Consider the following 72,089-nt stretch of genomic DNA (forward strand, 5'->3'; position numbering starts at 1 on the left):
AGACAGACTTTTAGACTTATTCTTTCAAGGCTTACTGATAAGAACATCCGTTATGAACTTAATTTGGTTCATCCTAATAGGAATGCAGTTGCACGTCGTTTGACAACACTTGGAAGACAGGATTCTCATGACTTTCGAACATTTGATAGGCCTGTTGCAGATATACAAAATTTCCTAAACATGGATTTAGGTATTGGGCCAGAGCAAGCAAGATTTCAGGACTTTGAAGTTAATGATCCCGAACCAGCAATTGATGGTCAGGTTGTGCAAGTTTAAAATTCTTTCAATGTATGTGAATGTGATATATGTCTATCATGTAAGGAAGACATATTTGTATATAGAATAAACTACATTTTTAATTATTGTTCAATGTATATATATATTTTTAAACATCCACAGTAAACATAACATGACAGTAATCCAACATAAACAATCAATCATATTTGCAATTATTACATAAAAACGTTTATTACTATCCTCCAAGTAGAGGAAGTACAATACATCATCACAACATATCGACTACAACATAATTTATATATTTCGAGTATAATCATCTAATAATATATGAAGCTTTCCACTTTCTTCTATCAACATAGCAGCATGAGCATTCAAATTATTGAGATGTTCTTTCCATCCATCACCAAAATTTTCAAATGCACTTACCATTTCTTCTGTGTTCTGTTTGAATTTGTTCTCATGACCATGTAGAGATGTGGACGTATCACCTAGGAATCTGCGTGAATCTACTGTATAAGAATGTGGAATTTCAGTACTACTTTGTGATGACTCTCCACGTTTTTTCCTTGATCCATTCTTCAGAGGACTTTATATTTCGCTGTGAAATATTGAAACCGAGTCCATTAAATTTGTAATATAAAGCAATATAAATCATAAAAATAGATAAACATTTGAATATTACTTGAATTGCTCCTCAAGGCCAATAGAACGAGCAAACAATTCAGATTGCCTATTTTCCATTATAGCATACATCTTTGAGTAAAAAATCTTTGTTTCTTCCATGTCATTATTGAATTCTGCGCACGCTATAGCCAATTTTTGCAACTCTTGCTCCATTACATTCTTTATGCCTGACCATCTCTTCCTCTTCTCACTTCTTGAAGTCATTTTGTAATCTGTAATATACATCTAAATTTTAAAAACACCCAAAGGTATATATACATGTGAGTATGGCTGGTAGTTTTTGGCAGTTATTTTCTGATAAATTTAACAGTTACCATGATCTGTAATAACCGAATGGTAGTTAACAATTTGAATTTTTTTTCCTGTTTTCAATTGTCATGTTACTCTGATTTTGTGATGTGTCCTTAAGGAATATGTTGATTAGGTCCTCATTATGAGAAGATACTTTTAAAAAGGTTTACTAAAAAATATTTTACATGTGTTGGTACATACTGTGCATATTCACATACTCATTCTTTTCCTCATGTTTGGAGATCGTCACTTCTACTGCAAAAGGATATCAATCAGGATCATTACATTGTTTTGGATTACTCATGCATCAGCCTATGAATGCGGCTAAGTGTATGCATCAGAGTTTCTCAGCAGTAGGAATGTAATTAGCATGTGAATATGCATCCTATTTTATGTATCCTACTATTTTTGACAATTATCTATTATGGTTGGATCTATTATATCTTGGAAATTATATTTAAATACTATCCGCTTTAATCTTTACATACATTCGGTGATTTTCTTAAACTGGAGTGTGTTCACACATACGTGCAGCCTATTAAGTCAGAAACGTAAAAACAAAGCGATTGATTACATCCACTTAAAACATGAACAATTTTCATACATTATGCTGTAAATATTTAAATGCAAAGTTATACAAGTCATGCATTCAAATTACCACAATAATCCAACACAAGATTTAAAAATTGTTCATACAAATCTGGAAAATAGGTCTATGGATATCAGAATCCAACAAAACGCCATTTTAACAGTAAATAAATTCCAAATCCAAATATCAGACATTCAACATTGTTGACAGTCTTCAATTACGGGGATTAACTTCAATATCAAAGGTAGGAATTTCTTCGTCTTGGCGCAATATGAATCGTAATTCATCATCACACTTGAGCTCCCTCTCCCTAATAAATTTACTCCACCCACCAGAAAATCTGGCTTTGCGATCATTCAAGACAATTTTTATGTCCCAGGTTGATTGTCCAGTTCTGAATTTGACATATTCGCCACTCTTCCAATCTCGATTATGGAACTTTATGTTTGTAGGTAGGTGTTGTATAAGGAGTATATAATTAACAAAGGACTGTTAGCGTGTACGCAGTCATTATCAAGCAATTTTTTTAAAATTTATGCACATTTTTTGTTTAAAATAACAATAGAAATGAATTATTAACTACTGCTTACCACTCCGTGGCATCTGTTGTTAAGGTTGCTCCCAAAAATCTCTTAGAGAACTGATATATTTCTTCTTCCAGCATTTGCGCTTTGGTCTGGTTACCGATCATATCAACATCTTCTCCTACATTAACAGTCCCAGGAACTTTTGCAACATCTTCACTGATTGCAACATCTTCCTCTAGTAGCATTTCGACTTCATTAACTTCAGTGTTATTCACTGGTGATATTTAAAACACAATGTGAGTCTAATGTATAAACCTACTACATCCGCCAACAAAAAGGATACAAGATGTCAGTTAAATTTTGTTTACCACTGTGATGATATTTATTTGGACACCAATCCTCGAAAGTAACTGTGCAAGCATCTTTTGATGCTTTTAGTTTTTGCGCTGCGACCTTGCATCTCCATTCCATCCATCTGAAAAATGCGTCCGTAAAACCCACATTTGGCATCAAAACTAAAATGCAGACTATCACATTCCATCAATCCAAAGTATGTTATCAATTTTTTTTAAATCATATATGATTCTCAACTTCTTATTATATTTTATTTTCCATCTCAGCCCATTTATTACAATGCTTTTAATTCCACAAAGAGCACGTTCCGTCTCTTGGCCTAAGAGCATAAGCAAAACCTATTTGAGCAATCAAACAAATCTATAATCATTAATTTTGATGATCATAATTCAAAATTTTCTTAAATAAATTACACTAAACTTACGACATGTCCGTGCTTTATTGCTCCAATGTCCAGAATTTTAAAAAATGATCTTCTTCCTATTTTCTCTCCTGAATTACAATTCCAAGTAACTGTGTCAGTTTACCAAATTTTTTTATCAAAACGACTCTGATCATATGCATCACTCATTAATAGGCAATTAAATTAGAAAATACCTGCTTCCTTCTCAGATTGTATAAGTTGTTGTTTAAACACACAAATGTTGACAATATTGGAAGATGCTTCCCTCAAATTGAAGCCAATAACATCTCCAGCAAAAAGCTCTGTATCCGAGACACACGCTTCCCAACTACTTACAAAGTGACACGTATCACCATTCCATTGCAGCTGAATATCCCATTCTCTGACCCCAAAAGTTAACTGAATAGTCTTCATACCTTTCCATTTTTTACATAGCTCATCCAATACAGCCTGCATTTTAAAGGAAAGTTTAGACTTAATTATTTATAATACGGAGCACAAACAAAGCGAGATTACATATAGCCTTATATGTTTGGAAATTTGAGATTGTATACTCACCGATTTTCGCATAAATATTTCAGTCCCAATTCCTCTGACCTCAATCAAGTATTCCTCAGGATTGCTTCTTACAGCATTATGAGTGAATAGTCCTAAATATTTTTCAGTTTCTAACTCGTCTGTACTATGAATAATTTCATGAAGTTTTGGATCATCCGAGTGCTCATTCATGAAATAATCAAGGGGGTCAATTGTTGGAGTAAAGCTTGTACTAGCCAAATTGTTGTAACAGTGAACGGTGAAGTTTCCATATCCATATACTCAAATATCAGAATAGAGTACATTTTTAATCCATGCAACCTAAGAAATTCAACCATACCACATATTTTTTCCTACGCATATCTTACACCGCATTCCACAATATAGTCTTACACCTTAAGTGCAAAAAATGGTCAAGTTTGCAGCCAAATTTCTGAATGAAAGTATTTGGAAGTCTCTAACAAGATATAGCAAAATCTGTTAGATGGTTAAAATTACTCATGGATGGAATTTATCTAATTCAACTAATAATAGAAACACTTACAAATGTCCCTTCTTCATCGGTCTCCACATTTGCAGAAATAAAGGTCGCCAATGGCTTCCGACCTTGACCTGAAAGTAATGTACGACCAAACCTTCATTATAACTAAATATGATTACTGTTGCTAAAAATATTATAATTGATTTCTACTTACCCATGTCCCATTCAATGCCATATGAAAGGAATTTTCCCTTTATTTTCTGCAAATCAGGGTAATATATCTTTAGTAGTAATTGATAATTGTGCGTAACTAACATAACACATTAACCTAATACTACTCAATATCTAACTTCAAAAAAATATTAGCCTAATAATATTTGTGAGAAACATTAAATCATATTTTGTCCAATCAGAGAGGTTGAAACCCTATGTAATCTGGTTTCATCAATAATCCTTACGATTAATTCACAAGTTACTCAGGATATATTATAGATCTTAAAATTAAGTCTGGGAAAGATCATGAAGTTGTCATCTAAACTTAGATCAGGTACATACTTGAATAATCCTAAAACAAGTTAAAATCATACATTCTACATAACTCAACTATCACGAATTCACCATATAAATATTTGTTAGCTTCTTCGACATGAATGTTACAGAGCACTTAGAGAATTTAAAGTCCTTTTCAATAACATGCAGAGCTGTGTCAATTGCAAACTTGCCATTATATAAACCCTAACTAAAACATAATTTTGTAATTGACACGGGGATATTTAACTTACCTCCATCTACATCTGATCCATCTTTCTACTTTACGGTGAATGAGAGTTTGAAAACCACAGTCTACACAAATACAAGATGATTCTACCTAATTAGTACTTTGTTCTCCCTTTAATAACCTTTAAAAACCAATTTAATAATATACTATAAATTATTATCATAGATTTATTGATAATATTTTATAGTCCCGCTATTATTGGGTAAATTTTAAAAATAAAATTTATTTATTAAATGTATAACCTCCGCATCATATATAAATACTAATTCCTAATTAATACTTTTATTTATTTAAAATATACATGTTTCATCTAATCGTTGACAAATACAAAGTTTCAGGTCTATAATTTATTAAGAAAAAGAGGTTTTTAAAACAAAATTAGAGAAATAATACAATATAATATTTTACATCTAATCAAGTCTAACCGTAAACTAATTAACAAAGTTTCATAAGACAAAGTTAACGAAATTAAACCATAAAATTTCGCGTAAAATGCAACACAGTTAACAAAGTACACTTTAAATCTAAAAAGAGGTACATTAATTTTTTTCTTCATTTGCTCAGTTACATTAAAGAAATTTATATAATTTAAAATATTTTTACATATTTACAACAAATATTTTCCCCAAGATAAATGTTATTGACTAAATTCAACCTTTTTCAAGAGTGAATAATTATTGCCAAAAGTTTTAACGTATGCACGAAAAATAATTTTACATGATATTTTATAAGTAAAATTTGGTTTTGGGAATACGTTTTATATTATATTTATAAATATATTTTTGGATTACTTGTGGATAATATTTTAAATTAAATTAATTGTAAAACATGTATCTAAATAGAAAATAAATGCCAATATTTAAATTTATTACTAGACATATAATAAGTACATACAAAATAATATATTTATACTTTTTTCTCCAGACAAGAAAATTATATTATACATGTACGAAAGATGAAAGATTCACAACCTTTTGTCCACAACAAGACTTTACGCATTCCTTTTCTCTAAATCTCAAAGGTACCAAGTTAACTACATTTTTACCAAAACTTTCTCAAATGGTGGATCAAACTGTTTTCACTGTTTCACTAGAGTTGATCACTCTTCTTTTTTCTCACCTTATTTTTCAGATAGAAAGCTTCAGTTTGTTTGTGAAGTTTTTGTTAGTATGGGAGCGTAAACAACCAGAGAAACATATCAAGTATGTCCTTGAAGCTCTTGATTGGGATAAGCTATATGACTTTCATCAGCATCAAATGTAAGTTACACGTGACCAGTTCTATGGCTTCGTTTCTTATTGTGTTAGACACAATGTTCATCAGGAAAACTTCTTTAACTCATCTCTCACACTGTTGCAGAGGCATAATGTTGATTCTAATCTTCAGGTTTTATCAAATCTATCTTCTACATATTTCCCATCCAAATTTGCTTACGTTTTCTTTAAGGCATTATATAGACCAGCTGAAATAGATAGTACCGCTACTGAAATGTATATGATGGTAACCAATATTGATATGAGAGGAAGAGTGAAAGAGATTATTACTCTGCTCTCAGACATGTACAATAACATTGCTGGAAATGATATACTCCTCCCAACAAACAAAATATGTCCAAATGCACGGAGTAATAGACCATTAGACCTGCTAGATGGACCTCCGCTTCAGGTAGACTTGTGGAATTCACTTTGCACTAGAGCAGTCCAAGAAAACTATTAGGAAGAAGGTGAACTATGGCTAGAGGGTTTGAAGATGGCACATCTTTGAAACTCAAAATATCACAAATGCACTCTTCAACTGATGTTTTTAAAGATTTTACTTTATGCAATGAATTATTAAATTTACGCAATGTAATTGTGTTACCTTCAATTGAACCTATGTATCTAGAATTTTTATCTAACTATCTTTATCCCATATTTTTATAACCTTATTTTGATTACAAGATTCTTGACGTATATGTTGTGCATACCATGTTTTTGGTTTACGGACACATTTCTAGCTTATAGTGGAAGTTTAAAGTGAATACATCTTTCACAAATGTGTCAATGTTTGACAATGGAATCAATGTCTGTATTTTTTAAATGTTATCACTTGCATCAGCCTCAAATGCAAGTTGTGATTTACCTATTCTATTATTTCGAGTCATACTGTGTTAGTCACAATATTCATCAGGACAATTTTTATAAGTAATAGATGTGACTGTTTATCAAGTATAATATGCAATTTCATCTTCATGTTTTCTGAAATGTATCTAATAAGAAGATCTTAAAAATCACAGGATATTAATGGTCTTCATTTTCACCATACTGAGCATGTTTAGGCTGTTTAGAGACTAGCTGTTTCATTCTCATTCTTGATCAACATTTGTTTAAACTGACCAGCTAAAATAAATAACACCTCTAATGAAATGTATAGTACTGTCACCAATACTGATATAAGAGGAAGAGTGGAAGAGATGATTTCTCGGCTTTCAGATATTTATGCTAACATTTGTGGATATCATCTGCTAATACAAGAACCTGCTATATGGACCAATGTTTAATATAGTCATCTGAAACTCCCTTTGTACTATAGCAGATCATGGACATTAGCATGAAGCTCATGAAATATGACAGGTTTGGATAATGGTACATCTCAGGAACTCAGATTGTCACAATTGCAGTGTTTGACTTATGCTATTGAAGATTTAACGTCATTGCTATAAATTCTTATATTAGAAAAATGAAGTTTTATTATCTTAGGTATAACTTATGATCTCAGGTATCTATCTATCTATATGCTATGTTTTATAAACTTTTTATAAGAAGATTGTTGACATGTATACTGTGCATAACATGTTTTGGTTATACAACAAAATTGTAAGCTAATAGTGGTATATTAAATTTTCTAAATCTATTTCAAATGTAATCTTTCTCAAATGTAATTATTTTCTAATGTAATCTAGCTCAAATGTAATCCTTTTCAGGCTGGTTATGCTATTGATGTGCTATTGATGTGCTATTGATGCTATTTATGTGAACATGTTATCAAGTACAAGGAGACGCCGAGTAATATTCAACACGTAATGTTGTCTTACTGTCAATAGAAAAATTACGTAATGTCCTATTAGCTCAAATTTATTAAATATATTTTCCCATCATATGTGAAAAGGATATTCGCATAAAAAAAATTCGTTAAAAGAGTAATGTTGTGTTAATGTTCAACTGAAAAATTACGTAAACATTTCTCTTTATATTATTTAATAAATTTTTAAAAAAAATTAATTTATTTAGCGCGCGTAACGCGGACAAAAATCCCTAGTAATATAAATATATATTTTATCTACTACACAACAATCTTCTTTTTTTTTACAGGCACACCAATCTTCTTTAAACGTACCCTTTTTGAAAAAATTAATAAAAAACTCTATCACTTCAAAATAAAAAAATACACATACAAAAACTTACACCTTCATCACTCAACGTAACAAGGGGCTAATTTGTACATTCGAGTAATATAAAAAGGAAAAGAAATGAGAAAAATAAAGTAAAATGATCCGAAAAATACTGGGATCGGCGTAAATATCAACGGTGAACTGAAAAAAAACCGACCGGCGACTCGGCCTCGATATTTCCTATATAAACCCATCCACCCCCTCTCTATCCTCACCATCATATTTCCATCTCTCTCCCCATCTCTCTCCTCTCCTCTCTCTCTCCCTATCTCTCTCTCAAAACCTTGCTCTATTACACACTCTTATAATTTTATTAAATCTATTGTAATTTAATTATTATTATAAAATAATAAATAATCTAGAGACTCACATCATATATCTAGATTCAATTCAAGTTAAAAGGTAAACCTAACTCATCGTCTTCAACCTATACATACACACTTTTTGTACGTCTATATACTAATGACGGCTAATTGTTTTGCGATTTACAGATTGGATTAGACTTTGGCACTGATTTCAATTCAACACCTGGTAATCGTCGCGAATACATCTGATCTTTTGAAACTATAATTGATTTAATACGTACGAGTGTTGATTATGTCTGTAATTGATTGAACACAGTGCTGTGAATAATCTAGGGTTTGAATTTGGGAAATTGATTAGGTTAAATAAGTGGAAGTGAAGCTAATTGAACGATTGGATTGGGGGGAGTTTGAATATTGAATAATTAGGGTTCGGATCTTTTTAGGGTGGCTGTTGAATTTGAGTTTTTGATGTAATTACGATGTAATTAGGTTAACTATTATCGTGTTTATGTTATGTGTGTTTTGCTTGCTTATGGTTGGTGCTAGTTTGAATGAATGGTTTCAGTTTATATGTATTTCGATATCTGGTTTTCTTATGCTTGTTTACGATTCTTTTGATCTGTAACATTGAGGGCCTCTTGGAAATTAGTACAGATTTTTACTTAGTTTAGGTTAGGATGCTAGGTGATATAGTCTTCTTGTGTATGTTACATGCCTTCGATGAGTGTCAGTGTTGTAGAGATTTTCTCGATTGTGTAGCATGTGCTAATATTTTGCTTTAGTTGGTTCCTGCAATCGGGGCATTGTGTTTCTTGTATGTTTTATGTTTCAGAGTATACTTGTTTTGTGCTTTGGTCAGTGTTGTTGAGTGTTGTAGGATTCTCTCCATTGTGTTAATTTTTTGCTAGTTGGTTCGTGCAGTTAAGGAATTGTTTTTGTTGTATGTTTTATGTTTCAGAGTATAATTGTTTTGTTTTAGGGTCTTTAATGGATGTTGTATCATTAACTGAATTATGTAAGTTACAGTGGACACCCTTACTTGAACATATGTTAATGACATTGGTTTAGATACCATCCTCATCAGTCTGTGTGTCATGTATGTTCTTTTTGCTAGATATAAATTGTATGTGAGAGGTGAAACTGTTCTTATATTTGGTGCAGTGTGTGTATGCATTTATATATGAGATGGGATCTAGAGGAAAACCAATATTTGATCTTAATGAACCCCCTGCTGAAGATGAGGAGGAGAATAATAGTTTCTTCTGCTTCCAGCCTCAACCTGCAGTTCCTTCTTCCAGTGCACATACCTCTGATGTATTCACGGCATCCAGCAGCTCCCAGATAATAGTGAATAACCACGCTTTCTCCCATGCATCTTCTGTTTCAGGATTTCAGCCGTTTATTCGTCCAAAAGGTGCTCAAGCAGCCGAAACTGGTGGTGATCAGAAGAGTCTAAGAGATATGAACTTAGGTAGTGCTTCGTCCAAGTCAAGTAATGGTGATGACAAGACAGTGTCACATCTAGTGTCAGAGTCAGTGGATGATCAAGTTGAAGTTAAAGAAAGCCTTGCTGACAGAAATGGAATAGTTAAAGAAAGGTCAATTCCTGGTGGTAACAAAGATGTTGAGATGAAGCCAGCCGCTGAGATGGTAAATCATGGGGATTCTGGTCCTGTAGTTGAAAAGGTCTCTTACAGTGCTGCTGACACTATTCAGGATAAATACAGCAACACCGCGTTATTTGCATTAGATACAGATTCAAATGATGGGAAACAAAGTCAAAATGTAAAAACCAACTGTAAGCCTGATAATTCAACGAATAGTCAGGAAGAATCTGCTTCGGTACCAAAACAAAGAGAGGTTAAAGGTGCTGAAGCAATTCATGCACTTAAGTTAGCAAATAACTCCGGGAAGAGGCCTAAGGTTGACCAGCACAAGGAAGCTATGCTTGGCAAGAAGCGAAGCAGGCAGACCATGTTTCTGAATCTTGAAGATGTCAAGCAGGCTGGTGCTATCAAAAGCTCGACTCCTCGAAGGCAGAACTTCGCACAGTCTACTACGACACGTACTGTGAAAGAGATACGTCCTCCATCTTTTGTGCCTCCTGCTCCTACTGGCGATAAAGTGAACAAGGACACCAAGCAGGTTAATTTATTAAACAATGAAGGAAGCAATTTAGTTGATTCTAATGATCCCAAGTCTGAATGTGATGGTGACATGACTTCTGGAGCAGCTTTAAATCGCCCGAGGAGGCTTAACAGTACAGCAGACCTTGCTGCTGCTGAGGCTCAGATGTCCACCATTCCACGACCGGGTCCCTTTAAGACTCCAGCAGATTTGAGGCAGAACAAGAATTTGCAGGGGACCAGTAAGAAACCATCTGTAAGCAATCAAAGCTTTGTGGATGCAAAAGCAGTAGCAAAGAAATTACCTTCAAAGAAGCAAAATTCTGGCGTCATGCAGTATCTAGATACATCAGTTGAAAGGCTTCTGCGTGAGGTGACCAATGAAAAATTTTGGCGTCATCCAGGTATTAAATTCTACCCCCCTCCTTTAGTGTATACATCTTTGTGTGATGCTATATTTGCTTAATCATTTTTTTTTTTGCTTATTGTGTCATGAGTTAATGGATTAGTCTTCTGCATATTATAGAAACAGTGTAGTACGAAATTGCACATTGTAGCATTGATCATTTGTTTTTCTATGTTGCACATGGTAGTATTGATGTCCTTATCCCAGACATGTGTTGATATTGTTATAGAAAGAGTAAATTAACTGTACTGTTAAGATATTTAAGAGAAGAAGTGACACGCATTTTAAAGTGTACTCTTTATACATTTAAGACATGGCAGACATGTTCCAACACTTGTATGCCAATTCCTTCCAGCCGCTCCAGGACAAGCATGAATATACGACTCCACTTTTAAATTTAGGTCTCTTTGGGCCTTTTGACTCAGATTGTGATTGAATACATTCTCTTCTTTTTTTTGCGAGTCATGCATATTGGTTGTTGACTTGTTGTAGATTATACAGAGAAATAGAAAATTGATGTTGTACTGCCATAGCCTTTTTTAGTATCAAAATGTATCTTTCATGTGTAATGATCCTACTACTGTAGCATCTTATTTTGGGGATTCAAGTTACTTTTATGATGTTATATTTGTTTCCATTATGCCTATATATTTGGTTTAGGGAGTGTAGGTGAGACAGGACTGTGCTGTATTAGTTATTGAACGAGTGTAATGTTTGTATTAATCAGGCCCATGCATAGCCAGAGGGGGACCCCTGTAGCTTCATGTGTTTGGGCGTTCAATTTTCAGGAAGCTATGGGTGGAACACTATTATGTCTGTTACTGTTAAAGAATAGATCCCGACATCCAGTCGTTCTCCTTCGTTTGGGGATGTCATGCTTTGAATTATAATTATATTTTATCCCTCTTATCTGAAATTATGAATGTATTAGTATACGTTAAGCAATTTAAGAATAGTTTTCACTGTTTGTTCAGTTGTAGTCTGAATTTAATAAAAGTATATAATGGGCTCAAGTTTCTGAGTGCCATACCTATCTGTTGTTTAATGCGTTCTCTGCTTTCAGTTAATATCTTTGTCATAGTATTCATTTTTTTTGTACTTTGTTAATGTAACTTTAAAATATTCACATCAGAGGAGGCAGAGCTGCAATGTGTTCCTGGCCAGTTTGAGTCTGTTGAAGAGTATGTCAGAGTGTTTGAGCCCTTGCTTTTTGAGGAGTGCCGTGCACAACTTTATAGCACGTGGGAGGAATTAACTGAAACTGTTTCAAGAGATTTGCATGTAATGGTTCGCGTTAAAAGTGTTGAACGACGGGAAAGAGGTAAACTTTTGTATATGTATGCTCTTTTAAATTTACTGTTAGTGTAAAATGTAAATTATATGCTGTTTCTAAAAAATTACCTGTGCTAGTTGAATTTTTATATTGATCAAGACTTCAAGTATGGATGATGCATTGATGCAAATGAATCGTGTGATACATGGATCCTCTATACCTATCCAATAATAAACACAGATCAATTTCGTTAATTTAAAGATGGTAACATGTACTATGCAATTCGTAACTTGAGATTTGAAGTTAACATTTAGCTTTTATATTTTAATTATCATAGATTTCTGAGATCTGGATTTATTCTGAAACCGAGTACAAAAAATATCTGGAGTGTCTAAATAATGTGGAATGACATTGAGAAACAAAGGTTAAAAGATCTACACTTTTATTTACTTGTGGCCTGTTATGCTTTTATATAATATATGCAATCCATTATTTTCTTTGCATGTTTATCTCCCAAAATTAATGAGAATGTAGTTCAGTGGTACTAGGTAATGATGTGATCATTTGCAACATGCTGATATGTAAGTGTGACTTCAATGCATTGATATAATGTACTACATTATTTTTAATCTGTGTTATAAATGGATGAAAAGTTAGTTAAGTGGTAGTGGATAATAATGTTATTGATGTGTTTATGTCTCGTTACCCTTGTGGGATGAAGCTTCTTTTCTGGAGCCTGTCTTTCTCTATAAAAGAATTGATTCTTTGGATGTAGAACTGGGGATAATATCATTATGAGCGAAGTTCTTATAATTTTGTTCAATTTATTCGTGAATATCATAAGACATTTCTGTTATTTTGGTTTGAAGCTTCATTTCCTTATGTCATCTTATCTTCCCATTAATTATCTGTATTTTTGAATACATGTATTAGGGTGGTATGATGTAATAATATTACCAACAAATGAGTGCAAGTGGACATTCAAAGAAGGTGACGTTGCAGTTCTTTCATCTCCAAGGCCTGGAGCAGGTATATAATGTGTATACACAAACATGCACGTCATTTTTAGTGCTATAGTTTTCTTGTCCATATAATTGCTTTTCTTTTTACAGTTCAGGTTCTAATATTTTTTACCTGTGTTATGCAAAACAGTCAGATCGAGGAGGATTAGCTCTTCAGCTATAGATGAAGATAATGAACCTGAGCCCAGTGGGCGTGTGGCTGGTACAGTGAGGCGGCATATGGCTATTGATACTCGTGATCCTCCTGGGGCTATTCTTCATTTTTTTGTTGGGGACTCTTACGATCCTAACAGGTTAGTGAAACTTCTTACAAGTGTTCAGTTATTCTGCAGCATTTGTTGTTTATTAACGTTGACCCTTACGGTTCTACTTATTCTGCATAAATCTGCAGCAAGCCTGATGAGGATCATATATTAAATAAATTGCACCCTAAAGGCATCTGGTATTTAACCGTTCTCGGCACAACAGCAACAACCCAGAGGGAATACATTGCGTTGCATGCATTTCGCCGTCTAAATTTGCAGGTGATATATCTATATAGCCTATTACTACTTACCTGTTAATCCAACAACTTGAACTGAATGTTTGATAATTTCCAGGCGTCTCACAGCTTCTACATCTGTTTTTTGCAACTTCAAACTTTTTCCTTTTTATATATTTAAAACAAGATATGAAACAACTCTGTCTGACAAATTAATAACTAAAACTAATGCATGTTTATGTTTTAGATGCAAACCGCTATTCTTCAGCCTAGTCCAGAACAGTTCCCGAAATATGAAGAGCAACAGCCTGTAATGCCAGAGTGCTTCACGCCTAATTTTTCTGAATATCTACGGAAGACTTTTAATGAGCCGCAGCTAGCAGCAATTCAGTGGGCTGCCATGCATACAGCTGCTGGTACAACTAATGTGATGGCGAAGAGACAGGATCCATGGCCCTTTACTTTAGTACAAGGGCCTCCTGGAACTGGTAAGACACACACTGTGTGGGGAATGCTAAACGTGATTCATCTGATTCAGTATCAACATTATTATACTGCATTGCTCAAGAAACTAGCACCTGAAAGCTATAAGCAAGCGAATGAGAGTAATTCAGAAAATGCTGCAACTGGTTCTATAGATGAAGTGCTTCAGAGCATGGATCAGAATCTGTTTCGTACTCTTCCAAAGCTTTGCCCGAAACCTAGGATGCTTGTTTGTGCCCCCTCAAATGCTGCAACTGATGAGCTGCTGTCACGTGTTCTTGATCGTGGTTTTATTGATGGCGAGATGAAAATCTATAGGCCAGATGTTGCTCGAGTTGGAGTTGATTCCCAAACACGTGCGGCACAAGCGGTGTCTGTCGAGCGTCGAACTGAACAGCTCTTGGTAAAAAGCAGGGATGAAATTTTTGGATGGATGCACCAATTAAGAGCTAGGGAGGCTCTGTTGTCTCAGCAGATCGGTCACTTGCAAATGAGTCTTAACGCTGCAGCTGTAGCTGGGAGAGCTCAGGGATCTGTTGGAGTTGATCCTGATATTCTTGTGGCTCGCGACCAGAATCGAGACAGTTTGCTACAGAACCTTGCTGCTGTGGTTGAAAATAGGGATAAAGTTTTGGTTGAGATGTCACGCCTTCTTATATTGGAAGGCAAGTTTCGTGCTGGCAGCAACTTCAATTTGGAAGAGGCTCGTGCCAGTCTAGAGGCAAGCTTTGCTAATGAGGCTGAAGTTGTTTTTACTACTGTATCAAGTAGTGGGCGGAAATTGTTCTCGCGTCTTACTCATGGTTTTGACATGGTGGTGATTGACGAAGCAGCCCAAGCTAGTGAAGTTGCAGTTTTACCTCCTCTTGCTCTTGGTGCAGCAAGGTGTGTTCTTGTTGGTGATCCGCAGCAGCTTCCTGCTACAGTTATCAGCAAGGCAGCTGGAACTTTACTGTACAGTAGAAGTCTTTTTGAGAGGTTTCAACAAGCAGGTTGCCCGACCATGTTGTTGTCCGTGCAGTATAGGATGCATCCTCAAATCAGAGATTTTCCTTCTAGATACTTTTATCAAGGACGGCTTACTGATAGTGAGAGTGTGGTTAATAGGCCCGATGAGTTATACTACAAGGATACTTTGCTTAGGCCTTACGTCTTCTATGATATTACACATGGTAGGGAATCCCATCGAGGTGGATCTGTCTCTTATCAGAATATACATGAAGCACAGTTTTGTTTACGCTTGTATGAACATCTCCAGAAAACGTTGAAATCACTAGCTATTGGAAAATTGTCTATAGGAATTATCACCCCTTACAAGCTTCAGTTGAGATGTATTCAACGGGAGTTTGAAGACGTCCTAAATTCAGAAGATGGAAAGGATCTTTATATTAACACTGTAGATGCTTTTCAAGGTCAAGAACGCGATGTTATCATAATGTCCTGTGTACGCGCGTCAAATCATGGGGTCGGCTTTGTTGCTGATATCCGGCGTATGAATGTTGCCCTTACTCGATCAAAAAGAGCTCTTTGGGTATGGCTTTGTACTCCTTGTCATATTTTATTTATCCATGATCTATGACTAGAAATATACCTGGTTGTAGTTCTTTTTTATGTACTATGTATGCTGATATTTGTTTTTTTTTCTTGACAGATAATGGGAAATGCCAATGCTTTGATTAAATCTGAAGATTGGGCTGCGTTGATTACTGATGCCAAAGCAAGAAACAGTTATATGGATATGGATGCTCTCCCTAAAGACTTTCTGGTACCCAAGGCCCCTGCTTACGCTCCATTGCCTGCTAAAAGCACAAGGGGGTTTAGATCTGGGCCGAGACAGAGGCCATATGATATGCACATGGAATCTCGGTCAGGAACACCATCAGAAGATGATGAGAAATCGAACTCAACATTAATTCCTAGAAATGGAAATTACCGTCCCTACAAGCCACATTCAGAGAACTCCTTGGATGACTTTGATCAGTCCAGCGAGAAGTCAAGAGATGCCTGGCAGCATGGCATTCAGAAGAAGCAAAGTTCTGCAGGAATCATGGGTAAGAGAGACTTGTAGATGTCGGCCCATTATGCAGACTTCATGTTAGCAGCATACTGAGTTCTTGGCCTTCATCAGATCCTATTATTGAGTTCGGTCATGGTGCTTTAGAAGTCGCAACTTGCACCTTGTGCTAATTTCTTGGGTCTCGGCAGCTCTTTGTGCTAATTTCTTCAGCACAATGCACTATAATGGAACAGAAGTGAAGCGATTCAATGAAGTTGTAGTTGGATCCTGCTTATGACTTGTTAAGTAGGTCTGGAGGATGTTCAAGATGATTTCAGCTTCACAGAGGTAAGCAATTATTTTACTCATCTGTTGACATGTGGCTATTGTGGTTATTTTTTTATCTGTGAAGATCTCCACTAGTTCACTGCAACTTTCCTGTAAACAATTCAGGAACTGGAAATGAACCACAGGCAAGAAATGGCTGCTATAACCCTTCAGTTGCCCCATTTAACTAAATAGCAGGTGCATGCCAGGTTCTTGGTTTTGAATGGCATTGTTACCCTGCTACCGGGTAATGTTCTCATCGACTTGTTCTATCGAAAAATGCACCTTTTTCACCTGACTTGACTTTTACCGGACGGACTATATTTGGAGTGCTGATGGATAAATTTAATGTCGTTATTGATTTTCTGATTGGCAAAGATTCTCGATCGGCTAAATCATAATTTAGGAGATGTTTATACCAGTAGTTTAGCTTTGAAAATACCTTTGGGATTTTACTAGAAGAGATTCTTGAAAGCTAATGTTGCAATTGGTAGAGGTCTTGTATACTTGCCCGGACTTCATTAAAAGTTGTTTGGGGAGTATACTGTCTTTGTATTAGGCTTAGGCATAAGACTATAGATCACAGGCATTTGAGAGTGTATTTCTCTCCTATACATGTTTCAGTGAAAGTATTAGTAATTTTCAGTTGTGATTATATTTATTTTCTGGTTCGTTGTTTGTGAATTTGTGTGCTATCATTTCTATTTGCCTGTAAATAGCCGACTTATGAATTATGATATATTTCTGGATATATAATTTTTTATGATCACTTTTTTTCTATTCTGCTGTGGGCAATTCAGATATGTGGGTAAAGTTGTTTAATATCTTCCCTTGCTATTCTTCAAAGGAAAATGCTAGAGCTACAAAATGAGTTACTAAAATAGTTACAAATGCCATATGTCACATGTTCGTTGGCTAAATATAAATGGACCCCTAGCAGTTACATTAATAGGACCAATTGAATTTTTTCATTGTGTCACATCACTTATGCCATGTTATTTTGTGACAATTTTTTGTAACTTTCTTTTGTGCCTCTAGTATTACTCTTCAAAAAAATTATTGCAAGATTTTGTTAATGCTTATTGCTTCCCGTAAGCTTCTATAAAACCTTTTACTGTATCTTTGACATGAAACCAGTACACAATCTCTGGTCTTCTTTCCAGTGTTTGTAGTCCTGGGTTACTGTTGCTGTATTTTTGTTCCAATATCTGTTATTTTTTTTTTTTTCAAATTTTTATCCCTCTTCTCATGACTTGTTTCCTGGTTCAGTTTGACATGGCTTATCAGGAAATTGACATGCCAATCACGTATCTAGATTTTTTGTTTCAGCAGTTCAAGCAAAAACACACCAAGTCCTTGTCACTATAAAGCATTAATTTAGTAGATCCAAATTTGCATCCCGATGGTCTTCGAATCAAATTAAGCTTTGTTATAATGTGATTGTCAATGGTAAACATTTGAAATTATATATATGCAACTCATATCTTGTTCATTGCATTTTTTATAAAAGACATGCACTTGTCAATTGAAAATATCAGTATTCTAAAATTCGGTACTCGGTTCGCCGAGGAGTAACGAGTACTCTGAGTAGTAGGAGTAGTAGGAGTACTCAGAAAAAGTACTCGGTTAAAAACTCGGACAATAAAATATTAATTTTTAATTTTAATATTTATTTAACTTATAAATTAATATCTCGAATTAATTATTTAACTTTGTAATAAAATTAATATACAAAGTAATTAATTATGTTTTCGATAGGGATGGCAACGGGTCGGGTTCGGATTGGGTATTGTAAAATCCAAATTCAAATCCAAATATTTTCGGGTTATCCAAATCTAAATCCGTCGGGTTTCGGATCGGATCGGATCGGATATTTTTTGGGTATCCAGAATTACGAATAATGTAGTTAAATTTAATATTATTTATACTTACAAACACTACTAATAATATTTATATGATAGCTAAAATTAAAATACATTAACTAATAAGTAATTAAATAGATTATATTGTGGGTTGACATGGTGAATAATATCTAAGATATGTTGATAACATAATATTTACTATTTCATCACAAATTAGTTTTTTTATATAAATATATACAAAGTACATGTTACAAAATAAAAACTGATTTTGAAATAAAAAGTCATAATTCATTAAGTAAGTGTAGACAATCTTAATAATAATACAATATTACTCAAATAATACAATAACAATATAATAACAATATGTAAATTATATGTATTACATCTAAAATATTACATATAATCTATAATACATGTGTCGGGTTTTAATCGGGTTTCGGGTTTGGATCGGGTTTGGATTGGATTTCAGATTTCAGATCGGGTATCAGTTTGGTATAGTTGAAATTCATATCCAAAACTTCGGATTCGGTATATCCAAAACTTCGGGTTTCAGATTGGATATCCGGCGGATCAGATTAATTTTCCATCCCTAGTTTTCGAGTATCTCGAATTAGTACTTGATATAAAACTCGAAATTTTAAATAACCGGTAACTTTTATTTAGTATGAATTTAACTTAAAATATTTTATAAATGATATGCAATATAATACATTATTATTTTCTTATTTTGGCTATCCTTTTACAATTTTTTAACATTAAAAATATTTAAAAATTGTATTTATTTGTTACAAACTAGTACCCACTTACGAGTTTTCTTTTGGGGAACATTATTCTTCTTTTTTTTCCAATGTTTTTTGTAATTAAAACCGAGTTTTTTTCCGAGTAATCCGAGTTTCGCCCGAGTTTGACCTGAGTCAAAATAAAAAACCGAGTTACGACCGAGTACACCAAAACCGGATCGGAAATAGCTCCGAGTCCGAGTACTCCCCGAGTACTCGTCCGAGTACTCCCCGAGTACTCCCTAGTTTTAGAACACTCAAAAATATACCAGCAATAATTTCTTCTTTACTTGCATTATTCTCTATCACCTCTCCATCCCTTTTCTTTAATCCAGCTATTGTTATAATATAGTTAGTATTTTACAACTTGTTATCAGCACGAAACCCTGCCGAAACTGAGAAGGTAGAATCATATATATATATATATATATATATATATATATATATATATATAAAGTAGACGTGTTTATACCCTCTACATATAATTTATATATATATATATATATATATATAACCAGAGTAGACGTGGTTATACCCTCTACTAATAATTTAAATATATATGGTCGGAGCACCGCCTATTTAAAATTATTTTACGGTACCATTTAATTTTGGGTAATACCGAAGTATAGTGGGAACCTTAATTTATAAATTGCATACTTATCGGATAATAACTATTGTGCCCTAATTAACTTATGCAGGATTTTTTACTTAAATTTTTTATTTGTCGAAGATAACCTGAATACGCAAACATCCGTATGACGGGTGCAAATCCATTTGTTATTCTATATATATATATGTTCATAATATCAATGATAATAATGATATATACATTGATTATTGCGTATTTGTTAACGCCCCCGATTAACTAGGATTTTATGCAATATATACATTGATGAATTAAACTTTAATAATTTTCGTGTTAATTCAGATTTAGTATGACAAATATTACAAGCTTATCATTCGTTGTCTTGTACATTTCTGGCGATAATTATTTATCATGGGTACAAGATGTAAAGTTGCACAGGGGTTCAAAAAAATTAAGCGATACAATAAAGGCAAAAAATAAATCCAAGGCTGAAGAAAACTTTACCTCTATAATTTTTCTCCGACACCACATTCATGAAGATTTAAAATCTGAGTATTTAGAAGTCGAGGAACCCTTTATTTTATGGAAAAATCTAAAGGATATGTTCGATCACCTGAAACTAGTTTATCTACCTTTAGTTAGAGGTGGCCATTAGTGCGGTCCGGGTGGTCCGGACCGGGTTTATTAGGGGTTGAACACGCGAATACCGAGTACTGAACCGACACTGAAGTTGAACGAATCGGGCCGGGCAGGTCTCGAATCGAAGGATACAGACTCGTAACTGGCACTGGGGTCAGCGTGCCGTGCGGGCTCACGGGTTGTATTCGGGCTCTCGGGTTGGTTGGTCCACTACGGTCCACGTAGCCTACTACAAGTTCACAAATCACACTTTATATTCCCAGTAAATCACATATTCCCAGTAATAAACAAAATGTAGAATTAAGGTGCAGGACCAGTTAGTCCATTTTAATTAAAATTAGATGACTTCCCATACAAATATAACCATTACTTCTATTTCTGTATTTATTTTTTGTTTTGATTTTTTTAATTTTAATTTAAAAGCCAACATCAGTAATTATATTAAATAAATTTAATTGTAATCAATTAGTTTTTTTACTTTAAGTTTTACTTTAAGTTTTTGGTTAAAAGAGGACGATACCTCTTTGTGTATATCTGAGAGAGAGAGGGGGGAGAGAGGGAGAAGTAAATAAAAATGAAAAGAAAAGGGTTAAAATGATAAAATGAGAAGGGGGTGAATAAGGATGGAGGGAGGGAGACAGCTAGTTGGGGGGGGGGGTGCTTGTGCGGTCATACGGCTTCGTGCGGTCCTGTGAGCTGTATGGTCCTTCGGGCTGTGCGGGCTCAGTCCCGGTTAATACTTAACTCGTAACCGGCTCGTGACGTCAACCGACTTGTGCGGTTTTTAACCGGGCCGAATAAAACCGGGTTTTAGAACGAGCCGGTCCCGGGCGGGCGGTTCGAACCCGCACAAGTGGCCACCTCTACCTGTAGCTGAAAATGATTGAGCTAATTTAAGACTTCAGGATTTTAAAAGTGTCCGAGCATATACATCTGCTTTGTTCAAAATAAGTTCTAGGCTTATTATGTGTGCTGAGAAAGTTACGGAAAAAAGAAAAATCGATAAAACACTATCAACTTTTCACCCCAACAATATCAACTTAGTAGAGATGTACATGGAGCGCAAATTTACTAAGTTCAGGGATCTTCTATCAACTCTCCTCGTTGCTGAACAGATCATGAATTGGTGATTAAGAATCATCAATCCCGTCCAACATGATCTGCCCCATTACCTGAAGTAAATAACATGTCATTCCCGCAGAATGTACGTGAAAAAGGGTATGGAGGTGGACGGGGCCAAGGTCGGTATCGTGGACGAGGTCGGAGCCACGGGAATTTTGGTCCATATAACAACTCTATCGGAAGTGGCAATCTGAATCATAGAGTAAAAGAAAGGCACCACGAGGAACAAAACTGAAAATGTTTGCTATAGGTGCGGCATGGATGGGCACTGGACACGTAATTGTCATGCCCAGATCATCTTGTTACTCTATACCAATCTTCTCAAAAATCAAAAGAGAAAATGGTAGAAACAAATTTCTCCAACAATAACATAGATGATTTTCCGAGAATCACAACTGGAGGAATAAGCATTAATGGTGCGAATGAACCCAACAAAACTCCCATATGGGAGGCTGAAGATTAGTTTCATATAATTACTATAGTAGTGTATATTGTGTGCTTAATTTTGTTTGAACTATGTAGTGTGTTATGTTTTTATCAAATAAATTATGTTTCTTAATTATATACAAAATGGATTTTGAAGATATATGCATTGCTGATTGTGGTACAACTTATACGATTCTACAGAACCGAAAATATTTTACCCAAATAATCAAAACCGAATCCCAAGTTGGAACGATTTCCGGCGTATCTAATATAATCGAAGATTTTGGAAAAGTTAGTTTTGTCCTCCCTAATGGTACCCACATACATATTCCAAATGCATTATATTCTAGTAAGTCTAATATAAATCTTCTTAGTTTTAAAGATATCCGACTCAATAATTTTCACATCAAAACTACCTCTGAGGCTGATAGCGAATATCTTCTTATTACTTCCGCTAATCCTAACAACAGGAAAATTTTAGAAACGTTTCAATCACTTTTCTCAGGATTATATATGATAAAAATTAGAACTATAGAGTCACACAATATCATTGCTTCCAAACTCATTGATCCAAAATCTTTTACACTCTGGCATGAAAGATTAGGTCATCATGGCATCTCTATGATGTGTCATATTATAGAGAATTCTACTGGTCATCCTCTTAAATATTTTAAAGTTCTTTCCAACAATGACCTTCCATGTTTAGCATGTTCTTTAGGAAAATTGATTACTCGACCATCTCCTACTAAAGTTCAGCTTGAAAGCACAACTTTTATCGAAAGGATCCAAGATGACATATGTGGACCTATACACCCATCATCTGGTATTAATCGATGCCTCAACTAGATGGTCTCATGTTTGTCTTCTCAACTCGTAAATATGCTTTTGCAAAATTACTTGCCCAAATAATCAAATTACGAGTTCAATTCATAGATCATTGCATTAAGTCAATTCGTTTAGATAATGCTGGCGAATTCACTTCTGCAACTTTTGTCGACTATTGCATGTCTGTAGGAATCTCAGTTGAACACCCAGTTTCTCATATACATACACAAAATGGGTTAGCCGAGTCCTTTATTAAAAGACTCCAACTTATTGTAAGACCTCTATTATTGAAAGAAAAATTACCTACATCTATTTGGGGTCACACAATACTTCATGCTGCTAATATTATTAGGATTAGACCAACTTCTTACCAATATTCTCCGCTACAACTGGTACTTGATCAAGTTCCTAATATTTCTCACTTCAAAATTTTCAGAAGTGCTGTATATGTACCGATTTCTCCACCACAAAGATCGAAGATGGGAGCTAAAAGAAGAGTAGGTATCTGTTAGTGTTTGTGCCCTAGAGACAACACTATGATGTTTTAGTTTAAGACATTAGGATTATTAATATTTATGTTCTATCGATTATTCTATTTATAATTTATTAATTCTTAATTTACTGCGATATAAATGTTAGATTAATAAATGTCCTTGGAATATGATATTCAATTCTATATCTCTAAGTACGTGACTTAGAAATGAGATTATAAGAATGTTATCAATATTCCTAAAGGTCCCTAGTCGAGTATTATTATTAAGGGACAATTATAATGCATTAAGACTGGTGTGTTTGTTGACTGATGATCACATCTTATTAATCATAGGTATAGTGATACTAAAGTCAAAAGCACAGGCAGATGTATATGTACATGGTGCTGGACAGACCCAATATGAGATTCTACATGTCTGTTGTGTCATAAGTAATTCTCACAGTGATAATGATGTAATGGTCTTTAGACCTGAAGTCATTATATTTCTATACGAGAATTAATATACATTGATTCCATTAAAAGTTATCCTTGACCGGGTAATGATAAAAGTGGACATTGGGTATATTATGAATCGTATGAGAAATATGAATGATCTAGATGTGATTTAACCCTCCTATTTTAGGAGTGATATTATTGGCCTCTTGTGTGAGATAGACTATGAAATGCGTGCCCACACTCAAATGTTGTTATGATATGATAGTCTACTCATTGATCAAGGAAACTTGGATTAAACTATGATGAGGATGACACATTACAAGCCTCTAGTTTAATCTATAATATTTGGTTAAAGGGATTATATTATGTTGTACATTATTCACAAAAGGTTTAATCGATCACCGATTCAATTATTATTACTTGGGTAGCAATGATTTATTACTAGATGTCGCTCATTGTTTACGTTTTTAAATTAGATTTAAAATTTGTTGCCAACGTAATAATAACCTATAGGGTCACACACTAAGAATGCTTGAAGGATTATTTAATTTAAATTGGATTTAAATTATATTAAAGTAATTCGAATTATTTATAATATTAATTAAGTATGACTTAATTAATTAGATAAATATTGATATTCGAATTTACCAATATTAATTATGAAATTTATTTGTTAAATAATTAAGTGAGACTTAATTATAATACAAATAGAAATTTCAAATTAATAATAACTCCTAATTAGTTAAGAGTTATAATTTGTTTTTATACTCTCTATATAATATCTCTTGTGTGGCTGATTTTGGAAGCAAGTTTTTTACTAAAATCCTAGCCACCAAGGGAGAAGATGGAGAGAGCGAGAAGAAACGAGTTTGTGCTAGTACACATCCAATCCTTGAGTTCAAGCATTCGTGTGGATACTGATAGAGCGTAGATCGCGAGAGCGGGATGCGTGGTGATTGAACAAGTTTTGGATCTCCATTAGTCAACCAATTGGTAAAACTTCTTAAGGTAAACAATCTGATCTACGAATTAAATATATGTTTTTCGCATGGATCCTGCGGTGGGTTTCGAAAATTCTATTTTTTTTACGTTTTTAATTACTGTTTCCGTTGCGTTTATGTGCTCGAAACCCTACAATGGAATCCGAGCTACTTGCGAAAAATGTTTAATTCGTTTATGTGTTTACTGGTTTTATGATGATAACATGTATACAATATTCCATGACTATTATGTATGCGATTTTGTATGTTTTACATGTTGTTATGTTTATATAGTGCGTATGTATATATATGTTTTGAATATATGATATTCATGAGAGTTGTATAATCATATGATGACTATATAATCTGTATATATACTGATATATACATGTTTTGTGTTTGTTCTTATTATAAAAATCGTATTTGATACGATTCTGAATCAGATGCAGCGGATTTGCTGAAATCTGGGTCTGTTGTCCGATTTTGGCGAACGAATATGCTATTTCATATGGAATCGAGCGTCTGAACAAAACATATAGCTAAATCTATCATCGACTGATCTGTAAGGCGTTTGACGTCGTTTAGACCCTGTAATCTGCGATTTAATGTTATCAGATTTAATTTCGATTTTTCTGATTTTTCTGATTTTTGCTATATTTGGTTTTTATGATTAGATCATGATGGGTATGATATGTTAAGATCATATTATGTGTTTTAACATGTTAGTATGTGTTAATTGAGCATGGTGGATGGTTATGACTTATGACCTTAGGATAATGGTTTTGGTTTTTTAAATACGGCTTGCATGTCGTTTGATCTTGTAATTATTAAATCTCGAATGTAACTCGAGTTCTTATTGTAAGTACATTAGATTAGTTTTTATTTTTCATTCGTGTAATGTACATGAAGACATGAAGATTTGAAGATCAAGGAAGGGTAATCTCACATGGAGGCCATCCAAGGAAGCAATACAAGAAAGAAGACATGTAATAGTTAGTCTGTGTTTATTTTTCACCTTAGATTGACCTAGATCTTTGTCATTAGCTTGATGAAGGTCACATAGGATAAAGCCATAACCAACCACATTTATTTATTGCACTTTACATATATATGAGCATATGATGAATGTATGTGTAGAGTAGTTTATAAAGATGCATGCTTAATTAGATTAAGGATGTATGAATTAGATCAAACACCCATGCCATGCTTTCTAAACAAGATAAAATCTGTAACGACTCAAGATTTTAAAATGAACAAACGATTATGAGATTCTCGTGTTTATGAAACACAGAATAAAATACAAATTTTCTTTATTTCTGACATGGGGCGATTTTGTTAAAAGCAAGTTCATTAAACTTGTAAGGTTGTGGGTTTTAAGCGAGACCGTTGTGACTCCCTCACTACCTGGAAATCAAACCATTGACGAATATTGATTTGAAGTATTTTATTCAAGGAAAAATTGGGAATCTCTTTATGATGGGATCATGATCGTTTTAAAATTAACAAAACCCTAAAGTTAATATTAAGTTGATCAGATGCCTTCCAATGAGTCCAATGCGTTAACCCCAAGATCGACCAGGAGTGGGTTCGCCAAAGCGAAGTACTCCTATCTATCGTGGGAGATGTGTTGAAGTATATTGATACTTTTTGACTATTGGGTTTGACTTTACTAAGTTACCACAATAGGATTGTGAACTTAGAGGCATAAAGTTTGGCGAGATTTATTAGATAAGTATGAACAAATGTTGTTCCACCAAGCTATCCAAGAGTTATATTGTTGATATAATTGACAAATGTTGTCTACCTAAATAATCATGTTTTAGGAGAAAAGCCAAAGCTGACCTAACGCGTGGTGAAATATGGATCTTGGCTCACTAGAAAGGATATAGAAGATAGTTTTTCTGAATTAATAGTTAGGGCTATTGATTTGATAAAAATAGTGGGAGATATATATTGTGAATATATATATATATATATATATATATATGAATAATCACTTGAACATAATTTAATGATCATCTGTAGACTAAGTCATTTTATGCACTTTAATATTGTAGATATCAAATGACAAATAACACAAATAACTTCTCTATGTAATAGTCCCTGAGAAGGACAAGCTGACATGAAATAATTTCCTCAATTGACACGGGAACTTGAGGATTGTCCTCAGGTTAAAGGATGTCACTCAAACCCCCTCCCTTATTTTTTCTAGCTGAGAATGAAACATGTGCTGAACAAAATGCTTACCAGAAGCAAATTGATTATGCAACTGATGTTTCTTGTCTCATGCTTGTAATTATGAGTGCTGAGCTTTAGAAGCAACAAGAGCATAATGATGCTTATGATATGATTGAGCACCTTCAAAGGATGTTTGAAGAATAGGCTCGTCAGAAAGATTTGACAATATTAAGGCACCATACTTTGAGATAATGGGAGAATGATATCCGGTGGGACCACATGTTCTAAAGATGATATGTGTATGTACCTTGATATTTTGGGTTTCAAGAATAGTCTAGAGACTCAGCTTGATTTGATCAAACAATCTTTGAACAACTTATATTCTTAGTTTGTTAAGAACAAAAGGAATGAGATAGACAGAACACTCACTGAGTTGTTAAGCATGTTTAGAACTGCTGAAAATAACACGGTAAATGAATGAATTACATCCATATTGATGATGTACATATGGAATTCAAATGGGAAAGGAAAGTGGACAGGCAAGGTGAAGATTTGATCTCATTCAGTGCCAAACCAAAGTCCAATCCTAAAGGGCTTTTGAAGCCTGATAGTGGTGTTGCTAAAGGAGATGATTGTCATTCTTGTGGAAATAACCGGATGATTAGAAGTTAAATTATCGAGCTTGTTTGGAAGATCTAAAGAAGAAGACTAGCAATGGTCAAGCTTCAGGTATCGGGTTAGAATTGGAGCAAAAGTTGTTGCTCTAGTTGAAGGAACTTGATACCTAATTTTGCCCATATAGGCGTGATTGAGAACTTGATAAATTGTTATTACGTGCCTGCCTTTAGGGGATACATTAAGTCAATTTCTTGTAAGGACAAGAAAGGTTTTCATTTTAATTAAATAAATAATAGTTGTTTATTCTATTTCAATAATAAGACTTATAATATTGCACAATTAGTTAACAATTTATATGTTCTAAGTTGACTCAAATCAAACATTATCTCTAGCATTGTCGTTAAGCCATATTAATGAGAAACGCATTTCTGAGTTACATATAGATGAATACTTGGATAAGTTTGATTTTGAATCATACGGAAGAGACGAACTTTGTCTCATTGGAAAAATGACTAAAGGTTCTTTTACCTTATCAGGTGAAAGGGTCACCGAACGATTATGACTTATACATAATGATGTATGTGGTCGAATGCGTATGATGGAAAGGGGGCTTATACTACTTCATAACATTTACTGATGATTTCAGTAGATATGGATATGTGGTTCTTATGAAGAACAAATCCGATTCTTTTGAAATGTTCAAAGAATATAAGGCCGAAGTAGAAAAGAAAACAAGGGAAAAGTATAAAAGTTTTACGATCAGATCGTGGAGGAGAATACTTAAACCTCAATTTCAAGAGTTTCTTGAATGAGTGTGATAGTGTATCATAACTTACTCTTTCTGGAACACCTCAATGGAATGGAGATTCTTAGAGAAGAAATTGTACCTTGTTGGACATAGTGCGATCGATGATGAGTCAAGCGGATCTTCCATTCAGTTTCTAGGGTTATGCTCTAGAAATGGCTGCATATACACTTAACCAAGTTCCGACTAAAGCGGTTCAAAATACTCCGTATGAGATATGGACTGATAAACGTCATAGCATATCATTTATGAAAATTTGGGGATGTGAAGCGTTTGTAAAATGTTTAGCCTCTGACAAGCTTGGACCAAAATTAGATAGATGTTATTTTGTGGAATATCCTGAAGAAACTAAAGGGTATAGTTTCTATAATCCTACCGAGAACAAAGTGTTGGTTGCTCGAACCGCTGTATTTCTTGAAAGAGAGGTACTTTCAAAGAAAATTAGTGGGAGGACTATAGATCTCGATGAAGATCGAGTTGTACAAAATAATATTGAACCAGAGTTGGAAAATGGGCAGGAAGTACATCAAGATGTTCATGCTCCGGAAACACAGGTTATTCGTAGATCTACTAGGGCTCGTCATGAGCCATAGAGATATTATGGATTTCTCTTGACTCAAGATGATGATGTGATGCTCATAGATAATGATGAGCCTCTTACCTACCAAGATGCTATGAACAGTCCAGACTCCGAGAGATGGCTAGAGGCCATGAAATCCGAAATGGAATCCATGTATCAAAATAAAGTATGGACTTTAGTTGATCCACCTGAAGGGGTAAAACCTATAGGGTGCAAGTGGGTTTTGAAGAAGAAAACTGACATGGATGGTAAATTACAGACCTATAAAGCGCGACTGGTGGCAAAAGGTTTCAAACAAGTTCATGGTATTGACTGTGATGAAACCTTTTCACCAATTGCTATGGTCAATTCCATCAGGATTTTGCTAGCAATAACTGCTTACTACGACTATGAGATTTGGCAAATGGATGTCAAAACCGCTTTCTTAAATGGGAGGCTTGAAGATGATGTATACATGATACAACTTGAGGGTTTTGTCGATCCCAAGTTTGCGAAGATGGTCTGTAAGTTGCTTCGATCTATTTATGGATTGAAGCAAGCCTCAAGGAGATTGAATCGTCGTTTTGATGAAACAGTCAAAGAATTTGGCTTTATTCAAAATGAAGATGAACCATGTGTTTACAAGAAGGTTAGTGGGATCCACGTGGCATTCCTAGTACTATATGTAGATGACATATTACTAATAGGGAATGACATACCTTCTCTACAGGCTGTTAAGACTTGGTTGGGAAATAATTTCTCGATGAAGGACTTAGGTGATGCTACCTATATATTAGGGATCAAGATTTATAGAGATAGATCTAGGAGATTAGTCGACGTATTCGGAGTACATACATTGATAAAATATTGCATTATTTTAGGATGCAGGAGATAAAGAAATGATATGTTTCGATGTCTCATGGCATAGTGATCTCAAAAGATAATTGCCCCCCTAAATCATTAGATGATAAGGGATGTTTGAGAAAGCTCCATCTGCTTTAGCAATTGGATCTATAATGTGTACAATGATATATATTTATCCTAATATTTCGTATGCTTTGAGCATGACGAGCAGATACCAGTCTAATTCAGATGAGGGTCACTGGATAATTTTCAAGAATATTCTTAAGTACTTAAAGAGGACTAAAGATTTATTTTTGGTGTACGGAGAAGATAGGGAACCGGTTGTAAAGGGTTACATTGATACTAGTTTCTTAACCTAATTTCTGGATAGACAAGGATGATTATGTGTCTATGTCTGGTTTGTGTTTTGTCTAAATATAAGTGATGTTAGCTAGAATAGTTCACAGCAAGAACATTGATGATTCTATAAAGGATGCCGAATATATTGATATTTTTTGAAACAACCAAGGAGACTATTTAGGCATGTCCTTAGGCGATATCACCTTATTAATGAGATTAATGATCAAGGAGATATAAATGTAAAGTGCATAGTAATGATAATGTTGCAGACCCACTGACTAAGGCTTTGTCGCAACAGAAGTAGGATGGTCATACTAGTTCCATGAGTATTAGATATATGGGTGATTGGCTCTAGTGCAAGTGGGAGATTGTTAGTGTTTGTGCCCTAAAGACAACACTATGATGTTTTAGTTTAAGACATTAGAATTATTAATGTTTATGTTCTATCGATTATTCTATTTATAATTTATTAATTCTTAATTTACCGCGATATAAATGTTAGATTAATAAATGTCCTTGGAATATGATATGCAATTCTATATCTCTAAGTACGTGACTTAGAAATGAGATTATAAGAATAGTATCAATATTCCTAAAGGTCCCTATTCGAGTATTATTATTAAAGGATAATAATAATGCATTAAGGCTGGTGTGTTTGTTGACTGATGATCACAACTCATTGATCATAGGTATAGTGATACTAAAGTCAAAAACACAGGCAGATGTATATGTACATGGTGCTAGACAGACCCAATGTGAGATTCTACATGTCTGTTGTGTCATAAGTAATTCTCACAGTGATAATGATGTAATGGTCCTTAGACCTGAAGTCATTATATTTCTATACGAGAATTAATATACATTGATTCCATTAAAAGTTATCCTTGACCGGGTAATGATAAAAGTGGACATTGGGTATATTATGAATCGTATGAGAAATATGAATGATCTAGATGGGATTTAACCCTCCTATTTTAGGAGTGATATTATTGGCCTCTTGTGTGAGAGAGACTATGAAATGCGTGGCCACGCTCAAATGTTGATATGATATGATAGTCTACTCACTGATCAAGGAAACTTGGATTAAACTATGATGAGGATGAAACATTACATGCCTCTAGTTTAATCTATAATATTTGGGTAAAGGGATTATATTACGTTGTACATTATTCACAAAAGGTTTAATCGATCACCGATTCAATTATTATTACTTGGGTAGCAATGATGTATTACTAGATGTCGCTCATTGTTTACGATTTTAAATTAGATTTAAAATTTATTGCCAACGTAATAATAACCTATAGGGTCACACACTAAGAATGCTTGAAGGATTATTTAATTTAAATTGGATTTAAATTATATTAAAGTAATTCGAATTATTTATAATATTAATTAAGTATGACTTAATTAATTAGATAAATATTGATATTCGGATTTACTAATATTAATTATGAAATTTATTTGTTAAATAATTAAGTGAGACTTATTTATAATACAAATAGAAATTTCGAATTAATAATAACTCCTAATTAGTTAAGAGTTATAATTTGTTTTTATACTCTCTATATAATATCTCTTGTGTGGCTGATTTTGGAAGCAAGTTTTTTACTAAAACCCTAGCCACCAAGGGAGAAGATGGAGAGAGCGAGAAGAAACGAGTTTGTGCTAGTACACATCCAATCCTTGAGTTCAAGCATTCGTGTGGATACCGATAGAGCGTAGATCGCGAGAGCGAGATGCGTGGTGATTGAACAAGTTTTGGATCTGCATTAGTCAACCAATTGGTAGAGCTTCTTAAGGTAAACAATCTGATCTACAAATTAAATATATATTTTTCGTATGGATCCTGCGGTGGGTTTCAAAAATTCTGTTTTTTTTTACGTTTTTAATTACTGTTTCCGTTGCGTTTATGTGCTCGAAATCCTACAGTATCTACGTTGGTTTTGATTTCACATCTATAATTAGATATCTGGAGCCTCTAACCGGAGATTTATTTACCGCAAATATGCAGATTGTCATTTTGATGAGTTTATGTTTTTCCCTTGGGGAGAGATAAACATTCAAATAAAGTTAATCCTGACATAACATGAAATGCATCAGGATTATATTTTCTAGATCCACTTACCGGTCAATGCGATCTTGAAGTTAAAAGAATTATCCATATGCAAAATATCACAAACCAAATGCCTGACGCATTTAATGATTCTAGAAATATAACTAAATTTCATATACCTGCAGTAAACATTCCAGCTAGAATAAATATACCAATTATAAAATCAGATACAAAAGAATTGGTTATAGAATCAAAGCCACGCCTAAAGCGTGGTAGACCGGTCGGTGCAAAAGATGTTGCACCACGAAAATGAAAAATAAAGAAAATTATCCCTGAAGTGGCACATGCTCCAGAAGAAGCAAATACCCCTAAAGTGGTATTATTTCCTGAAGAGATTCTAGTCCCTAAAGATACATGATTAAACAATCATAAAATTTCAATAAATTATGTGCATGATATGAAATTATGGGATCGAAGTAAAGCAATAATCGATGATGTAATAATGTATTCCACATCATTGGATGTCGACATAAATTCTGATCCTGAACCACAAAGTGTGGATGAATGCCGTCGAAGAAAAGACTGGCCAAAAGATGCAGTCTAAATAAAATTAAATTCATTGCGTAAAAGAGAAGTATTTGGGCCTGTTGTCCAAACATTAATTGGTGTGAACCCTGTTGGGAATAAATGGGTATTCATAAGAAAACAAAATGAAAACAATGAAATTATGAGATATAAAGCCCGACTTGTAGTACAAGGGTTTTCTCAAAGGCTTAACATTGATTATAAAGAGACATACTCGGAACTCGGAACTCATATCCTCATTTTGGAAAATCACAAACTGGATATGTATTTACATATTGCGGTGCAGCCATTTCCAGGAAATCCACGAAGCAAACTACAGTGACAACCTCAATAAATCACTCGGAACTCATTGCAATTCATGAAGTAAGTAGAGAATGTGTTTGGTTGCGGTCTATCGTCAAGAATATTCAAGAATCATGTGGATTACCGGACATCACAAGAAGTCCTACTGTCATGTTTGAGGACAATACTACATGCATTGATCAACTCAAGGAAGGATATATCAAAGGAGACCAGACGAAGCACATTTCACCAAAATTCTTCTACACTCATGAGCTTCAAAATAATGGTGAAATTGATATACAACAAATTCGATCATGCGTTAGTCTTGCAGATTTATTCACGAAATTATTACCGAATTCAACATTTGGGAAGTCGCGACATAGCATTGGAATGCGACGACATAAAGATTTGTTACAACAAAACTTCAGAGAATGATTAATTTTTTCAAGGGGAGATTATACTATTTTTGCTTCGTCAAAGTTTTTATCCCACTGATTTTTTTAACAAGATTTTAGTGAGTTAATCTATGATCCATAATGACAATCAAAGGGGAGTATTATAATGTGATTGTCACACATGATCAATATTGTGAAATTGAAATAGTAGAGATATAAACTAGCATTTGAAATTGTATACAAGCAATTAATATCTTATTACTTGCATTACCTATAAAAGCCATGCACTCCTGAATGAAAAATACGCCGGCAACAATCTTTTCTTTGCTTACATTTTTCTTTATCACCTCTCCACCCCTTTTATTTAATTTAGCTATTATTATAATATAGTTACAAAGCCGTGTTTGAGGGTGTACGAAGTGATCGACGGAATAGGGCCCAAAAAATTGGGGGCACATTTTTTTAGATGTCATATATAATATATATACCTTGGTCGGGAAAAAATAAGTATAAGTGTGCGAATGGATAAAAGTTGAAAAAATGTTAAATAATTATACATTATTATCTTGAGCAAAATAAAAAATTATAAATCCAAAAATTTAAATAAGTCACAAAAATTCTATAAAAAAAAGTTAATTATAAGCAAAATATGTAAAAAAATATATTTATTTTTATAAATAGTTTAGACTACAAGTTTTAATGATTACTCGGTTTCATGATGACAACATACACTCTGTCATTTTTTTTCATATTTATGCGATTAATTTATTCTAAATTACAATTATATTTAATATTTACATATTTAAAGGAAAAAGTTAATTTTAAAATAAATAAAATTAAATAATTAATATTTATACACAAATTTAAATTCGTTAATATATAAAATTAGGTTTTTATGTGATTATTTTTTGTTTATAAGTAATTTATTGTATTTTATTAATTATGTACTTGTGATAATTTTCAAAAATTTTAAATGTATTTTAATTTTATTATAAATTACAAATTTTAGTTAATTTTTATTATTTTTATATACTTTGTTATTTTTAATTATAAGGACATTTTTTTTTTAAATTTTGCAAGGGTATTTCAAATCCGAGAAACGGCTCTCTATAGTTAGTATTTTACAACAACCTTCTTCTTATCTGTATAAATCTAATTCCTTTCACTCAACTAAATCGACGAACCCAATATCGTTGTACTCGACCAGCCTGACCGGCGGCCTCTGTATTCTTTCTTACTACCGGAGTACCTTTGTAAAAAGGATGGCGTTTCTGCATTGCATTTCAAAAATAAAATGAATTTGTTGCTGGTTGAACAACACAGGCTTGAAAATGTTTTAGTTTTAAAGCAGGAGAAGCAACGATGTGGACTAGAGTATGAAGAAGAAATATTACGATACTAGTGAATAATAATAGGGTAGAAAATAGGAGAAATTGATAGAGACATGAAATAACGGGAGGCAGGCTGACCCTTTTTTTCCCAAAACGAATCAAGCAATTTAGCAGCAGCATTATCTAGTATACGCCCTTTTAGAACAACCAAGCTCCTCCTGTTCCTCAAATTCCATATGTCATGAGATCATCTTGGTTTACCCCTTTTAGAACAACCACCTTCTTCTCCTCAAATTCATAATCTTTATCATCCTAGTTTACAAGCCTTTCCGTTTCGGGAGACAATTTTTACCTCAAACCCCTATCCAGAATCCTTAAGCCCTCCCTCAATTCTCCTTTTTTAGCAAAACCCTTCTCCTCCACCAGGTTCACCTCAAAGTCCACAATTTTATTTTATTTAACACTACATTTAACGCAACACTTCATATTTTGTAATCTGAGCAATAACTAAACAAAGCAAATCTGAATATACATTTTAGCAAGCTTTACTACTATCTTATCATTTTTTACCATGAAACGTAATGCTAATATATTAATCAAGAGTATGTTCTCAACAAATTAAGAAATCAAGTAAGCTAATCCTCCGTTTAAAAATCATAACAGAATGTCAAGATTTACTCCGTAATTTTCTTTACCTATTTTCTTGAGTAGGACTGTTGTCAACCACAGCTAACCCCTTGGTCGTGAGAAGCGAGTCCCCTGCGGGCATATGTAGCATGGTAGCTGTTTCCAGGGCAGTTACTTTCCTGGTCAGAGGAGTTCCAGGAACGTCCGTCCTCACTACAAGCATCATACTCAACTCCCCTCTTGTCAACATTATCATCATCACTTTCTCGATGCACATTGCTCACAGTTTCACCATTCTATATCAGTACAAGTGGGAGACCACAAAAAACCAAAAATTAACATCTTGTTGGATCCTGATGTAAATTTATAATCATTACAAATCAAATGTACACATACTTGCTGTTTCCAGGTTTGTTATTTTCCTTGTCAGAGGGCTTCCACACACTACCATTCTCACTACAAGTATCATTTCTATCGTCGTCATATAATCATATTACATCACTGTTGATCAGTATCACCTTTCTGATGCATGTCTTCTTAAGGAGCTTTGCCTCATTATTATTCAAAAAGGAAAATTGTAGAAACAGATGATGAGCAGCCTTCTTTTCATTAACCCTTGAATAGGACTGGTAGGCTAACATTTAAAAGCTTCAAGTGGCCTAAGTGCCTCTGAAAAATTAAGTTGTACAGAATATTCATAACACTAGATTGTTGAAGTTCGACCTTATTAGCACATTAGCAGAAATTGAATACCAGACTGCTACTCAAATCTAATCTTGCAGAGTAATCTTGCCCTCATTGTCAGCCTTGTCTTTGTCTTGCAGATTTATAAGCTCCAGCATCCAATAAATATCATTTGAAAAGGGCTTTGAATCATCACCTGATATAAATTCTTGAACTGTATTGTCAACCTCAATCATACTGCAACCTGGAGTTTTCTTCAAGCTCTTGCTTCTAATGAATTTTCTCATTCTTAAAACATCATCCCATTTTCCGAGTTTTGCATATATATTTGATAGTAGGACATAGTTTCCTGTATCATCTGGTTCAAGCTCTAGTAAGTGCTCCATCGCAATAACCGCAGTGTCAAGATTGCCGTGAATCCTGCAAGAACTTAGTAAAGAACCCCAAATTGCTGAATCGGGCTTCATAGGCATATTTTTAACTAATTCAAGAGCGCGTCCAAAGAAGCCAGTACGCCCAAGAAGATCAATTAAACAACCATAATGCTCAATACCAGGCTCTATGTTGTACTCGTTTCTCATCAAGTCAAAGTAACTTAATCCTTTATCCAGTAATCCGGCATGTGCACAAGCTGATAAAAGACCTACAAAGGTGATTGCATTAGGCTCAACTTTTGCACGCTCCATTCCTCGAAACACTTGAATTGCTTCCTTGGCTTTTCCATGATTTGATAATCCCATAATCATAGTACTCCAAGAAATCACATCACGCTCACACATAAGATTAAACAGCAGCAAAGCTTCATTTATGCTTCCACATTTAGCATACATTTCAATCAAGGCATTACATATACAAGTCTTATTCAAAAACCCATTCTTATCCGCGTAAAAATGAATCCATTTACCTACCTCTAGAGCTCCCAACTGCGAACAAGCTCTTAAAACTGCAACCAAACTAACCCAATCAGGTTTAACACCAACCATTTGCATCCTCCTGAAAACATTCAACGCATCAGCATAACATCCAATACGAATATACCCAGAAATCATCGCAGTCCATGTTACAACAGACTTTACAGGCATTTCTTCAAACACGGCTTTCGCCTTTTTCATCTGTCCCAACTTAACATACCCACAAATAAGCCCATTCCAAGAAATAACATCCCTCTCCCTCATTTCACCAAACAGGTGATGTGCATCCATCACATTGTCACATTTTAAATACATATTGAGCAGAGAGTTCTCAATCACAACAATACCCAAAAGCCCATTTTTAAGCACATGCCCGTGAACTTGTTTACCCAGCCCATGACTTATAAGTCCACCACATGACTTAATAACAAATGGGTATGTAAATTTATCAGGAAAAGTTGAGTCTTCACATAGCATTTGCTTATACACATTTACTGTCAATACATACAAGTGATTGTGTGTATATGCTCTTATAACTGCATTATACAAATGGGTTTTGGGATTTATCACCTCTTTGAAGAGTAAATTAACATAATTTATCTCGCCATTGTGATCACAAATATCCACCATTTTTGTCACCAAGAAGTTGCTTTGTGACAATGAAAATTTGACTATTTGGGCATGTATTTTCTTCAATTTTGCAATGCTCACACACTTTTGTAACATGGGTACAAACATATCTTCCAAGATTCTCGTAGTCAAGATGTTTGGAGTCATTGCTATTACATAAAGATTGAAACTTTAAGTTAGACTAGTTGTCGTTTGATATAAAAATTCAAAGATGAGCCAATTTATAGGGTTTTTGAAAGATGGGAGGCAAGAATTTGCTGATATTTTAAGAAAATGTTCAAAAAGTTTGAAACTTGATCAAGGAATGGAACTATAACTACACAGTAACTCCAGAAACTCCTTTAAAAGCTTCTTATATTCCCTTCCACTTTGGTCTTCACCCTACTTCTTCCCAAATGCTGACCTACAGGAGACCTCCACAGGTACTGAAGACTGAAGACAAGTCTCTAATCTTGTCTACCGTAAGGGCAATTTCTTCTTCTCTTAGTTTACGAAAAGACTGCAGCCTTTTGTTGGTTAAAAGCTGCAGAACACTGATGCTTTTTAGCTGCCTCCAGTACTCTCCATAAAGTGCCACAGAGCAGACGCCTGGAAAGACTTGAATCAGGCCTGCCACAGAACACAAAGTCCTGCCACAGACTACAACCATTCGATAAAGAAGAGTAAGATGATTAATGGTGGAACAGCAACCACAAGGTCTTGCAACAACAATCTTGTGTCTCCTTGTATGTAAGCTATTATATATCTTTCTTTTGTGTTAATTTCTAGACTTTTTTGCAGTTTGTTGGTCTGTATGTTGGTCTGTACTATAATTATTTTGCACGGAGATGGCTAAATCAATAATTGTGCCATTTTGATGGCTAAATGCACAATTATTGAGCGTTTTGGGGGCTCCGCGTCCCTTCCGTTAGTCTGTAATTAACTCCGTTAGTCAATTATCATTTTAATATTAAAAGTACAAGGATATTCTGGTAAATACAATATAAAAGTAACATATACCCTCATTCCCTCCATTTCTCGGACTTCATCCTCACCAGAAAAGGGGATTAAACCCTAATCCATTGCTGCTGTCCGAAATCGACGAAGATGGGTTGATATAGACGGAGCCCTGAAGAACATGACTTATATAAGCCTCGTGAATGTCCTCAATACACAGGTATTAGTTCGTTACCTATGTATATTATTTATATGTATGTCTATGTAATGTTTCGAGATCATGGTTTGTTCGTATTAGAGTGTATATGGTTTTAATATTGTTAGAGAATCATGTTTATATGAGTTTTATAATGTTTAGAGTTTGTTTTAGTTGTTTCAGTGTTTATATACTTCAATTTTAGGGTTTTCGATTCCACTTTAGGTATAATGTTGTTATTTGTCTTCGATATTTAATTAATATCTGGATATAGTGAAAGCCTCAATTTTGATGTTCAATTTAAGTATTATTCTGCATGTCGTAATGTTAGTTATATTATGGCAGCCCCTGAGTATTTTACCATTAAACTTAACTATGGAGGTGAAATGAAGAGTGGTCCAAACAGTTATGTTGGTGGTAGTATTGCGTATTTTGATGACTGTAGTGCAGATGAAATCAGTATGTTAGATCTTGAACAAATGTTGAATGAGTTAGGGGAATGTGGAGGTTATCATAAATATTGGTATAGGTTTCTAGGGACTGATATGGAGAGGGGTCTGTTTGTGTTGGATAATGATGAAGAGCTGATGTTAATGTGTACAATGAATACCCACCAATATGTTCAAATGTATGCTGTTGTCATCCCACCATTAACTAGTTCCCAACCTGAACTAAACACACCAAATGTAGATTTTGAGTATATTGTGGAACCACAAAGAGAGGCAACCCCTATAGTTGAGGATGACAATCTATTTAGCCAAGAGGAGGTAAATTTTAGGGAGTTTGAATTTGCATGTAGTACATAAGCAGAAATTAGACAGGAGGAGGAAGCTAGAGAATTATTTGGAGATGAATTTGGTGATGAATTTGCTGATGAATCAAATGGTGAGAGTGATGAAATGTACTATCCTAAATCAGAGGATAGTGATGAAGGAAGTTTTCACTCAGACAACTCCAACAAAGATGACAGTGATGATGACCTGGTTTTTGATGAAAATGTTGATGATTTAGGTGCTAGTGACAAGAGATTCCATGCTGAAAAAGGTCATCAAGGAGATCAGTTTGACAATGACCTAGATGGGGTTGATAGTGAGCATTCCACTGTTTATGCAGGTAGTGATGATGAAAGAATGGCTGAGAATACAACTGATGAAGATGAGCCTAAAGGGTACCCTGTGTACAATGATGAGGCAGATGTTAGTCCAGTTTTTGAGTTGTCCATGTGTTTCAGAGATGCAAAAACTTTTAGAGAGGCAGTTAAAAGACATGCAATCATGGAAAGGAGGCCTATAGTGGCATCAAGGAACTTTGGAAGGAAAGTACAATATACTTGTGAACCTCCATGCCCCTGGAAGATTTATGCTTCACCAGCTGGAAAGACTTCAACTTACCAGATAAAGACATTTAATCCAAAACATACATGTATGCCTACTTTTCACCAGAAGCAAATTAACAGTGCTTGGATTGCAAAATACTATGAGAAGGAGATCAGAATGAATCCCTCCTGGCCAGTCAATGCCTTCCATCAAAAAATTGTCAATAATCTGAAATGCCATATTAGCAAGCATGCTGTATATAGAGCAAAGGCAAGGGCCCTCATGAAGATAAATGGAACACATTCTGAGCAATACAGTCAGGTCTGGAAATATGGTCATAAATTGAAGAGAGTGCTTCCTGAGACAACAGTGAAAATATTAACTGAGAATCCAGAATCAGGTGTTGAAAGGGGTAGGTTTATGAGAATGTATGTGTGTTTAGGTCCACTCAAAAAGGCATTTTCTGAAAGTTGCAGGAAGATAGTGGGCCTTGATGGATGCCACCTCAAGGGACCCTATGGTGGTCAACTCCTGGCAGCTGTTGGCATTGATGCAAATGAGGGAATGTATCCAGTGGCATGGGCTGTGGTGGAGGCTGAGAATACAAACTCATGGACTTGGTTTTTGCAGTTTCTTTGCCAAGACATTAAGATCCTAATTGATAGGGAATGGACATTTATTTCTGATAGGCAAAAGGTACAACATTTTTTTTTATTTTTTTCTTATTTATCTTTGGCACTATAATTTTGTTATTTATTTTTGTTTTCTCCAAATATTGTAGGGTTTGATCAATGTTTTGGAGACTGTGGTTCCCCAAGCTAAACACAGATTTTGTGTTATGCACCTATTCCAAAATATGCACAAGGAACACAAGGGCATAGCACTCAGACATTTGTTATGGAAAACAGCAAGGGCTTCCACAATTTGGGAGTTTAATTTTCACATGAATGAGATGAATGAGGTAATATTTTAACTTATTTGTCATCTTTATTTTAACATATTCCATATCTTAATGTGTTGTTATTTGTGTTAGATTTCACCTAAGTGTTATGAATGGCTAATGCAAAAGCCAAGAGAACAGTGGTCAAGGTCAGCTTTTAGAACAACTTCCTCCAGTGATATGTTTGTAAACAATCACTGTGAGGTGTTCAACTCAAGCATTAGGAAATTTAGGGATCTCCCCATATTAACCATGTTCAGACAAATACATATTGCAATCATGAGGAGGATTCAGATCAGAAGAGATAAAATGAATGATAGGGAACTTGTTATATGCCCTAGTGCACAGAAAAAGTTGAACAAGTAAGTCCTCAACTAACATAAATTGTTGAATTTCTGCACTAGTCCTCAACTAACATCAATTGTTGAATTTTTGCAGGGCTGTACAGTGGGCTGGAAACTGTGTGGTGAACTAGTAGTTGACTTGGTGAAGAAGACATGCACATGCAGAAAATGGGAATTAACTGGAATTCCTTGTTATCATGCATGTGCATGTATAGCACTAAGGAATGAAACATGGGACCACTACATTAGTGAGTGGTACAAAAAAGAAATGTATCTTAAGGTACATTTTTTATTCTTGTATGGTGAATGTACATGTATGCCCTCTATATGGACTAATTAATTTGTTTGTGTGTGCAACTATACAATACAACTCTTGACCCAATTGTTGGTCCAGACTTTTGGGAGGACACACCTGAGCCCACGCCTTTACCACCGAATGTGAAAATTCCAACTGGTAGGCCTAAGAAAAAAAAGGAACACCACTAATGATGTTCCAAAAGACCCAACAAAAATGAGCAGGAAGAATACAGTTGTGCACTGCACTTATTGTAAAGCCCAAGGACATAACTGGAGGAGTTGTGCAACTAGGGTAAGGGCCATAACTACTTCTATTTATTGCTTCTAGTGATGACATTGTATTTATTATGGACAATTTTGCAGAAAAATGATGACAAGAAGAAGGCTGAAGCAGAGGGTAAAGAATTCACTGAGGGAAAGACAAAAGTCAAGTGTAAGAATTGTGGTAAAGAGGGACACAATTCCAGGACTTGTAAAGTGCCAGTAAGTATTTTACTTAAGTTCTTTGCACTTCTTAAACATCATGCCTGTATATTTAGTTTTTCTGTTTTTGTCCAGAAACAAGTGCCAAATTGGCATAGGGTTGAAACTGAGCAGCCTCATGAAGTTTTCCATAATGAAAGCACGGAGGCCCAACAGGCCCAGGGGGAAGGTCCTTCTAATTCCAGGCCAAATAGAGCTAAAAGGTCTGCACAAGGTCAGGAAAGAAGTCCTATGGGACAGACAGAGGGCAGGGGTTTTACTACTTTGAAAGGTTTGAAGGCTTCAAAGAGAGTTAAAAAAACACAAGTTCAAGCAGAACAAAGTGCCAAGAAGAAGCCCTGGAAGCCTTGAATTACAACTACTATTTATTTTGCTACTACTTTTGTCCAACTACTTTTGAAGTCTCATTAAACTAGTTAAAATGGTTGTAACCATATTTATTTTGGAACTATTCAGTTGGTTGTAACCATAGCAAGTTGTGATGAACTACAATTATTATGTTAATTGGATGTTGGCAAGTATTGCCCTAGTATTTTGCTGATGCATCATATGTAATGACAGTGTTACTTTAACTTGCTTGCAATGAATGATTTTGGCAAATATTTGGTATTCATTCCACTGCATAATTGGCATCAAATGTAATTACATTTTGCAAAACACTACTTCATAAAATACAATACATAATCATAAAAACCAACTTCATAAAATACAATACAACTAACTTTTTAACATTGCAAATTTTATTCTAGCATGCCCAGGTCCACATGACCATTCTAGTTCAATCACAATAAAGCAATACAGAATAGTAGAAACCAACAAAAATATTTCCATTTCTTTGCTTCTTTCTTCCATTTTGCTGCATCATCAACAAGTTTAGCCCTCTCCAAATCAAAGCTTCCTTCTTCTTCTTCATTGTTATGAACTCTTCTTAATAAACCATTAATCACAACTTGGCTTCGATTACAAAAGGGGGCATCAATCCACTTGAAGTACCCGCATCCATTACACCCATCAACACAACCCAAAAATCTTCTTCCCGCATTCAATTGAGTCCAAGCACACCTCTCTGCCACCCATTTTCCACAAGAACACATCGGAGCCATGTTTTGATGTTCAAAAGTTAGGTTGTTTATGCTCAAATGTAAGCAGAAGGAGATTATATACACAAATCATACACAATTAGCCGTTATAAATATTATCTGTCAAAAATACCCCTTCAGCCGTTACACTTTAACTGTGAAACTAACGGAAGGGATGCGGAGCCCCCGAAACGCTCAATAATTGTGCATTTAGCCATCAAAATGGCACAATTATTGATTTAGCCATCTCCGTGCAAAATAATTATAATACGGGCCAACAAACTGCAAAAAAGTCTAATTTCTATGCACTGCAAGTCTATGTAGATTCTGTATAAATGGATGAAAGTAGTGAATACTCATCAATCATTTCAAGTTTCATCTTATTATCTAGTTAGTGACAGAGAATTACTATCACAAGTATGTACCCTTTCATAAGTTGCATTGACATTGTTATCCCTGCTATCCACAAGGTCTTTCTCCTTGATGTCTTTTCATGAACTTTCCAATAATTTTTTTTCTTAGATAGTGAAACATCCTGTGTGTGTTTAATTTGATTTAATCTGTTGATTATATCGTTTCTAAAGTCTGAAGAAAGTAAAATTTAACCATGTACCAAAGATCCAAATTGGGAAAATGGATTTTTTCGTCACCAAATTTATCGTGTTTTTAAAAATTTACCATTCAACTATTTTTTTTTCTTTTACTCACTAATGTTAGGTTCGTATTTATTTTTAGTCACCAACGTTAGGTTCAGATTTGATTAGTAGCATTATGTCAATTTTTGGTAACATTATTAAAATATACTGGTAGTCTGTAATATTTTAATGATTTGTTATATGTCTATATATTTATATATAGTACTCCATATGTCCTCAAGACGTTTACATGAGAGTTTGACAAGCATTTTAAGCCTCCTAAAAGATGTAATTTCATGAATTATTTTTAATTTTTTTTCTTCTAAATAATAATTTAACATTTAAATTTTTATATACAAAAAAAATCTTAAAAAAATATTATAAAACTATGTTTGTAAGATAAATATAGTGTGAGAGTTGTTTGATTTAATACCAAATTCACATTATTACAATATTATTATATTTTTGTGTTTATATATATATACTTGTTTCACAATTCTATTAGAATAAATGAGTTTATAGTTTTGATTTTGGGTCGGTAAGAGTTAAATGAAGAAGTTGTGATTGGTGATTTCAATGGGTTTTTGAAAGTATCGTTTGGTAAAATATTGATATGTAATTTTTTAATTTTTTTTATAAGTACTTTATGATCAGTTTGCTAATTTGATTATATTGAAATTTTTATTTTTTTATTTCCCAATAATTTTAGTACGGATTGCGATGCCTCTTCCTAATAATTTTGGTTTGAATTTAATACCCCACCTAAAAAGTAACAGATGTATATGAACTGATTTTATGCGTCTGTTTACAATGTATATATATGTTCTGACCAGATATTTAAAACAATATGCGTTCTTCCTATAACATACGTATATAATTCAGATATTATACGATTTTTCCATATGCATCTAGCAAACTCGGATACATATAAAATTTCTTATAAGACACATATGATACTTTTTGTACTAGTTATCACTATATTTTAATAATGCTATAGAAAATTGACAGAATACTAATAATCAAATCCAAACCTAACGTTAGTGACTAAAAAAAATCCGAACCTAACATTAGTGAGTAAAACAAAAAAAATTATAATTGAGTGGTAAGTTTCTAAACACACAATAAGTTAGATAACGAAAAAAATTCATTTTCCCATCCAAATTTGGGGCAGATTACCCAAATTTCATTCCAATAGTGATCCAAATGGTGATCCAAATTTGGATCAGTGAACAGTAGTGAATAATATCACTATCCAAATTTGGATCACTTGGTTTAATATAAAATAATGGTTTTGTTATTTGTAGTTTATGAGATTTTAAATTGATGTTTAATTATTTAATTATATAATTAATAAGATAATATAATTAATAGTTAACAAAATTTATTTTTAAAATAAAACTTAAAATAGTGAGAAAACATAATTTCATTAAAATTTAAAAAAAATAAAAAAAGAGGCACATATTGCATTTAGAGATTCATTAATTGAGCATTTATGGGAAGAATATACTAATTCGAAAAATTAGTGTGTATCAATGATATTTTGTATGTTAATTATTGTAATAAATGTGTTTTTCGTGAATTAAGTGTACAATTCTAATATTTTTATGTATATTAATTTTTTTTGATTTAATTAATTCATGAAATGTTATATAAATTGTTAATAATGATTAAATGATAAATTTAAGATAAAATTGCTTAATATGATATTTATATATTATTATATGTAAAAAGTAATTTGGATCAAATATCTGAATCACACTGTTGGAGTTGTTCAGAAATTTGGATAAGTTGGTGATCCAAATTTGGATTTTTGGATCACAACTGTTGGAGATGGCCTAATATGTACTTGTAAATTATAATGACAACTTTTGAAGTCTTTCCGATATAAACACTTTATGTACCCATTGTTTAATATTTAGAAAAATACATGTTATAATTTCAAAAATCTTGCAAATTGCATACTTCCTAACTTATCTTAACTCTGTGAGAGTAATCTTATAATTTCAGATGGGCCGATGGTTATTTCTATTATTTTTACTCTGCAAGCTGTACAATAAGTTGGCGCACATCTTTTTGATTTTAAATAACCAAATTCATTTAAATGATTTAAATAATATACTTTTATTTTAAATATAAAATAAATATATATGTAGATGATTATATATTTTTTTAAATGCCATTTATGGTGTACATGATTATTGTCGTGGAATAAAAATTAGAGTGCGTTAATAATTAATGCTAGTGCGTGAACTTCGAGCTTTAATGGATGCTCTCATGTTTGGAACTATCAGTCCTTGCAAGATACATACGTATATATGTGTGGTACAAAATCACGCCAAAAACGTAATTCCAGGTTGAGGGGTAGAGCCTTTTATACAGAGGTGAGTTTAAGGTTGGACTTGTGTTGAGAGACTTGGTGGACAAGTCTCCAACTTAGATGGTGATTATGAGTCCTATAAGGGAAGGAACTCCAGAACCTTCTATATAGGACTTTGAGTCCGTTTTGGACATATGTCTCTACTCTTCCAGCCGTATTGGGCCTAACCCGTGAACATGTTATGTTCGTGGACCTTGACGACCTCTGCTGGTGGGTCTTGACTACATATGCCGTCTTGATTCTACTATGAGCTTAGACCAAACAGGTCTGTACTGGACCTTGGTCAAGAAGCCCAAGTGTAATTAATGTGATATTTAATGTGTCTTTAGAATGTATTTTCTATCCATATATTATTTGCACCCCAACTTTCAGGAATACTGCTCGAGTTTTCGTTGAAGTTATAATGGTATTTTCGCGACTCAATGTACTTTTGGCCCTTCATGGGTATCGGCCCTTCATGGGTATAGGCCCTTCATGGGTGTCGTCGTTTAATCGTAAAGTGTGGAGCGACCTACACATTTAGAACAACTTATATAATGTGAGTATACACACTCAAGGCCTTTGCACATGCTAATTGGATAGTGTTTAACACTAAACGGTCCTATCGGGACTAAAAAACAAGCACATATTGTAACACCTCGACTTAAAAATAAATATTAGATGAAATGAATGGAATAAATATTCTAATTATGTGTTACTTGAAATATGTGTTCGATGTTTATGTTAGTCGCTAAATACGCGCTAATATTACACGCAAGTATACGAGTTCGCAAGTAGTATAGAATCTTTTCTAGTTCTTTCCCACAGAGACTGTATTGGTTAACTATCTAAATTACGCACCTACGCAACAATGTATGGTTATTATTTAATGCTAAGACTATAACAAAGTGAGGTTGTTTATAACTAAGAATTACGCTAATAATTATAACTAAGAAAATAAAATAGACCGAGTTAATATATATGACAAACATGGGATTCTAACTTCATTAAGTACTTCATTCAATAGCCTTATTATTCTCAACCTTAGCATACAATGGTGATGACACTAATCAGACAACACGAAACTGATAAACGCCAACTTTCGTTGCACGAGTACCATTCTACCAGACAACCACAAAAGAGATAGAAGCTGAATAGGAACCAATTATATTGAGACCCTATATGTCTGTAGAATTTGACAACATAACGGTTTAAGCACAAGTTATCTATCTTGATTACATAGGGCAAGTAAGATGGGTAAAATTACCTACGAATCCTGCATAACAATACATGAACCTATGCTAGCATGGCAAGTTCTAAATCCATAAATTCACTTTCGCTTCATTAAGAATTAACACACTATCTTATAAGTTCACGACGCTCATAAGACGAATAAGCACAACCATAACTAGGATATCATACAATCACCACACACTAAGACATCAAATAAATTAACTAAAGAAATCCATAAATAAATCCGCTAGAACCCCACGATAACGATTAGCCCATAATCGAACTCATCGCCAATGTGGGTTCCAATGAAAACATGATATAGCAAACGTAGTCTTTATACGAATAATTAAACCAAAGTACACACAAGAATATAGGTTCAAACAAACAAGAAACAAGCATCCAAATTACAACTCAAAACAAAGATTCACAAGAATAAAGTAGATCGTCTTCGCCTTTGTTAAATTGTGCCAAAAGATCCCTTACTCTTCTCCTCCCTTGATGTCTTCAAACTCTGAATTATGAATTATCTTTTCTTAATAAACGACCTAAGTTATATTTATATAGCAGTCCATGCACCCCAGGAGTCCAGAATTTGAATTGCAAAAGAATCAGGATTTTTAATTCCCCACCCCGCGCGGCCGCGCGCTTCACCAGCGCGGGCGCGCTGGCTTTCTGTTCCCTGGCGCGGGCGCGCGCAACATCAGCGCGGGCGCGCCGACCTTCTACCAAAAAACTCTATTTTCTTTTCTTTATACCTTGCAGCTTCGAGCCAGTCTTTCAAGCTTTTATTCCAACACATCCTAAACACCATATTAGCATCAAAACAATGCTAATTCACCTGATTCATGAAGTAAATCCTGAAATGCAAAAACACTTGAAAACACGTTAAAACACAAATAACTTGAGTACAAATACATCAACTCAAAGCTTATTAGAGCATAAATAAGTGTCATAAATGCCACTAAACACACCATCAAACTTGAATTGATGCTTGTCCTCAAGCATAAACAGACTCAAAGAACAAGAAATAAAAATAATGCATGAATGCAACTAATATGAATGCAACGATCCCCAAAGAATAACTAAACCAATAAACTAGCAACACCTCAGCAAATGCAATTATTCGCATAAAGATCCATCAAATCTCACAAATCATTCTACACACCAGAGACGTGCGTGTGTGCAAATGCTTACAGATATACTGTTGCAACTAGACCGACATCTATAACTCACTACTCATCAAGACAATCGCATGTTTATAAAAAGAATAAAAGCTAGACTCAAAATAACTTATAACACTTCAATTCTTATATCAGAGTTAATCATAGATTCATGATTTATTCAAACAAGACAAAACACATATGCTTATTTGATCGTGCAATGAGTGAGGTCCATAAAAGACTTATACAATAGTACCCATGTAGCGATCGTTAGGTTAGCGGATCCCAGACTATAAAAGCCTTAGGTCACTAGGTACAAAGTCCCCTAAGAACTTAATAACTCGAGTACTAAAGAGCCCACTCATGATCAATTATACTTAACACTTATTCTTCTTTTTTTTCCATTTTTTTTCATTAATTTCTGAATGAGTGTGTTTCGCTCCATCTCATTCAACCCTAGACTACTCATAAAAATATGAGCCGACTACTAGCCATTTGACACCTAGCCACACAACTAGCATTAAAATCCAATTTCCTCCAATTTTTAAATATCCATGTCTTTTATTATTAAGAGAATACCCTAAATTCTAAATATAAACAAGCGATTAAACCTCGATAAACCAACAAATCATGACTATGATCTAGCGCTCTAGCAACCTATAAGACTTAGTGAAATACAAGTGTCTCTAGCATGCAAATCAATCCAATAAGACTCAACGTCACTAAATACGACATCACTACACCAGCATCAATATCACCAATTAATCAGAAAAATTATCTAAGAGAATCATGATATAATGCAAATGCATGAAACTACATGAACAAATTATCATAAAAACTACCAAAAATAGTAAAAAAAAACTTCATGGAAAAATATATGCAACTATATGAATTAAACTATCATGAACATGCAAACTATATGAGACTCACACAAACATATTCCTTCAACTACTACCCCCAAACTTAAAATATTCACTGTCCTCAGTGAAAATAATAGTAAGGAATCAGGCATACCTACTCAGAATCAAAATCATCACCTCAACGGGTGGAGTGTCAGGTGTGTTCGGAGGTGGATACACGGAATCCTCACCAAAAGCTGGCCACTGAATGTTAACTCCCGTAGCTCTAAATGCAGTCCCAAGTGCCTGGGTGAGATCGCGTGCAAACCGACTGTGGATATCGTGCATCGCATCCATCCTCCATGCAAGATGCCTATACTGCGTCGAACTTAAACCAGCTCCCATATCTGCTCCTTCTGCTGCTGCTGCGATGGTCCCCCTTCATCTCCTAACTGAGATCTCCATGCAGTCCTGCTCGCCTGACCAGCAACTCGCATCCCACCAGGTAGGTGGTCAAAAGTATATCCAAGCCCCTTCAGATCGGGCATGCCTCCATCCCATTCCTGCATCGTAGCCAAAGTAGTGCTATCGATCGGAGCACTCGGAATCTGTAACTGCTCATATACGGGCCAATGCACACCAACTGCCACACACAATTTCATCACCACAGACGCATACAGAATAGACCCCGTAGTGTTTCCCCTCAAAAACCTCAAAATACCCTGGTAAATCACCATCCCCAAATCAATGTAATCTCCCTGCAGAATGCCCCACAACAGCCTTGCACGCTCAACAGTAACCTCAACCTCATGCGAAGATGGCATGATATTAGCACATATAAAAGCGTTCCAGGCACGGGCAAACCTGTTCATACCGGATGTCGTAAACGTAGAATACTCGGCGGCTATGCCTCTCTTGATCTTCCAGTGTGTGTCAGGTCGGCACAAAGTAGCCACAATGAGATCCAGATCAAAGTCCTCTGGAATCTTATCATTTCAGGTATCCTGCCCCACCTTCCTCGTAGGCTGCTCAATCACTGTCCTTATAGCCTCAGCACTATACTCAACAGTCCTCCCTCTCACCACCGTAAAACCATTCTTCTCCTCCTTGGCGTCAGTGTAGAACTCTCGCACAACACTCATGGGCACAACAGCGGGAGCCTCACAAAAAGGTACCCAACCCATCTCGAGAATCATCTCCAACAACTTACCATCCTTCCCGGATGGCAGAAATCCTCTCTCCTTAGCAATAGGCTTCGCGAGAAGCCTCGTGTACTCCTCCTCAGCCTCAGGAGTAGAAAACCTGGGCCTCACACCACTCGCAGTAGAAGAGTTGGTGGCGCTGCTTCCAACTTGAGTTCTCTGTCTTTTGGGTGCCATCGGGATTGAATAATAGTGAGTAAAAGCTTAAGTGTTTAGAGAGAATATGTGTTTGAGAGTTTGTGAATTGGTGGAGAAGATGTATGTAAGTGTATGTATTTATAGGTGGAGGGGCGTGAATTTGAGAAGGAATAGAATGAGATTGATTATGGGAATCGTGGGAATAATGGGATTGATTGGGAGAGGGAATTATGGGATGTGTTAGAGTAAAATCGGGTTAAAATTGATTTTGGAATTAAAATCCCGATTTTCTCTAATAAAATTGTAGTATTTTTTTTTTCGAACAAGGACCGGTGCGGCCGCGCGTAACTTTTGGAAAATCGGCGCGGGCGCGCGCTGAGATAGCGCGGGCGCTCGTGGCTACTGGAAAAACGGTGCGGCCACGCGCTTGGTCAGCGCGGGCACGCCCAGCTTCTGTAGTTGGCCCTGAAATTTTTTCTTTTTCTGATTTTTTTTGTGATTTTTTCCTTTCTTCTTGCTTCCTCTACATACTAATGTACAACATACTTGGGTTGCCTCCCAAGAAGCGCTTCTTTTACGTCGCTAGCTCGACGTAGCATCTCGAGATCAAGTGGACAATAAGACGACACTAACCACCTCGCGGGTTGTCGTATCACCATAATAATGCTTCAACCGTTGACCATTAACCTTGAATGCTTGGCCCGGATCATTCTCAAAAATTTCCACCGCTCCCTGTGGAAACACAATTTTGACAATAAAAGGACCTGACCATCTTGACTTCAATATTCCAGGAAAAATACGGAGACGAGAGTTAAATAAAAGCATTTGTTGCCCCGACACAAATTTCTTGAGCACTAGACCCCGATTGTGCCATCTTTTGACTTTCTCCTTATACATTTTGTTGTTCTCATAAGCTTGAAGTCTAAATTCGTCAAGTTCGTTCAATTGAAGCATCCTTTTCTTTCCAGCTGCATCTAAGTCAATATTCAATTTCTTCAAAGCCCAATAAGCTTTATGCTCGAGCTCCACCGGAAAATGACACCCCTTACCATAAACCAACTGAAACGGCGACATTCCCAATGGAGTTTTATAAGCTATTCTATACGCCCAAATAGCTTCATCAAGCTTCAAAGACCAATCCTTCCTTGATGGACACACTACTTTCTCTAAAATGCGCTTGATTTCTCAGTTAGATACCTCAGCTTGACCATTTGTCTGAGGATGATAAGCCATAACAATGCGATGATTCACATTATACCTTTTCATCATAGCAGTAAACTTGCGATTGTAAAAATGTGACCCCTCATCACTGATTATGACTCTTGGAGTTCCAAACCTTGTGAATATTTGCTTGTGAAGAAAATTATGCACCACTTTCGCATCGTTCGTTGGCAATGCCTTAACTTCAACCCATTTTGACACATAATCAACCGCCAACAGGATATACTGATTGTTGCAAGATGAGACAAATGGCCCCATGAAGTCTATTCCCCAAACATCAAAGACCTTAACCTCGAGAAGCATATTAAGAGGCATCTCATCCCTCTTGGACATATTACCCACACGTTGACATCGATCACATTTAAATCTTTAAACAATGTTGGCTAAAAGAAACCTGCTTGAAAAACACGAGCTGCTGTCTTTTCTCCACCATAATGTCCTCCATAAGCCGTTGAGTGGCAATCTCGCAAGATCCCCCTATTTTGCTGTAAGGAATACATCTCCTAGATGATTTGGTTAGCTCTTTGGCGAAAAAGAAATGGCTCATCCCACATATACCACTTCTGTGATATCCCGTAATTTTAGGAATTAATATTATTAATATCTTGATGATTTTATGTGATTGTTTAAAATTGGGAGAGAATAAAGTTGTGGATATTTTATTCCTCTATGATGAATTCGTGTTTTTAAATGATTAATGTGTTAATTGATAATTGTAGTATCGATCCCTGTCATTATTGTGAGAGTATTTAATTACTTATACTATTTTAAAAAAAAACATATTCAGTTTTATCTAGATTCTTCCTCGTAGCGGGTGAATTATGAAAATATTCAAAAATAGTATATAATGACTATTTTGGTACATGTTAAGTGAAGAATATTATATGAATTATTTGAATTTTATGATATTTATGTGAATTAGTGAGTAAATATTTAAAAATAAATTATTCCGGTTTGGCAAGTCAGTATAAAGTTTGAAGTGTGATCAGTGATTATACAAAAGGAATTGTAAATAAAGGATTAAATATAAAATTGGTGAGTATGAGATTTTATTATATGATAGATGTGATTATGTGTTATTTGATTCATAAATGAGTGACTTTGTGGTCAAAATATTTTTTATATATTTTTTAATAATTTATTGTGTGAAAAATGGGGTTTAATGGATTTTTAAATATTTTTATTAAATTACCGGTATATGATTGAATCATGAAACTTATTTTATTACCTCTAAAATACCCTTAGAGAAATTTTAAAAATGATAGTTGGATTTATTTTGAGGTGACAGTATTTTAAAATGATTTAATGAGCTTTATTTCTATTTTTGTGCATTATCTTGTAAAATTCGTATGAAATGAACCGTATGCTCAAAAATTATTTTAAAAATATAGAAAGAAAGGTAATTTTATATTCTATATTTTAAAAATAAAATTTGAACAATTATGAAATATTTCGGAGCAGGTTTATATTTTTCAAGTTCATTTTCAGGATTTTCAACATTTAAATTATATAAGTAAAAATTCAGTTTTTAATTTCCAAAAGATAAAAATACCCCTGTGCTTTATAATAAAAAACCAGCAGGCCCTGTTCTTTTTGATTTTCACGATTAATCTCTCGGATCCTCCTTGTCTCTCTCGGGTTCTCTCTCTTCTCTCTCTTGCGCTAGAACACAATCACCATCGAATCCTGCTACTTTCTTCGATTTTAGGTTCGATTTGTGTCTCTCTCTTCTCCGTGAGGCGTGTTCTCTGTTTGATTGCGTATATATATGTGTGTTTTCATCTGCTGCGTGTATATATATATGTGTATACTGGTTTGTATATATGTGCTTGGTTGATATTTGAATTTGTTTTACAATTACTACGTTAACTTGTAGTATAATTAGATGAGTTGTGTACTTGTATTAACAAGAGTATATGATCGGATGTTAAATCTTTTGAATTAAGAATATGTGTACGAGTGTGATGATTGTGTATATGTTTTTAAAATGGTATTTTAAGAATGAAAGTAGCAGATTAAATATTTAGAATTATACAAAATCAAGCTGAAATTTCAGATTCCTGCTAGTCTATTTTTGTAGCATAGTTCTGGGCTCATTGAGTCAAATTATATGATTAATATTTCTGTAATAATGTGATCCTTGAACTCTAGATCAAGTACGAAAAAGAATTTCAAAGTTTCATTTAACGAGCTAAAAGATATATATGTTTTAGTGCAAGATGTGCATAAAATTCTGGGCAGGTTGTGTCGTATTAGAGTCCCTGTTTTGCTACCTTAAACTCGAGCTTTGCTTCTGATATTTTTACTGGAGTTAGATGTTTGGATCTGGAATATGTAATTAAAATTTTATACAAACAGACCATTTTTTCTATTTATTGAAAATCTTAGCGTGGGGCTGGTTCTATGGGACAGATTCAGATTCCTGACTTGCAGACCATGTTTTACTGTATTAAACATGGAATTTGCTTTTAAAATTTTTATAGTAGATTTGAATAATGTTTATGAGTGTCTCATAAAAGTTTCATATAGAAAAAAATAAAAATTCATTTTATTAAAAATTATGGAGTGAGGATTGTTTGAACTATTTGTTCTGGTTTTCTTTTGTTATTAGTGCATAATATGAGTTTATATTTGGTTGATTGTATATAATTTATAGATAATGATTAAACGAGGATTGAGAAAATTTAAGTTTTGGTTAGATTAGATGTATACATATAATTTGACTTTTCGAATATTTTATTTCCATATATACTGAAAATTTCTATTCGTTATGAGTATAAAGATGTAGTATGATTTAGTGAAATATAATGGTGTTTTAATTGATGTTGGATTAGTATTTGCTGAGTACTGAGTTTGGATTAAGGATTTAGAAATGACAGTCATGTTTATGTATGCTCGGGTTTTCAATAAAGTCATAAGTGCTAAATGTCTGCTAGTTGAACTACTACGTAAGCCAATGTGTTTTGCTTTAATATTATACAATGACTTACTTTGGTATTGCTTTTGGAATGTGGCAAGTGGTTGTAAAGTTTATATAGTAGTATTATACTACTATAATTTAGTATCGTGATAGCAACAATGTGTTTTATGGAAATACATGTTAGTATATGCCTATTTGAAATTGAGTTTCGTTGCTAATTATTAGAGTGTTATTTTGAATATGTGTATAGTCACTAGTCTATGTGATATATGTGTTATGGATAAAAAACTAAGGTTATTACTTGCTGTATCTATTACTAAGATTCGGGAGCTCAAGGCTTTTAATGGCTGCTCTCGTGTTTCGTAGCTTAATTCTGCCTTTACGAGATGCCTACGTATCTCTGTGAATTAGAGAATCAAGCCAAAAAACGTAGTTCTGATTGGTGGGGGTGAGACCCCTTATATAGATGTTGGGAGTCCTTGAATTGGACTTGGTATAGGAGACTTGGTGGGCAAGTCTCATAATTAGAATGGACTTTGGAGTCCTAGATAGTAGGAAACTGATTCCTTATCCTTTTAGGTCCCCTTGAGGCTAATCTCCAAGGATTTATATCCTTATCGGGACTCTTTTCAACATCTGATTTATCCCTTATTAATTAATTACGAAATTAATTAATAATCAGGGCTTTTGGGCCTTTTTTATTCCATCAGGCCTGATCTGGTCCATCAGGCTTAACCTTTCTGGTCTGAGTATCATATATCTTTTTATTGGGCCTAGCAGCCCACAGTTTGTACAATTAATGCAGTATTTAATTATACAATCATAATTTATTTATCCCTATCATTTGCCCCCCAACTTTTGGGAAACATTGATTAGGTTTCGCAGAAGTTAAGTCTATTTGTTCCCTCACAGGGTTTCGTTTTTCCGTAAAGTGTGGAGCGACCTACACATTTACAATGAATTTTTCCTTTTATTCAGGAATTATCTTAATTTCCGGGAATCTTTCCCTTATTTCCGGGATTTTTCCCTTATTTTCTGGATTTTTCCCTAATTTTCTGGAATTTTCCCTATTTTTCTGGGATTTTCCCTAATTTTCTGGGATTTTTCCCTAATTTCCGGGATTTTTCCCTAATTTTCTGGGATTTTCCCTAATTTTCTGGGATTTTTCCCTAATTTTCTGGGATTTTCCCTAATTTCCGGGATTTTCCCCTAATTTTCTGGGATTTTCCCTAATTTCCGGGATTTTCCCCTAATTTTCTGGGATTTTCCCTATTTTTCAGATTTCCAGCCCTTTTTCGACCAGGATCCTCGTCGAAATTTCGACCTGGATCCTAGTCGAAAATAGGGGTCAGCCTTGCCATCCTGGTCGAAGGAATTCGACTAGGATCCACGACCTGGAATTCGACCAGGATCCTAGTCGAAATTTCGACCTGGATCTAGGACCTGGAATTCGACCAGGATCCTAGTCGAAAATTCGACCTGGATCTAGGTCGAAAATTCCACCCTTTTTTTTAGCTTCTTGCCATGAGCCTATCGACTAGGATTTCGACTAGGATTCTAGTCGATATTTCGACCTGAATCCTGTTCGAAAATTCTTTGATTTACTTGCTTCCTGGTCGAAGGATTTCGACTAGGATTCACGACCTGGAATTCGACCAGGATCCTAGTCGAACTTCGACCTGGGTTTTTAATCCCCATTTTTTTGAAAGATGCTTGGTTTATTCGACCTCATTCCTGGTCGAAGCTTCGACCTCAATTCAGTCCCGTTATTCCAGCTTCTTGCCATGAGCCTATCGACTAGAACCTGTTCGAAAATTCTTTGATTTTCTTGCTTCCTGGTCGAAGGATTTCGACTAGGATTCACGACCTGGAATTCGACCTGGATTCTGGTCTTTTTTACCCGTTATTTTCGGGTGTCTACTCGAAAGATTTCTGGCAGGATTCACGACCTGGAATTCGACCTGGATTCTGGTCTTTTTTACCCGTTATTTTCGGGTGTCTGCTCGAAAGATTTCGGACAGGATTCACGACCTGGATTTCGACCTGGTTCCTGGTCTTCCACTAGCCTTCTTTATTTAGCTTTAATTTAGGGTATTGTATTTTCCAAATCCTAATTGGATTTGGGCCTGGCCTTTTTTGTTGGGCCTTATTAAATTTTACTGAGCCTCAATTATTGGGCTTTTCCAAATCTTATTGGGCCTCTTTTATTGGGCCTTTTCAAATCTTATTGGGCCTCTTTTATTGATTTGGGCTTAATACATCCTGTTTAGAATGCTCTAGAATCCCTAGGAATATTCTGGAATATTCTTTTTTCTGGGCTTTTTCCTATGGGCTTTTGTTCTCAATGGGCTTTTCATCCCTTCAACTTCCTTTTCCTCTTATATAAAAGAATGAGGAAAGGCTATTACTCCTCACTTTCTCATTTCTTAGTTTTCTTCTTCATCTTCCTGCTAAGATTCTCAGAGGAATAACAGCAAGTCGGAGCTCAAAGCCTTTTTCAGGAGCGCTTCTTCAGGTAAGATTCCTCCTTTTGCTTTTCGTGTCTATTTTTCCATTGTGTGCCACTTTAAGATAGCCTATTTACGTGCCCCTTACTTTTTTTTTTCAGATGGCTGACAAAAGAATGACTCGTTTGGCCAAGATGAACGTGGCTAGAAAGTCCAACGATTTTCCTATTCGATCGAGGTATACTTCCTTAATCGACATAATCAACACTCGAGGGGACGAGTATCCGTCTGATGCGCATCTGGACGCGCACGATCATATCAGTGCTTTACGGGATCCCAAGGAGCTGGAAAAGTTGAGCAGCTGCTTCAAAATCAAGGAGCCTTTTAAGCTGGTTCTTGCGGGTCCGGCCGACAGGGCCTGTCAGTGGAAGAAGGACGCGCTATGCGTCTATATGGATACTCTAAGGGCAGGTATTAGACTCCCTTTTCATCCATTCATTCCTTTGCTACTGGCTGATGTGGGCATCAGCCCTTGCCAACTTCCCCCTAATTCCTGGAGGTTGATTCTGTGCTATCTGTCGCAATGCGCCAAGCACAACGTCCCCACATCTGTTGCTGTCTTCAGGAAGATTTTTCAGTTCAAAAACAGCCCTGATAAAAGTCCGGGTTGGGTTTCTATCAACCAGCGCCCCACTATCCCCCATATCGTGAATGGGAAGTCCATCCCTGACAACAACTTGGGGTGGAAGAAAGATTTTTTGTTTGTTATTTGGGAAGGTGGAGATTGGGGCTCCCTGTTTCGATCATCCTTTGGGCTGGCCGTGGACGGGAGCCCAAATGACATAACTTTGTCTGAGGAGGAGGCTAGAGGTTTCAACCTCCTTATGCAAGACAACGGCACTTCCCATTGTTGGGACCTTATCCGGGAGACCGTCCTGGTAGAACGCGGCCTTTCGCCCGTTAACAAGAAAGTAAGTTCCCTTTCTTATCTCCTTTATTTCCTGCACTTTTATTTCATTGATTTTCAACTGACTTTGTTTGTTGCAGTGGCTGAGAAGATTGAGGAGGCTACCAAGCCGAAGGACCTGGAGACAACCAGGATGAAGAGGGCCGGGAAGATCTTTAAGGACCCTCGACTGGGTGACCGCTTCCCGGAGTTCCTTCTTCAGGCAACGGAGCCAGATGAGGAAGGCCCCAGCCAAGTTCTGCGCACCAAGCAGAGGCCAGGTGCCTATTTTCAACCTGCTTGGGGGATCCGGGGCAAGGACTCAATTGTGGGCAGCACGGTGCTGTCCAAGGAATGGTCTAAGCATTCCATTTCCCCGGTGGATTATCAAGATTTTGTCCTTCAACAGGACTTGGAGGGGAATGAGCTGTTTGGAGCCCAAGCTCTGGCGACGGTACGTACTTTACTTATGCCTTTTACAATTCTCTTTTCTTTCTTTTCTAAACCTTTGCTGTTTTCTCTTGCAGGCTAACGCCCATTTTCAAGGGGCAATTCACCAAGCCAAGGCTTGGAAGGTTGGCCTGGAAGATGCCAACAAGAAGTTGGAGGAGGCCAATCAAAAAATTGAGGCCCTTGAAGCTCAATTGGCCTCTTCCACTTCTGACCTGGAGACGGCCCGGGCTGAAAATGTCATCTTGAAGGCGCAGAAGGAAAAAGCCTTTGATGGCTGGATGGACACTCAAGAATTCAAAGACTTGATGGTGGAGCATGACGCCCTTCTTCATCCTGTTAGCTATAAAGAAGGCTGGGACGCTGCTGTGGAGGCCATCCAGGATGAGTTTCCCGAGGTCCTTGAGCAGTTGCCCTTTCCTTGCCCAGTGCGGGTTCCAGAGCTTGGAGGTGTTACTGAAAAGCTTGCTGGTATGATCAAGGATGGAGAGGAGGAAGATTCCCCCGAGGAGGAATTCGAGCCTGTCGCTAAGAAGGCCAGGGTGGAAGAATCTCCCAAAGCAGCGCCTCAACAGCCATCATCTCCTGCCGAGGGAACTTCTACAGGGACTTCGGAGGGGACGACCGAGACGTCCGAAGAAACGACTGAACCTTTCGAAGAGACTTCGGATAGTGGTTCTGAGGAATCTCAGCCTTCCAAAGCCTAGCTTTTTGTATATCTTCTTTTTGAACTTTATTTATATCAGAACTTGTTACCCTTCGGGGTTATGTTTTATACGTTGCTTTTCTTGCCTTTTTCTGTTTTAACTTTACAATCTTAATATGCATTTGAACCTTAAACATCCTTAGATAGAAATAATTTCAAACTCTTTAATATGAAGTCTGGTTTTCCAAAACCTTACATAGCATGGGTTCGACCCTAATCAACAATAACTAGACAATGTAAATTCTACTGGAATATAAAATCCTATGCAAGCAAAGCTTCAAGGTGCTTTTAAACCTACTTGTCAATGACAAGTGAGAATCGTACTTCACCTATCTTACATGTAGTAAACCTTCAGGTTTTGTGCGTGCCAGGTCCTCGGGACTTCAAAACCTTCCATAGTTTCCAGCTTGTAGGTTCCTCTACCCTGAACGCTCTTGACTCTGTACGGCCCTTCCCAATTCGGGGCAAGCTTTCCTTTCTGTCCAACACCAGAAGCCTCTATTTTTCTCAAGACTAGATCTCCTTGTTTAAAAAATCTCTCTTTAACCCTTAGGTTGTAATAGAATGAAGCCTTTTTCTGATATTCTACTATCTTTGCATGTGCCTCATCTCGCACTTCATCAATTAGATCCAGGGCTAACCTCTGCCCTTCCTCATTTTCTACAGCATTGAAAGTCTGAATCCTTGGAGAGGAATGCGATATCTCCACGGGAACTACTGCTTCTGCCCCATATGCCAACATGAAAGGAGTTGCTCCTGTCGTGACTCTACAGGTAGTCCTATAGGCCCATAATATTGGAAGTATCTCATCCACCCAATTATTTCTTGACTTCTCGATCCTCTTTTTTAGTCCATCCAGGATTATCCGATTTGCTACCTCTGCTTGCCCATTGGCTTGCGGGTGAGCCACAGAGGTGAATCGTAACTCAATTTCATTTTCTTCACAATACTTCTTGAATTCCTCATTGTTGAATTGTGTTCCATTGTCAGTGACGAGGATACGGGGAATTCCATATCGGCACATAATGTTTTCCCACAGGAATTGTGCAACCTGCTTAGTTGTGATTTTGGCCAAGGGTTTGGCTTCGATCCACTTGGTGAAATAATCAATGGCTACAATCAGAAATTTCCTTTGTGCCGTGGCCATAGGAAAAGGCCCTAGAATATCCATCCCCCATATGGCAAAGGGAATAGGCGAGTTGATAGAGGTCAGCATCTCGGGGGGTTGTCTAACAACTGGTGCATGCTTCTGACAGCGATCACACTTCTTCACATATTCTTTGGCATCAACCATCATTTCTGGCCAATAGAAGCCTAAACGAGTTATCTTATGAGCCAAGGCCCTGCCCCCCAAGTGTTGTCCACAAATACCTTCATGCACTTCTTCAAGAGCCAAGCGTGCCTCATCGGGCCTGAGACACCTCAAGTAGGGAACCACGAAAGATCTTTTGTAAAGAATCCCATCTATCAAAGAGTACCTTAGTGCCCGAACAGTTAACTTCCGTGCTTCAGTTGCATCACTTGGCAACCAACCGGTCTGAATATGAGCCTTGATGGGATCAATCCATGACGTCCCCAAGCCTATGGGAGCCACCAGCTTAACATCTATGCTTCGTGTCTTTAAAACACGGAAGTACACACTTCCTGAACTTTCTTCAATCTCAGATGAAGCGAACTTTGATAGCGCATCTGCCTTAACATTTTCTTCCCTTGGAATGTGTTCAACATGGCACTCATTAAATTGGGTCATCACAGCCCTTACTAGGCGGACATACTTAGCCATCGTATCATCCCTTGCCTCAAATTCTCCCTTTACCTGGGATATGATCAGCTTCGAGTCTCCACGGACCTTTAAGTTTTTGACTCTAAGTGTCCCAGCTAGACCAAGGCCAGCTATCAGGGCTTCATACTCTGCCTCATTGTTTGTGGTTGGAAAATCTAGCTTCATAGCATACTCAATTAAGAACCCATCCGGGCTTTGCAAAACCAACCCTGCTCCACTGGAATTTGTTTTTGATGCTCCATCAAAATAGAGAACCCAATATTCTTTCTCCTTATCATTCTTCTCCCTGTCCCCATTGTCGACTCCCTTGTCTTGAGGTATGGTATCTTCCTGCCCCCCGACTTCTTGGTTGGGTATGGTACATTCCACCACAAAGTCAGCTAGTGCCTGGGCTTTTATAGCCGTACGTGGCTTATACTTGAGATCAAACTCTCCCAACTCTATTGCCCACTTAATCAGTCTCCCACTTGCCTTGGGACTGTGAATGATATTTCTCAGTGGCTGATTTGTTAGCACTTCAATCTGGTGAGCTTGAAAATAAGGACGCAGCTTTCTTGAAGCCATTACCAAGGCTAAAGCGAATTTCTCTATAGTTGAATAATTCAACTCAGCACCATGCAAAATTTTGCTGACATAGTATACATAGTATACCGCGCTCAAGGCGCTCTCTGAAACAGCCAAGTACAAGAATAAAATTTCACTCAGAACTGGCTTGGCCAACAACGGGGCCTGGGCCATATACTTCTTTAACTCTTCAAATGCCTTCTGGTTTTCCTCATTCCATACAAAGTCTTTGATGCTCTTTAGCGATTTGAAAAATGACAAGCACTTGTCTCATGACTTGGAGATGAATCGTCCTAACGCAGCAACCCTTCCTGTGAGCTTCTGAACATCCTTGACAATTTTGGGGGGTTCCATGTCCAGGATTGCCTTTATTTTATCGGGGTTTGCCTCAATTCCCCTCTTCGAGACCATCAATCCCAAGAATTTTCCAGATCCTACTCCGAAAGCACACTTCGTCGGATTCAACATCATCTTGTGGTACCTCAGGACCTCAAAAGCTTCCCTTAAATGGGCTATATGATCAGTCTTTACTAGACTCTTGACTAACATGTCATCAACATAGACTTCCATAGTCTTACCAATAAGATCCTTAAAAATTCTATTCACCAACCTTTGATAGGTGGCTCCTGCATTCTTGAGACCAAACGCCAAAACAAGATAACAATAAACACCAAAGTCAGTGATAAATGATACCTTTGGAATGTCATCCTTATGCATTTTGATCTGGTTGTATCCACTAAACCCATCCATGAAACTCAGCATCTCATGTCCAGCGGTGGCATCAATCAAAGTATCAATTCTAGGCAGCGGAAAACAGTCTTTGGGGCATGTATCATTCAGATCGGTGAAGTCTATACACATCCTCCACTTTCCATTAGCCTTCTTCACCATTACAGGGTTTGCTAACCACTCCGGAAATTGAATCTCCTCAATGAAACCAGCCTCTAAGAGCTTTTCCACTTCCTGCTTTATAGCCTCTTGTCTTTCCGGGGCAAAATTTCTTTTCTTTTGTTTCACTGTCTTCCGGCTTGGATCTACGTTTAGCTTGTGAGTAATTAACTCCGGGTCTATGCCTGGCATATCAGCTGCTAACCATGCAAACACATCACTATTTTCTTGCAAAAATTTCACTAACTTCCCTCTATGGGGCTCCTCTAATGTGGCTCCAATGAAAGTCGTCATCTCAGGATTCTCGGGGTCTAAAGGAACCGAAACCAATTCTTCTGCTGGCCTTCCTCTATTCTCATCATTTTCTCGAACATCCATATCTTCAATAGGAAGAACCTGCCCCCCGACTCCATCTGCCCTCAAAGAGGCCACATAACAGCTTCTAGCCATTTTTTGATCTCCTCTCTCTTCTCCAATCCCGTTTCGGGTGGGAAACTTCATGACTGAATGGTAGGAAGAGGGGACTGCCTTGAAGGCATGTATCCCTGTTCTCCCCATGATAGCATTATAAGTTGAACTAGCCTTTACCACCATGAAATCCAGCATCTACGTTGCTTGCCTTGGCTCCGTACCTATGGTGGTTGACAATTTGATTATCCCTTCCACAGGACATTCTACTCCAGCAAATCCATATATCGGCATGTCGGTTGGTGTTAACTGGGAGTCGTTATATCCCATCCTTAGAAAGGTGTCGTGGAGCAAGATATCCACAGAAGCACCATTATCCACAAGGACCCTCTTAACCGGGCTATTTCCTATTATTGGTGTTATGACCAGCGGGTCGTCATGGGGAAACTTCACACCCTCTAGGTCGGAATCATCAAAAGCCAATGTTACTTCTGTCCTGGCCCTCTTCGGGGCTTCTCCAACAATATGCATAACCTCTCTAGTATATGCCTTTCTGGAATTTTTGGACAATCCAGCAGCAGTTGGACCTCCAAAGATCGTGTTAATCACAGGCCCTCGAGGTCTCGGCCCTCCATAAATGGTGTTTATAACTGGTCCTCTAGGCTGGGGGTTTCGCCCCTGATCGTCTTGGTCCCTCCTACGATCTTCAAAGTTCTTCCTTCCATTATTATTTCTGTCCCCTCCATCTCCAGTATACTTGTTCAATCTTCCTTTTCGAATCAAAAACTCAATTTCATCTTTCAATTGCCTACACTCATCGGTGTCATGGCCAACATCTTTGTGAAACCTGCAATACTTGCCCTTATCTAGCTTGGCGGGATCAGCCTTCAAGGGCTTAGGCCAGCGAATATCTCTGTCTTTCTCAATCTCCATCAAAATCTGACTTCTGGGAGCATTCAGCTTAGCGTATTCAGTGAACTTTTGCCCGGGTCCTCCCTTCTTGGGGGTTGAATCAGGGTTTTGTTCGGTTCTAGGATATTTGTCCTTAGCGATATACTCCAAATCAGTTTTTCGTTTCTTGCCTCCAGTGGGCTCATTACTTACTACGGTCTTCCTCATACTTTCTTCAACCTTGATATACTTCCCTGCCCTCTCTTGGAGCTGCAACATGCTCTCAGGGGGTCGTTTGGCCAAAGACATCTTGAAAAACTCATCCCTAGTTCCTTGTTGCAGTGCTATCATGGCTACCTTATCATCAAGGTCTGGGACTTTTAAAGCCTCCTTTGTAAAATGATTCAGGTAATCTCTTAAGGATTCCTTAGCTCCCTGCACAAGACTCATAAGAGATGCTGAACTTTTCTCATGGACTCTTCCACTGATGAATTGCTTAATAAAAGCCTGACTTAATTCTCTGAATGATCCAATAGAATTTGGGGGTAGGCGACTGTACCATCTTTGAGTCATACCCGACAGGGTTTGAGGGAAGGCCCGACATTTTATAGCATCATTCACGGGTTGCAGCAGCAGTGCATTAGAGAATGTCCTAACATGATTAGCGGGGTCTCCCGTGCCATCATAGGCTTTGATAGTGGGCATCTTGAATTTCCTTGAGATATGGGCATTCATTATTTCTTCTGTGAAGGGTGGAGTTGGATCATCAGGATCTCCAAGGGGAAGGAGATTGCTTGGATCAGTTCTTGGGATAGCAGCCCTTCTTCTTACCGGACCATCCAGGTCTATGATAGGAGGAGGATTTCTCCCCCTAGGAGGTATGTGGGGTCTGGTGGCTTGGTGAGCCTCCAAATCACGCCTCAGCCTTTGGATTTCAGCCTCATGAGCCCTGATCTTTTCCTGCACTTCTTGGGGATTCGCCCCTGGGGTGCTTTGGGGGCGTTGCCTTCCATCGGCCATTGGCTCTTTTCCAGGACGCCTCCTTCTCGGGGCCACTTCATCATCCGAAGATTCGGAGTCTCTCTCAGTGTATGGACCAGAAAATTCCTGATCCTCAGGGATAGGATCCAAACCTCGTATATAGGGGGGCGACCGCCCTCGTGCTTCGCTTCGCCCAGCATATCCGCTTCCTCCAACCTTGAATCGGGGGAGTTGTCCCTTGTAGCTGGGGTTGAGTTGCCCCTGTCTGGGCTTCCTCCTGAGTAGATGCATAAGTTGAATGGGGAGGAACCTCCACGGTTGATGAAATCACCTGGGTTGTCTCTAATGGTGTTCCTTCCTCTAGAGCTCCAATTGTTCTCCGTGTTCTCGCCATGGTTGTTGTTGTGATTCCCACAGACGGCGCCAAATGTTATGGATAAAAAACTAAGGTTATTACTTGCTGTATTTATTACTAAGATTCGGGAGCTCAAAGCTTTTAATGGCTGCTCTCGTGTTTCGTAGCTTAATTCTGCCTTTACGAGATGCCTATGTATCTCTGTGAATTAGAGAATCAAGCCAAAAAACGTAGTTCTGATTGGTGGGGGTGAGACCCCTTATATAGATGTTGAGAGTCCTTGAATTGGACTTGGTATAGGAGACTTGGTGGGCAAGTCTCATAATTAGAATGGACTTTGGAGTCCTAGATAGTAGGAAACTGATTCCTTATCCTTTTAGGTCCCCTTGAGGCTAATCTCCAAGGATTTATATCCTTATCGAGACTCTTTTCAACATCTGATTTGTCCCTTATTAATTAATTACGAAATTAATTAATAATCAGGGCTTTTGGGCCTTTTTTATTCCATCAGGCCTGATCTGGTCCATCAGGCTTAACCTTTCTGGTCTGAGTATCATATATCTTTTTATTGGGCCTAGCAGCCCACAGTTTGTACAATTAATGCAGTATTTAATTATACAATCATAATTTATTTATCCCTATCAATGTGCAAGGTGATTTATTTAAGTGTTTACTCAAGTTGAATTGACAATGCTAAATTATATAACTGTAAGTTTAAATATTATAAATTATTAAGTATATTTAATTGTTTAGGTGCTGCAAGTCTGGGCGGGTAATTTTCCTTAATTGTTTAGGTGCCGCAAGTCTGGGCGGGTACTTTTCTTACTTGTTTACTTTTATGTTGCTGCAAGTTGAGGCAACTTTATTTTTGTATGGTTATAAGATTAAATTGTGGAATTGAAAAACAGGTGGATAGTCCTAATTACGAATACTTCATGCCAAAATTTTCTAAAATTCCCCTGTATCTAAATCTATTTGACTTATTTGATTTCAATGATTTGAAAGCATGTTATGATTATTAGCTGTAACACGTATAGGATATGTCTGGGTAAGAACATTGAAATGACTTGTGGGTTGTATTTGTGGTATGGTTATTCAGGGTATTGTCCATATTACGAATAGGTCATGCCGAATTTTCCGTAGAAATATTATCATAAGTTACGCATTCTCGTGTTAAATAATATTCTGAGTTGGTAGTAAGTTTTAAACTATAATGTGTGCTACTTGTTATGTGCTATATAATATGCCATATATATATATCGCGAAAGGGTAGAAATAAGATAATCATTTCAGAAGGATACTAAAGTAGTATCTTTTTGCTTATGATAGGATCAGGCATTAAGGGCGTGAGACCAAGCAAAAGAAAAGAAAAAGGGAGAGTTGCATAGTGGTTCAGTAGTTACGGATGATTCGAGACGAACAGAACCAGACGTTGGGGATCAAGACTGAAGTTGGATAAGGTTTCGTATCAGACCGCAGTAACCGCATTAGCGACATATCAAGAATTAAGAATAGGAAATGTTGACGTCTTGAGAAAGCATCATGAAATATTTGTGTTATTGCGAGTGTGTATGATTGCTAAGGACCAAAGGCAAGTATCCCTATCATCACTTATTGTTCAAGTGATATTTATTTTGAATCTTATTATGCAAATATTGTTTTCCCTATTCTCAGTTCAGAATAGATAAATGTTTTACATATTGCTGAATTAAATGATTCTGTTTATGCAAGTACCCTCTGCTATTCTTTGTTCAGAATAGTTAAATGTTTTACTTATCAAATTACTGGATTTATAAATATTTTGGATTTTGAGAAAGATGATTTTGTTGCGAGAATTCCTGCCCAAGTGAATGGGGGAATAAAAATTATTTAGGATGTCGATTGATTCGACTCCTTTTTCAATAAAAAGGTTTTTAAGATTGGAATGGTTACTGGTTACTTGTTACAGCGTAGGTGATCGAGATATCGGTCCCACTGTAATATCTTTCAAGGCGAGTATATGCCTTTTCTGGCGCCCTATAGGTACCGTATGGCTGCGGGATACGTGTAGTACCTAGATTTACGGTATGGTTGCGGGATACCGGTGTTGTTTCGTGACTGATCATTAGGAACAACATGAAATATAATTGGTTCCAATCTAAACTGTTGTTTCTAAATTATTTTTGATATCCATAGAATAAATGATTTATCAACTGTTTCTGTTTTGGACTAATGGTGAAAAGCAGTTTTGATTCATACTGATACTTATTTTGTTATTAAATATCAAAGGTGGTATTAGTATAGATGATTGATGCTAACTTCAGTATGGGATGTTGTGAGCATCAAAGTTCGTATTAATATCTAATTTGATATGATAACAAAATGAGTATTAATTTCCAATGTTCGGTTTTGAATGAAGTTTATGATTCATTCCATAATCATTGTTTCATGTTATTGTGGTTTATGATATTTCCGTAAACACTGTTTTACAAGTTTTATTCTCGTCAAGATTCAATGCATTGCTGAAGCATTTCGCTCAAAAATATCAAAATGGTTTTGAATACAATTAAGGAATCAATTATGGGGTTCCTCAAATAAAATTTTATGATTCAGCGATTATGATTTTAAATGTTCTGCGCTATTGCAGACGTAGGTTTTATATCAAAATGACCCTATATATATTACAATGATCTTGCTGAGCAATTCTTCCGCTCATACTTGCCTGTTTTTAAATTTAACCTCCAGTGAGGATTAACTTGCGCTAATTAGCTACGTAATTCAAGGAAGCAAAGAAGCTTTTGGAAGGTGGTTGGTCCAGGGTTTGCGCACTAGTGTAAGTTTATTGTGTAAAGTTGTTTATATTATATTATATTATATTTATGATATTTTATAGTTGGGCCTAGTATACTTCTTTTCGAAGTTATACTAGCGGGTTAAATTTTAAGGTTTGAAATTATTGAAAAGAGTTTTAAAAGAAAGTGAAAATTTATTTGTGGAATTTGGATATCTTGTTTCTAGAACTGTAACCTTAAAAGATCTTGGATTAGTTTGGGGTCATTTTTTCTAAATATCTTCCGTTGGCATTTGTTTATTGATTAAACAGGTTAATTTGGATTGAAATTTCATAGTGACGACCAAATCCCTTGACCCCGGATTTGGGGGCGTTACAACTTCACTTCATGTAAAACTTCTTCCTATGAGCATAAGATATGTCGGGAGGCATGATATTACTCACAAGGTAGTTCATAATGTCTGCGAACCACGGCTCTTCTTCTTGCACTCCAAACAGTTGCTCGTCGGGAAAGGATCCATTTATCAATGTCTTATCCAATGAATTAGCATTAGGATTCTCTAAACGCGAGAGATGATCAGCAACTTAATTTTCAGTTCCTTTTCTATCCTTGATCTCTAGTTCAAATTCTTGGAGCAAAAGAACCCATCGGATTAATCTAGGCTTAGAGTCTTTCTTCGAGATAAGATATCGAATTGCAGCGTGATCAGTGAACACTGTCACCTTAGTCCCAAGTAGATAAGATCGACATTTCTCAAAACCATAGACAATAGCTAAAAGCTCTTTCTCCGTAGTAGTGTAATTCAGTTGAGCACCGTTGAGGGTCTTACTAGCATAGTAGACCACATGCAAAATGTTGTTCTTCCTCTGCCCAAGAACTGCTCCAACTGCATAATCACTTGCATCACACATCATCTCAAAAGGTTCATTCCAATCGGGTGCAGTTATGACCGGTGTCGTAATTAGACTCTTCTTCAATGTCTCAAAAGCTGCAAGGCACTCGTCATCAAATTTAAAAGGAACATCTTTCTCTAGTAAACTGCACAATGGCTTTGAAATTTTCGAGAAGTCTTTGATGAAATGCCTATAGAAACCCGCGTGACCAAGAAAATTACGAATTCCCTTGACGGAAATAGGTGGGGGAAGATTCTCAATGACCCCTACCTTGGCCTTATCCACCTCAAGACCCTTACTAGAAACCTTGTGCCCGAGAATTATGCCTTGACGCACCATAAAGTGACGTTTCTCCCAATTGAGAACTAAATTGGTTTCAACGCACCTCTTGAGAACTTATCCGAGATTTTGCAAGCATTCATCAAAAGAATTGCCAAAGACCGAGAAATCAGCCATGAACACTTCCATATTCTGGCCAATCATGTCAGAGAAGATAGCCATCTTACATCGCTAAAATGTGGATGGTGTACCACACAGACCGAATGAAACTCGTCTAAAGGCGAACATACCGAATGGACAAGTGAAGGTAGTTTTCTCCTGATCTTCCAGGGCGATACAAATCTGATTGTAACCCGAATAGCCATCCAGAAGACAGTAATATTCATGACCAGCCAACCTGTCAAGCATCTGATCAATGAAGGGCAATGGAAAATGGTCCTTCCTAGTGGCCTTGTTCAGCTTTCTATAGTCCATACAAACTCTCCACCCCGTAACTGTTCATGTAAGGATAAGCTCATTCTTCTCATTTTCTACCACAGTGATACCACCTTTCTTTGGCACACATTGAACCGGGCTTACCCATGAACTGTCAGAGATATGGTAAATGATCCCTACATCTAGCCACTTCAGAATTTCCTTCTTAACTACTTCCTTCATGATTGGATTAAGTCTTCTTTGTTGCTCGACTGTAGGTTTGCTACCTTCTTCTAGCATAATTTTATGCATGCAGTAAGAAGGGATGATTCCCTTGATATCTGCTATAGTCCATCCAATTGCCGATTTGAACTATCTCAGAATTCTCAAAAGCTTTTCCTCATCGCTACCAGAAAGGTCAGATGCAATAATAATAGGCAGAGTAGATGCATCACCTAAAAAAGCATACCTCAAATGTTTAGGTAAAGGCTTAAGCTCAAGAGTAAGAGCTTCCTCAATAGAAGGCTTGAGGCGTTTAGGAGCTTTGTTCAATTCCTCCATTCCAAGAGATTCAAAAGGATATCAATCTTCCTTTTCCAGAGAGAAGCATTCAAATATTGCAATTTCTCATCACCTTCGTCATCTTCACTGCCTAAATTCCCCAACAAGGCTTTTTCTAAGGCATCAGACCTTAGCAATTGATCAAGTTCCGATGTGACCACTGAATTGACCAACTCGACTTTTAAGCACTCCTCATTATCGGTAGGATATTTCATAGCATTGAATACATTGAAAGTTATATCCTGATCCAACACTCGCATTGTAAGCTCACCCTTCTGCACATCAATCAAGGTTCGGCCAGTTGCCGAGAAAGGCCTTCCCAAGATTATGGGAATCTTCTTATCCTCCTCAAAATCAAGAATGACGAAATCAGCATGGAAGATGAGTTTATCCACCTTAACCAAGACATCCTCCACAATACCTCTCGGATATGTCATAGAACGGTCGGCCAATTGCAAGGTCATGTAAGTTGGTTTGGGAATAGGTAAGTCCAATTGCTTGAAGATTGACAAAGGCATCAAATTGATGCTAGCTCCCAAGTCATATAAGCATTTGTCAAATGACACTTTCCCAATAGTACATGGAATAGTAAAGCTTCCTGAATACTTAAGCTTCGGAGGCAACTTCTGCTACAGCACAGCACTGCATTCCTCCGTGAGAGCGATAGTCTCTAAATCATCTAGCTTCACCTTCCGAGAGAGAATACCTTTCATAAACTTTGCATAATTTGGCATCTGCTCGAGAGCCTCAGCGAAAGGTATGTTGATATGAAGTTTCTTGAACACCTCCAAAAACTTCTCGAATTGCTTGTCCAGCTTTTTCTTCTGCAGCCTCTTAGGAAAAGGCGGTGGAGGATAGATCTATTTCTCCCCTGTATTATCCTCAGGTAGAGTGTGCTTAATACTAGTCTTCCTTGGTTCCACTTCTTCATCCTGCTGCTCTACTTCTTCCTCAGCTCCAGCTTTTTTAGTCAACTCTTGAGTTTGTTCGGGATTAGCAACCTTTTCAGACCTCAAGGTGATTGCCTTTACCTGCTCTTTAGCTTCCTTCTTTCCTGGCACTTCGGTGTCACTAGGTAGTGTACCAGGTTGACGATTTAGCAAGACATTGGCAATTTGTCCAATTTGATTTTCTAAGGTCTTGATAGAAACAGCTTGGCTCTTGCACATAAGCTTCAACTCCTCTAATTCAAATTTTTCATTAGCTTGCTGCAACTGGAGTTGTTATTTTGGTGCTTACTACGGTTGCTGAAAACCAGGGGGGTTATACTGCTTAGGTGGATATTGCTAATAAGGCTGTTGAACCGCATTCTGAGTATTACTCCAACTGAAATTAGGATGATTGCGGTTGTTTGGATGATAGGTGGCTGGCACAGGTTGCTGCGATCGCTGGAAGTTGCTCATGAACTTCATTGTCAACACCTTAAGTTGGGCAGCGATAACAGTTACTGCATCCTACTCCAGAATTCCTGCAACTTTTCCCTGAGTCAACCTCTGGGTAGCATTCTGGTACTCATTAGAAGCCATCAGTTCAATAAGTTCATAAGCTTCATCGTAGCTCTTAGCCCACAAGGCTCCTCCTGATGCTGCATCAAGCATGGGCCTAGAAGTAGGGCCCAACTAGGCCCTAATCCATTGTAGAAACAATTGATAATCATCCAGTCAGGCATGCCATGGTGTGGGAACTTCCTTAGCATCTCTTTATATCGATCCCAAGCCT

The 72,089-nt window shown here is 36.2% G+C and overlaps 3 protein-coding genes and 1 non-coding gene across 5 annotated transcripts in view; 3 read left to right on the forward strand and 1 right to left on the reverse strand.

Annotated features, from left to right (window-relative positions):
- Positions 1–8,471: 8,471 nt before the first annotated feature.
- Positions 8,472–17,414, forward strand: LOC141667126 (putative helicase MAGATAMA 3). Of its 2 annotated transcripts, none has more exons than XM_074473496.1 (10): positions 8,472–8,713; positions 8,803–8,842; positions 9,778–11,146; positions 12,281–12,469; positions 13,355–13,450; positions 13,574–13,736; positions 13,835–13,967; positions 14,172–15,938; positions 16,059–16,751; positions 16,857–17,414. In XM_074473496.1, the coding sequence occupies exons 3-9, from the start codon at positions 9,802–9,804 to the stop codon at positions 16,473–16,475; spliced, it is 4,110 nt and encodes a 1,369-aa protein (XP_074329597.1). In that variant the 5' UTR covers positions 8,472–8,713; positions 8,803–8,842; positions 9,778–9,801; the 3' UTR covers positions 16,476–16,751; positions 16,857–17,414. The 2 variants fall into 2 exon arrangements, with proteins under 2 accessions (XP_074329597.1, XP_074329598.1); XM_074473497.1 differs by having other exon boundaries at positions 8,475–8,713; positions 10,004–11,146.
- An 18,077-nt stretch (positions 17,415–35,491) lies between these two features.
- LOC141668952 (pentatricopeptide repeat-containing protein At2g20540) lies at positions 35,492–38,499 on the reverse strand. The gene is made up of 2 exons (XM_074476020.1): positions 35,910–38,499; positions 35,492–35,809 (listed from the first exon to the last, which is right to left on the reverse strand). Exon 1 carries the CDS (start codon positions 37,883–37,885, stop codon positions 36,284–36,286), a length of 1,602 nt encoding a protein of 533 aa, XP_074332121.1. The 5' UTR covers positions 37,886–38,499; the 3' UTR covers positions 35,492–35,809; positions 35,910–36,283.
- Positions 38,500–41,887: 3,388 nt separating this feature from the next.
- On the forward strand, positions 41,888–42,760 carry LOC141664280 (uncharacterized). Its single transcript, XM_074470201.1, has 3 exons — positions 41,888–42,059; positions 42,131–42,250; positions 42,326–42,760. Exons 1-3 carry the CDS (start codon positions 41,982–41,984, stop codon positions 42,599–42,601), a joined length of 474 nt encoding a protein of 157 aa, XP_074326302.1. The 5' UTR covers positions 41,888–41,981; the 3' UTR covers positions 42,602–42,760.
- A 29,277-nt stretch (positions 42,761–72,037) lies between these two features.
- The window catches only part of LOC141669696 (small nucleolar RNA R71), a 107-nt gene continuing 55 nt past the window's right edge, over positions 72,038–72,089 (forward strand). The window contains exon 1 of the small nucleolar RNA XR_012553964.1: positions 72,038–72,089. This exon is cut by the window's right edge and continues 55 nt beyond it. This is a non-coding gene — a small nucleolar RNA (small nucleolar RNA R71).

The sequence above is a fragment of the Apium graveolens genome, chromosome 6 (genome assembly GCF_009905375.1).
Source record: "Apium graveolens cultivar Ventura chromosome 6, ASM990537v1, whole genome shotgun sequence".
Taxonomy (NCBI): domain Eukaryota; kingdom Viridiplantae; phylum Streptophyta; class Magnoliopsida; order Apiales; family Apiaceae; genus Apium; species Apium graveolens.

What these genes read in the sequence shown, in the direction of transcription:
- LOC141667126 (XM_074473496.1), top strand. Translation starts at nt 9,802, where the DNA reads ATGGGATCTAGAGGAAAACCAATATTTGATCTTAATGAACCCCCTGCT. An exon ending in TGTTGAACGACGGGAAAGAG is followed by an intron (nt 12,470 to 13,354) that starts GTAAACTTTTGT and finishes TACATGTATTAG; the next exon opens with GGTGGTATGATGTAATAATA. An exon ending in GATCAAAAAGAGCTCTTTGG is followed by an intron (nt 15,939 to 16,058) that starts GTATGGCTTTGT and finishes TTTTCTTGACAG; the next exon opens with ATAATGGGAAATGCCAATGC.
- LOC141668952 (XM_074476020.1), bottom strand. Translation starts at nt 37,885, where the DNA reads ATGACTCCAAACATCTTGACTACGAGAATCTTGGAAGATATGTTTGTA.
- LOC141664280 (XM_074470201.1), top strand. Translation starts at nt 41,982, where the DNA reads ATGAGCAGGAAGAATACAGTTGTGCACTGCACTTATTGTAAAGCCCAA. An exon ending in GGAGGAGTTGTGCAACTAGG is followed by an intron (nt 42,060 to 42,130) that starts GTAAGGGCCATA and finishes ACAATTTTGCAG; the next exon opens with AAAAATGATGACAAGAAGAA. An exon ending in CCAGGACTTGTAAAGTGCCA is followed by an intron (nt 42,251 to 42,325) that starts GTAAGTATTTTA and finishes GTTTTTGTCCAG; the next exon opens with AAACAAGTGCCAAATTGGCA.